The sequence below is a fragment of the Danio rerio genome, chromosome 2 (genome assembly GCF_052040795.2).
Source record: "Danio rerio strain M-AB ecotype USA chromosome 2, GRCz13ab, whole genome shotgun sequence".
In the NCBI taxonomy this organism is placed as follows: Eukaryota; Metazoa; Chordata; class Actinopteri; order Cypriniformes; family Danionidae; genus Danio; species Danio rerio.
The window spans coordinates 27,961,539-28,020,458 of NC_141022.1; the positions used below are offsets into that span (position 1 = coordinate 27,961,539).

Sequence of the window (58,920 nt, forward strand, 5' to 3'; positions counted from 1 at the left end):
CAGGTCATCTGTGTTACACTAATATTACATCATGCATGCTTTATTTACTAATAATTAAACATCCCCAAGTTTAGCATTTGAGTCAATGTCTTTTTGTCTGCTGCCTGACTGTGTGATGCTGGTTGTCTGTATCAGCTCAGAGTTGGATGGATTTAGCAGGTATTGAAGCACACAGACGTGCAGCTGCCCTGAATGTCACTCAGAGCTTTAGCAGAGGATTATTGCAAAGTGCCAGAGATGACTGCACTCTTTAGCCAAGAAAAAGAGACAGCATGTTTTATCTGGCTATCATAAGAACTTATTAAAGTAACTATAAAGTAAAATGGCTTCCAATCATCCTGTTAATCATTTTAAGCCTTTAGCTTTGCAACATACAAAGCGATCAACGGCAGAGTGTTTACTGTGAACACAAAGTCATTTATAGTGGATTTATTACAGCAACAATGCAAACTGTGTCGATTTAAAACTCACAGGACAACAATATGGGACACAGATAAAGGAATAGTGTCTGTAATGTGTTTTGTAAGCATCATAATGCATGATTAATTGTTTCATACAGTCGAAGTAGGTTTTTAAAAGAAACTATTTTGTGGCTATTTAAAAACATAAAGACAGCTGATAAACCACAGACATGTTGTTCATTCTGTGAGAATGACAAAGAGACTCCAGTCGTTCCCAGGAGCCGTTTTAAAAGTCCCAAGTGCTTACCAACTCTGTATATGACATGCTTTCCTATACATATGATTGTTCCAGCTCTCTATAGGTTTTTAGTTTATATGGTAGCTTGTTTTTTCTTGTTGCAATAAAATATTGACATAAAATGTTGAAATAAATTAACTGAATTGATTTTAACTATTATTATTTTACCATTTACAAATCTGTTTGAGTTTCTTTCTTCCCTCGAAGACAACTTCGTATTTTGAAGTATGTTGGAAAGCACAAGCCATTGACTTGCATAGTACTTTTTGTTCCTGCTATGGCTGTCAATGGCTGCTTTATTCATCATTCTTCAGGATATCTTGTTTTATGTTCAACAGAAGAAAGAAATTCATAAAGGTTTAGAACCACTTGAGTGCAAGTAAACGGCAAGAACATTTTAATTTTTGGGTGAACTTTTCCTTTGAGGATACCTTATTGCTTTCCTTCTGCAAGCTAGAATCATCTGCCAAGTTAATAAATGTACTAATCATGAGCAATATTGCAAGTCAAAAGATGAATTATGATGTGAATATAATGACAGAGTTTTTCAACATTACAATCTTATATTCTTACATTTTTATTGCCATCATAAGGCACATGGAATACTTAAATAATGATGATTTATTTGAGATAGTTTTATCTTAAATACTCATTGACATAAATACATGTTTTATACAGATATACAGAAAGTGATTTTAGGCTTCTGTTTTAGAATTAAGCTGATGCTAAAAAGAAGCTTGTTTCTGCAATTTTTATGTCTATCTTTGGACTACAGCGATGTTATTTATATGCATGCATTTTCTCATAGTTTGCAAGCTTAAGACATTGTTTACCATGGTGCACTGAGGTTTATAACACATCTTAAATTCCTCACTCATTACTGTGTACTGTACACTCAAGTAGGTTGGTTTGCTTTGTCCACTTGTAGGCTCAACATTGGTATATCTTTGTTTATAAATCTATTCTGGGTTTACTCCCCTCATATCTCCAAAGTTAAATTTGTAAAAAACCTGTCTCTACAGGCTTCGTTCTCAGGAAATGTATTTATTGTCTGTTGCGTACTGAAAAAGAATAAAAAAGGCTTTTAAGTATGCAGGAACTTTTGCATAGAATAACCTCCAAACAAAGTTGCCATTTAAAGAGTTGGTTTCACTACATTTTAAAAAGAGGTTATAATAATAATAATAATAATTAATGGTCACCATGATAGCAACTTGTACTGCAATTATTAATTAATCAAATTATGATTAATAACCAATCTTTACCATTAATTATTCACGTAATAATTATTGTTCTATATAAATAGGTATTTGCAACATTTCTCTCTCTGGACCTTCATCCAGATATCAATACAAAAACGTACTTTTTGAAATATATTCTCAAATCATACATTGTCACTTGAAATTGTACCTGCTTGATCCCATGAAACCTGAACTCAAGAACCAGGGGGCGTCATTGGTTAAGTGACCACAAACCAGCAGATCGTCACCTGAAGTAGTTTATAGCGCCCCCTTCTGGTAAACACAATAGAGTCCGATAGGTCATTGCAGCGCAAAAACATCCAGATAAATTTGAGGGATGTAAACAATATCAAAGGTCCTAACCTAAGCTTCCCAAAATCCCAAAAGAGCCACATATTGCTAAATAATGTTAGTGGGGTTTAAACGTTACGTTATGATTGATTTGACTTTTGTTACAGTTATGAAATGGTTTGACAACAAGCAGGAAATGTTCATGGGCCAATGACATAACCACATTGAAGTGGTCTATACGCAGATGGGCTATATAAAACAGTAGAGTGTAATCATAGGTTAATATCAGTTATGCACAATATATTTACATTTTTGTAGCTGCAATAAACAAGTAAAAAAGGGCAATCATGAATCATGTAATCATGAATTTAATGCTAAGCATGTTTTAAAGTTGTTTTTTTCTTCAAACATGTGAAACAGTTTTTGGGCATTTCAAATGAAACACATGTGATCACATGGGTTTTGCATGAAAACCTTCCAAAGGCATGTTTCCCATGTGTGATTATAACATGCAGTTGGCCATATGCAGCTCAATGTTTCTTTTACATGTTTTTGCAGAATATGAGGTAAAATACTATTCATTTATTTTATTTTCGGCTTAGTCTCTTTCTTAATCTGGGGTCGCCACAGCGAAATGAACCGCCAACTTATCCAGCATATGTTTTATGCAGCGGATGCCCTTCCAGCTGTAACCCATCACTGGGAAACATCCATATACACTTATTCAAATACATACACTATGGACAATTTAGCTTACCCAATTCACCTGTAGCGCATATTTTTATACTTTAAACCATTTGTGTGTGTGTGTGTGTGTGTGTGTGTGTGTGTGTGTGTGTGTGTGTGTGTGTGTGTGTGTGTGTGTGTGTGTGTGTGTGTGTGTGTGTGTGTGTGTGTGTGTGTGTGTGTGTGTGTGTGTTTGACAGAAATGCTTTTTTTATGTAAGTCTCAAAGCTTTCTAGCACCGGAGTTTTGAAATATAATATAGAACCTTCCTCTAGTCTGGTTCTGCATCCAGTGCTGCTGAAACTCTCACAGGAAAACAATTCTCCATGTTCGGTGCAATAACTTAATCTTCTTCTGAATTTTGTCTAATAACTGAGGGTTTAATTTCTTGAGATAATTTCTTCCATTATTTTTTTTAGAGGGAGAGAGAAGAAGAAGAAGAGAATGCAGCTGCTGCAGACAGTGGAGGCTATTGAGGGACTCGGTGATTGACAGAGACAGGCAGAACCGACAGCTGAAGCTAAGAATGGAGAAAGCAGCGGTGTGAGATGAAGATACAGCACAAAGGTTAGAGCTAAATATGGCTGAATTGAAAAGCACCCCAGTAACTGTTCATAGCATTTACTGGCATTTATACAGCAGTGTTCACTGACATTTTAAGAGCACTGCTCTCATTCACTAAAAACAGCACTAAAAGAAAGATATCATTAAGATATCAATTGAATTTATTTTTCATTTCATCATTGCAATTATGTCAAGTTAAACAATGATCCTTTTTTACCATGTAGTTATATGAGAATAGTACTTATTTTGGATACTAGTGTCTTTTTAGTACTTTATTAGTTACTAGTGTTTATTCTTTTACTATTTATAGATACTTTATCATTCATGAGTGCTTATTATTAGACAATAGTACCTATTAAATTGGGTAACTATTCATTTGATACTAGTAGACTACTTATTATGCTGATTTTATTTATTATAAACTATTTTTATACTACTTATTTGTTGCACAATAGAAAACTTAGTCATGAAAATATGTTTTTGTTAATTAAATTAAACACTTAGCTAAGTCAATCATGTTTCTAACTTACTTTTTTAATTATACAAGCTGTTTAAGGTCAGTTTGATGTCATTTAAGTTACAATGACTAAGGTTAATTTGATTCAACTTAAAAAAAATGTAAGGTACAAAGTATGTATTAACTACTTATTAGAGCTTATTATTTAGCTACAAGTACTGTTGTTGCTAGAAATAAATATATTTTAGCTATGGCTCAAATGTTATGTTCACCCAAAATGAAAATTTTGTCATTTACTTCCCTTTTCTTGTTTCAAACGTTTGTGCATGTCTGTTAAACACAAAATAGTATATTTTGAAGAAAACTGGACACCATTGACTTCTGTATTTGTTTTTACTACTATGGAATTCAGTGCGGTTACAGGTACATTTGAATTTTTATGCGTTTATTGCAGTTATGACTAGTAAACATTATCAAATATTCGTATTTATATAGTACATACTAGCAAACTGTATATGTATTAACAGCTATTAAAAGCTTTTATTTGTAGATAGTAATACTTATTCAGCAAATACCATAACACATTTATTAAATACTTGTTCTGTTGCTAGTAATTGTTTTGGTAAATTCTACTTTTACTTTTTTAAATTTCAGTTTTTGTTGCTAAGATTTGTTTCCAGTAATAATCACAAAGGATATTATTGACATTTACACTAACCATCCACTTTATTGGGTACACCAGTCCAACTGCTCGTTAACAAATTTCTGATCAGCCAATCACATGGCAGAATCTCAAAGCATTTAAGCATGTAGACATGGTCAAGACGATCTGCTGAAGTTCAAGTGCATGGGTTTTAGTGCCATAAGGGCTGGTCTGAGTGTTTCAGAAACTGCTGATTTACTGGGATTTTCACGCACAACCATCCTTAGGGTTTGCAGAGAATGGTGCGAAAAAGAGAAAATATTCAGTGAGCTTCAGTTCTGTGGGGGCAAATGCCTTGTTGACGACAGAGGTCAAAGGAGAATGGCCAGACTGGTTCCAGCTGATATAAAGGCAACAGTAACTCAAATAACCATTCGTTACAACAGAGGTATGCAGAAGAGCATTTCTGAACACACAACATGTCCAACCTTGAGGCGGATGGGCTACAGCAGCAAAAGACCACATCGTGGGCCACTCCTTTCAGCTAAGAACAGGAAACTGAAGCCACAATTTGCACAGGCTCACAATATTGGACAACAGAAGATTGGAAAAAATTTGTGTAGTCTGATTTCTGCAGCGACATTCAGATGGTATGGTCAGAATTTGGCATCAACAACATAAAAAATAGATCCATCCTGCCTTGTATCAATGGTTCAGGCTGGTGGTGGTGGTGTAATAGTGTGGGGGATATTTTCTTGGCCCACTTTAGGCCCATTAGTACCAATTGAGCATCGTATTAACACCACGGCCTATTTGATTGTTGTTGACCATGTCCATCCCTTTATGACCACAGTATACCCATCTTCTAATGGCTACTTCCAGCAAGATAACACACCATGTCATAAAGCGCGAATCATGTCAGACAGGTTTCTTGAACATGACAATGAGTTCACTGTACTCAAATGGCCTCCACAGTCACCAGAGCTCAATCCAAAAGAGCATCTTTGAGATGTGGTGGAAAGGAAGATTCATATCATGAATGTGCAGCCAATAAATCTGCTGCGTAATGCTATGATGTCAATATGGACCAAAATCTTTGAGAAATAGTTCCAGTACCTTGTTGAATTTACACCATGAAGTCAGTTCTGAAGGCAAAAATGGGTCCAACCCGGCACTAGTAAGGTGTACCTAATAAAGTGGCTGGTGAGTGTATATAAATAGTACCTAATTAATTCATTTCTAATATCTTTTATATAGTAAGTAAAATTATTTAATAGGTTCTAGTAATTAAAAAATACTATGCTACCAGTAATGGGTACTGATTGCGTAATATTTTTAATTACTAGAACCTATAAGTATTAATCCCAGTTAGAGTACATTTTAATCAAAATAAACATCACTAGTCATTATGAAATAGCACTAGTACCAAAATAATATAGTATCTATTTAATAGCTTCAATATCTAATTAATGAGTAGTATCTAAAAGTAGTGGTATCTTCTGAATAAGTTCTACAATCCAACACATAAGTAAATTAAAGAGATCATATTAGAAAGTACATGTATCCAATATTAATAACAGATATATAAATAATGAACAAGTATTAGTATCTAAAAGGCTAATTCCCAAAGGGTTATCACTAACAGCTAATGAATAAGTAGTTGTACTTACTAATACAAATGCATACACATATTGATATATATATATATATATATATATATATATATATATATATATATATATATATATATATATATATATATATATATATATATATAATTAGCATGATAATATATACTAGTGTTCTATACTGATTAAATGTTGAAATAGCTTGCCATAGTAAGAGAAGTTTCTTACAGAGCAGTAATTGCAACATGACACCTGCAAACACAAGCACACAGAAGGCGACAACATTTCTTTTTCTGTTGTGAGGGGGTGGAGAGTGGGCCCTGTGAAAGCTGCCAGAGACCCTCTGTAAGGACAGTTGTGCGGCTGGAGAAATGAAAGTGACCCGCACATTCAAAGAGCATGGAAATCAGGAATGAACAGGACTCTCAAGGATTTGGAATCAGTGAGTAAACAGAAGTTATTGGTGACGAGCATGTGAAGGCCGAGCGCTCCCAGATCACTGGAAAGACGGATCAGAGGAGACACAGGCCATGAAAATCTCCTGGAGGTTGAAGGACGTAGAGTGCAAGAAGAGGAAAGAGTTTTCACAACTGGATTGAATGCAAAAAAAAATTGTGACTGTAACTATAAGCATATCTGCAACCGATTTCAGTGCCAACTGGAGCAAACGTTTGCACTGATCTACTTTGATGATTACTGTACATGCTTACTCTTTGAGCACATGTAAATCCATTAATTGCAAATTTATTTAGTATTCACTGCAGGGGAATTTGTACTATTACAACCCATATTATCTGTAATTGACCTCAAACAATACAATACAAATGTTTCTAAACTCGATCCTTGTGGTCATTACTGACCTGGCAGCTGGACTTCTGGGCAACACATCATTTCGACGTCATTTCCACTTGCTGCTGTCGGCCTTGCTTTTGTTTGGGCCTCTCCTGAGTCTGTGGGTTTCCCATTATAGTGTCTTCGCCAAGAGGACTCACTTTCTGTACAGGTAAGCAGCACAAACCTGTTCAAATAAATATGTTATTAAATTCAGTTTAACTAAGCAACACCACACCGGCAAGATTTCTGTTGTCTGTACTATAGTGTCCCTGCTTGTTTACAACAAATGTTAGCACTGAATGACTTGCGTTTTAGACACATTATTTGCCATTTGTATTCAAAATGAGGTCAAACCAGAATGAAACCATCACATCTCTATGCAACACAGTAGTATTGCTGAATAAAACTGGGTTTGCTGAATGATTGATTCAATGACTTCTCCATAAAACTCCAAATTTTCCTATAAAGTACATTTAAAAATTACATTTACTATTTGTCCAAACTACTTATTAAAATTGAGCAGAAACAACCCAAATCTTGAGGTTTTTTCAGGACAACGCAGTTGTTTTAAGTTCAATCCACTTATATTTGTAAAAATGAATAAGTTAAATTAATTCCTTCATGTTTCCTCAACACAAATTGATTGTGTGGAACCCAGCATTTTACAGTGTGTGAAAAACAGTATGTGAGCAGAGGAGTATGTCTGAATTCATAAGTATTTGAAAAAAGTGGGCAAAATGTACACCAATGACCTACTACTACAAGTGAGATTCTGAAGAGCGCATCCACTGGACATCTAACTATTGCATGAGGCCGTAAGAGAGAATGTAGGAATGGAAGTGAAGTAAAGCAACTTGTTAATCAAGTTATGTTATATTTTATATATTTATGCAGTGGATAAATTAGTGAATTTAATTTTATAAGGTCCCCAGCAAATAAAAATCCCATGCAAAAAGGTTTATTCTGAGATCAAAGATGTGAGTACACTACCTTTCAAAAGTCTTGTCGCCAATCCCAGTTAAGAGCAACAATTATTAACTTGACTTGTAGTTGATCATTTGGAAGTGGCAGAAGGTAGATTTTTCTGATGAATCATCTGTTGAACTGCATCCCAATCATCACAAAAACTGCAGAAGACGTACTGGAACCTGCATGGACAAAAGATTCTCACAGAAATCAGTCAAGTTTGGTGAAGGAAAAATCATGGTTTTACATTCAGTATGGAGGCATGTGAGAGTGAATGGCAACATCAACAGCCTGAGGTATCAGGTATTTTTGCTGCCCATTACATTACAAACCACAGGAGGAGACAAATTCTGCAGCAGGATAGCGCTTCTTATCATACTTCAGCCTCAAAGTTCCTGAAAGCAAAGAAGGTCAAGGTGCTCAAGGATTGGCCAGCTCAGTCACCAGACATGAACATTATTGAGCATGTCTGGGGTAAGATGAAGGAGGCATTGAAAATTAATGCAAAGAATCTTGATGAACTCTGGGAGTCCTGCAAAAACACTTTCTTTGCCATTCCAGATGACTTTATTAATGAGTTATTTGAGTCATTGCAGAGATGTACGGCTGCAGTCCTCCAAGCTCATGGGAGTCATACACAATATTCATTATTTTCCACTGCGCCATGACTTTATATTCTATACTGTACATTATTTCTGTTAATTGACAAGACTTTTGTCTAAGCAAAGTCAGACCTTACTGTACTAATTAATTAATTAAAAATCAAGCCATGATCATATTTTACTTAAGTAAAATAAGCATAATCTAACGGCCTTTGCCTTCAGATAAGCCACTTCTGATACCAAATGATCAACTAAAAGTTATTATTTGTTGTTCCTAAAACTTGAATAGATGACAAGACTTTTGTCAGGTAGTGTAAAATGTGACATAAATTGTTTTTAAAAAATACAAGATTAATTGAAGGCAGTATTTATTATAACAATGTGACCAATCAGTCTCAAATGCCTCACTTCACTGCTAAATGAAATTGTCACCCAATCCCAAATGGCACTCTTCACCTTTGTGGTCTTCCTCTGCACTTTCATAAAATAATCTGCTTAAACCTTAATTTGTTCATCCTTAGCAGAAGTGTGCATAGCATCAAAACGGCCGTTCCAAAAAATCAAATGTACTCACCCAAACTTCTATGAGTTTTCTTTTACTTTCTGATGAACCAGAAGACATTTGGAAGACTATATAAAAACTTTTAGTCATCGACTTTATAGTAAAAATTGTTAGGAAGTCAATAGCTACCTATTTCCAACATTCTTCAAATTACCTTCTTTTGTATTTTAAAACAAGACTTAACATAGGCCTACGTCTATCTGTGGCAGCCATTTCAAGACCACAAGTGAACATGAAGTGTGCTATTTAGGATTGGGCCAGTAAAGTGTTCACAGGATGTGTACTTTATGCATTAAGGTGCCTACGCAGCCTACAAATATTAGCTTGCAAATGGAATATAAGATATGGACAGAGATTTCAATATTGAAACAATAATATGTTAATCCCTCTTGGTTTCTAGGGTTTTCCTGCGCTCAGGCTGGGGCTGGACCTGCATCTTTGTTGGCTCTTTTGTCTTCGTTCTCTCGTTCTCAGTTCGCCGTTCGCTCACTCTTTCCCTGCGACACCTGTCTCGGTTAGCAGTGGCCGGTGGACTGTGGTTGGGCTTCCGCAAGCTGCTGTGCTTGCTGGAAAATGCCACAGGGAGCTGCTACGAGCCCCTCAGTGCCGCTCTTGAAATGACTTCTGGGACCAATGGAGAAGGCCAACCTTTACTGCTCTTACGGGAAGCAGAAACAAAGGAGACATGCGTCCGCTCTGGCATGTTGTGGCGAGGCTACGAAGTATCTGAAGATGCCCTCCTGCTGTGTTTGTGCTGCCTGCTTCTGGCTGAGGAGACGGCAGTGTTTGGGCCCTACCTGAACCTGGGTGGACCCTCAGAAGCCCCGCTGCGCATCCTCTTCCTGTTCTGCGTCCTGCTGTTGAGTCTCTGGGTGTTCCTGCTCCTCTGCTTGCTGGCTTATTTCCCAGAATTTCCTACTCAGCTTTTAGGAGGTGCTTTGGGTTGTTTGAGCTGGAGAGCCCTGTATCAGGGCTGGTATCGACTTGGACCTAGCTGGTACTGTCCTGGAAGACCAGGGGTGGGACTTTTGTCAACCCAGAGCAAACAGGATGAGTTATTAGAAACACAAACTAATGCTAAAGAGATCAACTGAAGTATGCTTGAAATCTTAGCTGAACTCAAATGAATCTTATGTAAGGCTGCAGTACAGCAGAACATTTAGCCAAATCTCTTGTCAATATCCAACGAAGGTATATTTGATCAATTGCATATGAAAAATTGCTGGTGTTATGTTTCATTCTCAATTACATGCTGGCTAAATTCTGACATTCACCATTATGAAATTATAGAAGCACAAAATGTGAATCTAGACCAGGGGTTCCCAAACTTTTAAATTCGTGACCCCCAAAATAACAATGCCAGTGATATCGCAACATCCAATATCCTCTGATGTGGTTATAAATATATGAACCTTGCACATGGGCCTATTGAAAACATAGGCCCAAGACAATTCGTCATTTAAATTTAAAAAGCGCCACTCGGAGACCATCCTACATGTTTAGTTGTGGCCTGAATTTATTTTTGTGCAATATATTTATAAACTAATTTCGAGAGGATCAATTGCTTATGATTGATCGTGGCTGGTCTTGCATCATCTTCACAGATGAATAGTAACTTACCATAAATAACCAGTTTTTTCACTACAGTCATCTTCGAATCCCGCCTTCCACCCCTACTCATTTCCCACTGTTGTCTCACAGCAAAAACGCCACTGGTTCGAGCCCCTACTATGCCAGTCTGCATTTCTGTGCAGTTTGCATGATCTCTCCGGGTTCCTTCCACAGTCCAAAGACATACAGTATAAGTAAATTGACTAATCCAAAGTGGCATCATAAGTCAAGCTCTTAACCAGTTATATCTCTCGGCTATTCCTATTATGTTCACAAGCTGGGGATTCCTCGAGACCTACAGGCGCTCAAACTTCTATCTCGCTCTTCAAACAGGAGGGAGCTCAGGGCTCTCTCCAGGGACAGCAAACACCAGGGTTCAATGCTAAGGATTTTTTTCTACTGGTCTGATCAGGCCAGTGGTTCAGTTTTTTTAATTGCCCTGCCTAAATTTTCACTGGCCCCACCAAAAAAAAGGAGAAAATAAAGCAAAAGTTAATAGCTATTTCTCAGCCAAATATTTTAAATGTTTTGTAAAAATACTGTGTGAATCTAGAATTTCAATACTTAAAAGAAAATGTTAATAAATGTATAATGAGCAAAATTCAAAGTGTTAAGCGAACAAAAGCAGTATAGAAAATGTGGAGGTATTTTATTGCAGTTTGAAATTATTTAACAAAAGGTGGCTGACTTGTCAAACTTTGTTGACTTACTTTTTTATTGAGTTGATTGCATGTGAATGTCTGCTTCCAAGACTTTAGAAACAAACTTTTTCTTTTAGCCTTATAATTTGATGTTGCCACCATGTTGCTGTTTCTTCGATGTATTGGTTGTTACCAGGTTATAGAAAAAACTGCATGCTTAAAACATCAAATCAGGGAAGAGTAACCGAAAAGCAATATAATGTTAACGACGTCACAAAGGTAGCATTTAAAGACTTAAAAAGTACCTATTGGACCAGTAATGATCCTGTCTACTGTTCCAATCGTCTGTCATGCTGGCCCGGGCCACCAGGTAATTCTTATTGTTGAGCCCATAAAGGTGTCAGACAGTTTAACCTGGTACCATAAAATCTATCTGACGCTATTGCCGTGTCTTTAATATATCGTAATCACCCCAGGAGTAAAAAATAATAATAATTAAAAAAATAATCATAATAAAATTTAAGGGCTGATGGCTTTTTTATTTGCTTTATGTAACTATTAACTTTTTCTGTAGGTTATTTCTAGTTTAATTAAATGCATTTGATTTTTGGAAATTACCAAGCGACCCCCACTTTGGGAACCACTGATGTAGAAGATCATGATCACACAATGATAGATAATAAACTCATAATTCAACAAAACAGAAAATCATCAATTACTCGTGTTGTGCCTAACCTTGATGACTATTATTTCCAATGGTGTTCAAATCAAAATATCTACAGAAGAAAAAAACATTTGGAACAATATGAGAAATTAATTTATCCCTGTAGGGCAAAGCATGTCTTTAATGGCATTAGAATTCTTTTGCAAGAGATAAATTCATAATTCCAAACAAGGAGACAATTGAGACATCAAAGTGATTTATTAAGTTCATCCTTGACAACCTCAGTATGTTATTACAAAAATACTCACTTTTTTGGAAAAGCACAGCCTTAAATAAGAAACGTTTAATGATTTATGCCCCAAAGTATGCCCCAATTTAAGAGCAGAGAAATCTTGGTCAATGCTGTGTTATTATTTTTCTTGCAAAAATCCCCATGTCCTAAATCTCCCATAAAAATGACCATGTCTTGAACATAAAGGACAAAAAGGGTGTAGGGTATATATAAAGGCTTATTTTGACGACACAACATTTGTACCCACAATGCATGCTTCAAAATTTGAATGGAAAAAGTTTAATAAGGCAAGAATAGGAATAGCTCCTAGTTAAAAATGACAACAGGACTGAATCAAATTGTGTCCATCTGTCTTCAAAGAAATAAAAAAAGAAAAGAAAATGAACAGTTCAACCGTAACTATCAACATTCTGAAAAAAAAAATAATAATAATATTGGACACACACACAAAGAAAAACATCTTGCCTGTTGAGATGAAGCTCCAAATAAAAGGCTGAAAGGGAGAGGAAATTATCTCTGAAACTTGCTCAGAGCATTATAAAAAAGGCAAGTTCCTTCACATATAATAATCCTGGACGGTGGTTGGTTCAGATAGTCATGACCCGTTCATCATAGAAATGTCAGATGTGATGGTGTCCATTGGCAGCCAGTGACACTCCATGAGCGAATCATAGAGCTCCTCACTTCGCTCCATGTACTGCCTATTTAACTCTTCCACATCCACCTGTGGGTTTGGGTCTGCAGGGGAAAAAGATGGTGAGTAATTTACTTGTGTATGGGCTCTTTATAAACATTAACAAATATGATAAATTGATAAAAGAAAGTCAATTTTACAAAAATATTACCTTCAGAAGGGTCCTCCTCAACTTCCTCTGTGCCATCATGTGCCTGATAAAGCAATAAAAAACGGTTAGTTCCAGAACAGTAATAATTTGGAGGTTAATATGAAAACATTTAAACGGTACCATAAATTACCTCTGTGGATCCCTGCATGTCAGGGGGCATGGGGGGCATTCCCATGGGTGGAGGTGGTCCCATCATTGGAGGGGGGGCCGCATAAGGGTTATATCCGTAGTTGTAACCGCTGTACTGATCATAGCCCCACTGTGGGTAGTAACTGTTGTAGGGCTGCTGATAGTACTGCTGCTGATAGTTGGTGTTGTAAGTGTTATTCTGGTTGTGGTAAGTGCTTGCTTTGTTGCTGAATTAAGAAAAAAAAATATAGTGAGATTTTAAGTGGATCTGACAGGTTTAAATTTAAATGTGGTGCAGTAGGTGATCTGCCAAAATTCTATAAAATTGCATATCTTTAAAACACAGTCCATCCACTGCAATCCAAAGCCACGCCTCCTGAAATCACGAACACGCACATTAAAGATGACAGTAGACCCACTACGAGATCATGTCATTCACCAGTTAGAAAACCTTACACTACTTTATAATACAACAATTCTGAAATAAAACTATTATATTTAGAACGTTTTCAGTTATGTAGCAAGAAATATTTGTCAATGTGGAATATTTCATGCATGCAAGGATCGACGGTCTCACTCTCTCACATGCTTTGTCCTAAAGTGACTACTGTATGCTTAGTGGTTGGCCGGCAGCGTGCAGCATTTACAATTATTATTAAGCAATACTTGCATGCTATTTCTGAGCGAATATTCAAAGTAGCATGGTAAATAATATAGGGAGTTTGTCACAGGCTTTCATGTTCATAAATAAACCAATGTGAATATATAACCACATTTAGCTCAGTAAAGCAGGATAGGTGGAATAGCACTATTTAATGATGTTTTGTTGTTAAACTAAATATAAATCTACAATATCGATGCAGTAAAAGGTCCCATATGAAACTGAAAATAGCCACAATAATCTTTGGCAGGAAGATTTTAGTGGCTAAACAACACTACTGTGCATAGAAACAACACAATCTACATCAGCTTTGCGTGACTAAAATAGTTTTAAAACTTAACATTACCCGTCTAACAGAAATACTTCAGCCATGGTCACATCCTTCCTCCAGCATGCAAAAGTAACTCCAATATGGGATTCAGAATTTAAAAAAAAAAAATTTCACATTCTCTCTCATGCAGGTGAACACGGCAAGCGTGCACACGCAAATGGCAGATCTGCGTGAACTGGTGCGCAGAAGTACACATCTACATTTGCTGACTGACAGATTTATGGGAAATGTTGGCCTGACAATTTTTTAATTGGATGTACATTTTTTTTTGTTTATTGCCTTATCCAGAACATAAAAATACATATAAATACATTTAGGTCTTTTTACTTTAAAAATTGTTATTGGAATGTGATGAGACTTTCCACCACCAAAACAAAACGTGTTTCGGAAGACAATCAACTACTGCACCTTTAAGTGTTACTTCCCTTCCAAACCAAAACTACTTGTATAGCATTATTTCAACCCCATAAAAAGTTGATAATTTTTAGGACACAAATTACTGTATTTTTAGCGTAATCTGAGAAATGTTTGTTCCCTCCACTGAAAGTCTACCCAAACTTAAAATAAAATCCTAAATTTTCTTCAAATACTACTAAAGTCCAAGTTTCCAGCTTTCTTAAAAATGTAATCTGTTGTGTTCAACAGAAAATAAGAAAGTCAAATAAGTATGGAACAAGTAAAGGGCTATTAAATGACAGCAATTTCAGTTATTGGTTAATTTTGCATGTCAGTTGACAAATTTGAACTTTTTCAGGTATGGTTCACTTGCTGATTGCTTTTTTTTTTTTTTTGAATGTGCAAAAAACTTAATTAAATCCGATCCTCACAAACTGACTATATCTTTTCTAGGATGCCTGATATTGATTTATTTGTAGATCTCTTTATGAGGTATCGTAAATTTCTCAAATTTTATAAAAGTATCTCGCTTTGTGTTTGAAGAGGAACAAAAGTCAAAATAACTTAAGGGTTAGTAAACAAAAAAAAAAAAGGTCAAACCTTAAACGGGTTTAAACAATAAACACAAATAAATGCATTTAATCAGATGCAATGTACCCTTTGTTGACGGCGATGCTTATCCTGATGGGTTTTCCTCCGAGACCCGAAGCATTCTGAAACTCCTCGAGGGCTTTCTTCTGTTCATTCTCGTCGCTAAACTTGACAAAGCCATAACCCCTGTACAGTGAAAAAAACTGCATCATCAACACCCGCTCTCTCACTCTCTGTGCGCCTCATCATGCAGTATAAGCATATTTCATTATGTATTCAGAAAGTAAAAAATTGATTTGATGGTAGAACTGAAACTTCTCTTTTACTTTTAACATGAAGTAGCATCACTTCAATTGTGAGTTGCTCTTGCTTACCCTATATGGGGAAAACAATAGTTTTAGCAGATTTGCAACAACGGCAAAACACATCCATGTATTGTCTGGCCCTTTTTAGGAGAGGGAGGGTAAAGAGTATCGACTGAAAATAAGACATCAAATGAAAGATAAAGGAGACCACATCTAGTTGAACTACCTCATCTGTTGTCAACATCAGTAGGTCAAACTGTCAAAGAAAGCCAAGTAAGGTTATACGGTACACATGTGATAGCTGCAGCTTTTCATACCTGGAGTTCCCATAGGGATCTGTGACAACTTTAGCTCCTTTACATGAAGGGAATTTTTTCAGAAAGAACTGATGTAGCTGGTAGTCATCCACTTCTGATGTGAGATCGCCAACAAAGACAGAGAACTCTGGGCTGACGGAGAAAACCAACTAAATTACAAAAATACTTCATGAAATCAAGAAGTTGGCTGTTGAATGTTATCGTGCTTACCCAGGCTCTGGCCTTTTCCCATATGTTGCATAGTTTAGCTTGAACTTCCTGGGCTGAAAACAAAAGAAATAAAACTATTGAGCAAATCAGACGATGCCTTGTCTGTAGTATGGAGTCAATTCGCTGACAAATAAAGTGTCATATTATTAGAGTAAGGAAGCTATGATTTCCACATACCTCCACCAATCAGAACTGGCTTTATCCCATTCGTCAGCTAGTTCCTAACAGAGTTTATTCACCAGCTTCAAACAAAGTCATTTTATAAACAGCCTCAACCACCTTCCTTAGGGAAGAAATTGAGCTCTGTGACTTGCCCATCACTAGTAATATATGGAGTAATAACTGAAATGTCTTAAACCAGGTGGGGGCCATGCTGGTTACTTCTTCCTATAATGATCTATATATACACATGAATGCATTGAAAAATATATATGGAAAAAATAAAGATGGATGCCAAAACTATACAATTTATTGGGAGCAAGTTTGGCATCTCACCGGATTTGATCCTGGAACCAGCTTCCCATTAAGCCTCTGCACGCAGCGGTCAACACTGGCCTCGTCTGCCATCTCCACAAAACAGTATCCAGCTGAGCCTCTGAAAAAGCACACAACAGAGGATTGTCTCATGTGTTTTTGTTGTTTTTACAACTGGGAAATGTTATCCTATTTTTAAGTGCTTAAAAATAGTAATACTTATAATATTTAGATAAAAATAACTTTATCATTCCTCTATTGTATTAGGAATTGTGAAGGGCAGCATAGTCTTCTGATGTGCAACACAAAAAAAAATTGTTGAAAACATTGAAATCTCCATAAATTGTAATTTAGTGTTTCATGATCATTTTTTTAACCAATGAAGATGATTATTTAAAAATTAAGATGAGATAATGATTCAACTAATTCCTAGTAGATAATACTAGCATATCTACTATAGTTTGAAGAACAATCACAAAATGCTTACAAAAACTATAATGTGCACCTAATATGTACAAAATGTCAAATCGGAAGAGCATCTGGTTTGAACACAATTGCTGGCACAAAAGCACTGCTTAGTTTGGCTAAAAAGAACAACAAAAGAAACCAACTGCACTTTAATGAGTCAATATTTTTCTGGAAAATATTTTTGAATATAAAAAAATGATCACTTTCATATAGCAACAGCAATGGATTTGTTTAAGTTTTTTAAATAAATATAATACAACGTTTATTTAACATATGTCAAATCGTTTCTAAAATTTCTACAAAAGGGCAAAAAATCAGCTTCGAAAAATTGTCATTGTATTTTTTTTTTCTATCTTAGCTTGTGCCCCTCTTAAAATGTTGGACAGTTGACTGTTAAATAGATCCAATTCCATTTGAGTGAAAAAAAAATTAATTAGTAAACTGACCAATATCGGTATTGGAGAAAGATTTTTTTTAAATAAAATGGTTATCAGCTAAAATATTTATAGCCGTGATAGGCATGGTTTCAATGTTTACTGCAGCTTTGAAAAGTCAAGGTTTTACAACCGCCAAAATTTTCTGTTATACCATTCCTAAGGTATAAGAACTTTATTTTTTAAAGGTTCTTTGTGACTATTTTATTTCGATTTTTTTAGGACAACAGCATCTCCAGCAAAAAAAGAAAAACCTCCACGTCAAAAGCAACTGTTGAAAAATATTTTAAATGTTTCTTAAAATAAAATACATTGTGTTCAAGGAAGGAAAAAGTTGCTGTTTTACACCCAGACATTTAAATAGAACATATTTTAGAGCAGTAATAACAATACAGTGAAACCGTGATGTTTTTTTTTTCCAAAGTTATCATCATACCAACAGTTTTATACCAGCCCGTGCCTAATCGGTGCAGTTAACAACTTTAGATGTTTAAACTTAACAGCAGATCTTGTTCTTAGAGTTAAAAAATCTGGTTAAACTCTCTGAAGAATTTACAACTGGAGCTGACCGTTGTTCTCTATTTAGATTAGAGATCCTAACTTACCCAGTAACTCGATGTGTAATGATCTTGACACCGAATGCAGTCTCTCCCATGGTGCTGAAAGCTTGCTTAATGAAGTTCTCGTCCATGTATGGGTCTAACTGTAAAACAAATGATGATAATGTTAATCTTATATTTAAATATGGCAAAATATTGTGAATATGTAACGTGTCAATGATTTGCAGGAAGATCAAGAAAGTTAAGAGACCTGCGTCACGTGCCACAAAACTTTAAATAATAAAATTGGCTTAACCTAAAGATGTGCACCAAAGCATATTGCTAGGTTGAGTGATCTTACAATCATACGTGCTTAAAGTAAAACATGTAGTTCGTCTTATCGTTCACATTACGACACTAGAAGTACTTATGCAAATACAAGAGGCCTGTCGACAACAAACATTGGGTAAAATTAACTTACTGACTAAATAGCGGCTTGTTTTCAAACATATTACAATATAATTTAAATCGACATGCATTCGTTTATGGTCGTTGTTCGTTTAGTGAGTATTTCAAACGTTCACTTTGTCGTGCTTGCGTAACATCGAGCTAAAACCACATGCTGCTAGTTTCTGCTCTACACACTCGCGTTATCGATTAAAAAGTAAAAAAAAACACGCTACTTACATCGCCCATCCACAAACTTGTCATTCTGTTAAACATCTTGGCGGCTGAAAATGCTGCACCGCAGTGTTTAGTGAAATTTATCGACGGTTGTCTGCAGAATTTGCGTGGTGGTTGGATCGTGAAGCTAAGCAAAACGTATACTTCAGAGTAACACTTCCGCTTCCGGCCACTCAATTTTCGGATCCAACCTCACCCATTATTCTGTAAACCAAGCTAAAACAGAGTTCATCTGTAAAAATCTATTTAAAATAATAACAGTGCATGGATACAACAGCTTTTCTTTCTATAATAAAGTTAGTACGTTTGTGATTGAATAAAACGTCGGGCTGCGCATGTGTAATTCTGGATTTGACCGAAAGGGAGCAGTGTTGTGTTTTGAAAACCGCCAGTCCATCAGTAGAGGAAGAGACCAGAGACACGTGATGACTTTGCTGTGATATTGATGGACTGAAGCTGGAGCCGAGATGAACACATTACGGACAGCTTTTTCTCGCTTAAATGGGGCACACAGTTTGTGTTGGTATGTGGCAACGCTCTATTTTGTTTACAAGAAAACATGTTTTTGATAAATAGTTTGCTAAACGGTTCGTTGATGATGGCACATGTAACCACAAGCCCTAGAGACCACCTATCATCACTAAGCGTTTGTCTTGTTTTTTCAGTATAAATACATCAAAAATGTTATTTAGTGAAGATACATCTGATTCCATGTTGATATTATTCCATTAAATGTTGCATTATGCACTTTAAAAGCGATTTCTTTGAAAATTCGAAACAGTCTCAAATCAAGTCCCATTTATTTGAGATTTAAAAAATGAATGAATTTATCTTGTTGTCTAATAAAAATTACAGTCTTTATTTAAAGATAAAGTAAAAAAAAAAGAGGTAAAGGAAAATATATTAAGTTGCATTGACAACATTGATATTCTGTAGAATGCTAACGTTATAGTAATTAGTCACTTGATTTATTTATTTTTTGATGTTACGAAGTTAAACTTTTCGATCTCAGAAACAATTTTACTACTATAATTTAGACCTGCACAATATATCGTTTCTTCATCGATATCGCAATATGAATTTTCGAAATTGCAGAATATGCAGTGTTGAGTCTGTATTATAGTTTATCATTTGCATGTGTTTTTGATGCCTGGATTTGTGTAATGACCTTAAAAACATTCAGACTTAATAAATTGTACCATTTGTGACATTAACTACAATTAGGTTTGCTGTATTATTTTTATTTTTCATCATTTAGTTACTGATAAACTTGGCAAACAATAAAACAATTTATTTCAATTGTATCTTTTTCTTGATTGTATTTATAGACAGTTATGAATGAAGATACCCACAACACTTGCAAATACAAAAATGCTCTGCAACTCGCACAGACCACATAGAAAATGTGTCGATGGACCCCAAAACTTTTAAAGATTGTTTATTAGATTTTATGGAGATGCACTTCCACTGCAGATTCATTTAATCAATCTAACTTAAATTTTTTTTAAATACGGATATCAAGTCATCTGATGAAACTGTATTCATATCGCAATATATATCGCAAAATAAACAAATATCACAATGTAAAATTTTTTCAATATTGTGCAGCCCTACTACAATTTAGGGCTGCACATTATATCATTTCAGCATCGATATCGCAATATGTCTGTTCGTAATTGTCACATCGCAGGATATGCAATGTCGAGTTGGGATTTTCCACAGTTAAAAACATTTTTACTAAAGTTAGCCAACATGTTCATCATTTGCATTTGTTTTTAAGTTCTGTGAGTGTTTCAAGTCAGTTTAAAACGTAGAGGCAAGAAATTTTAATGCTTTCAATGTTGACTATACAGTGATATTTTAAATTTGTTTATTGTTATTTTGCCTGCCAGACTCCCAGAAAAGATGCATTTCAATTGCATCTTTGCTGCACTATTTTTCAGTGCTAGTGATTCGATTTATTTTATTTGATGCAGATGCACTGAACTACAAAATCATACCAATCAATATAGAATAATGAATTATTTCCAGATAGAGCCCTTAATTTTATCTGGTGAAAGTATACTCAATATCATAATACATATCGCAGAAAAATACTACAGCCCTACTACAATTTATGTGCTTCTTACAGTTAGAGAACATGTAGACATCTTGACATTGTGTACAGTTTTCTTAGTTCTAGGTCTTTTTACCTTGCCTTACAAAACATATTTTTATTTTAGTAATTTATTTTAAATACAAAAAAAGTTTTTTGTTTCTTTAAGTGTAATATATTTGACATTATGTTTTCATTCACTTTCAGCAGGAATGGTGCTCCCTCATCCATATTCAGCTGCAGTCAGCTACGCTCTCTCAGTTCTGTCCTGTCGAGGTCAAGACCTGAGCAGAACAGCATCCTGCAAGGGACGCTGAACCCCAAAGTTGAGGGAGCCTTTCAGCAGCCGCTCTGGAACCATCAGCAGGTCCGCACAGTCAAACGTGGGACAGAATATCAGCCAAGCAACATCAAACGTAAGAGGACCCATGGCTGGATCAAAAGAATTAGCACTCCAGGTGGGATCGAAGTAATCCTGCGCCGAATGCTCAAAGGACGAAAATCTCTCACTCATTGAGACTCTAACTGGACATGTGCTTTGAAGTCATTCTCAGTTGAATGTCAGCTATGTAGTGGAGCTTTTGGATTTCTGTTTAAAATAGTCATCAATCTAAGAAATGAATGCCACCAAAAGGCTTTTTTTAAAGTTCAGTTTAGTGGATCTAATCCCAGTTAAGAACATGTGAAAGGGTTTGATGTCGTATCAGAGCAGTTTCTGCTTGTTTCCCGAATGATCTCAGATCACATAATCAGAAATAAAATGAATAATTAAAAAACATCTGCCGTGAAGTATGGTATCAATTTATTTTAGCAGTGTAGTTTATTTTAAGAGCAAACGGATGTGCATTACTTGGCATAATGATGACAGTACAAAAGTAATAAAAAAAACAGGACCGTGATGTAACATTGTGTATATTATGGAAGCTTGTTTCCAGCACAGATGTCAAAAAAGGTACATATACAGCAGGGGAAAAAAGTATTAAACACGTCACTATTTATCCCGGAATCATATTTCTAAAGGTGCTGTTGACTTGAAAATTTCCCTGGATGTTGGTAACAACCAAAGAACTCTATATTTGCAAAGAAAACAAATCTAATTAGTTTACAAATGAGGCTATGTGTAATAAAATGAAGTGACTCAGGGAAAAAGTATTGAACACCTAAAGAAAGGGAGGTGTAGAAATCTCTCGGTAGTTCTTCAGCAAAACTTTTCCCTTCGTCATTGTAAATTAATATTAGCTGCTTCAGTCCAACGTCTACATTATTAGGATGATGAAGATGAAAGCAGGGTGGACCTTTCAGCAGGACAATGATCCAAAACACAGCCAAGGAAACTCACAAATGCTTTCAGATAAAGAAAATCAAGCTGTATAATGTCAGATTTGAATCCAATATTAAATGCAAAATAAAGATCAGGCTTGATCGATGAGACCCACAAAACCATCAAGATTTTTATATTCTGTTAAAGTCTGTGAAAATAAAATCACACTTGAGCAATTTATGTGACTTTATTTTCCATATGAGAGGCATCTTTAAGCTGCCATCATCAAAAAGGTTTTTATATAAAGTAATAAATATGTTTCAGTAGTTCAGTACTTTCCCCTTGTGTCATTTCATTGTTATTACACAACAATTAAGATTTTTTTGTTTTATGTTTTTATTGTTTGGGTTTATACCAAAATCTGGTTCAATTCCGTGTCAACAGCTCCTTTAGAAATATTATTTCCAGGAAAAAAACATGACATGTTGAATACTTATTTTCTCTGCTGTGAATGAAGGTAATTGCTTTTTTTCAACTTTCATATTTTTTTCCAATTTGAAGTTTATATCTTAATCATTTTCTTGCATGTGTTTTTAAAATCAATTCTTAGACGAAAAAAGCCAGACCTTTATTTTATAAACTTGTAACTGAGAGACATGAACTCAGAATTATGTTTAAAAAACGTCATTTTTCTCTTTTTATTCCACAATTCAGATTTTCCTCAGAATGTTGAGTTTACATCTTGCAATTGTGAGGGGAAAACAACTTTGTTACGTTTGCAATTCTAATAACTACTTGAGATCGAGAGTGGCAACTACCTTATTATTAATGTATACTTTTTCATCCTCTGCTAAAAATTGTCTTCCATTATATATGTGGCGTCTGACACACGTTTCAATTTTATTTTCACAGTAATTCCATTTTATTGCATTATGTGTTCACACTCATTATAAGATCCGAACCAGCAAGGAGAATACAGTGTTTTTAGATTGTCAAATGTACTAATTTATATAAGAAAAATAATAATGCGTAGAAAAATAGAAAATCTATCCATATTATTTTTCTATGATTATACAGTGCTCATTCAAACGTCCCTTCTTGCTTGCTCATGCCTACACTGGTTTTATCATGCAGGTGATTTAGCATGCCGCCTTCCGTGAGTAAACTATATGGAGATCTCAGATTAATATATTGTATTAAAATGATCTTTGACGTGCGTTTCAGCTCACTACATGGTCGCTTTATCACATTTTAAGCAAATGTTAAGCATCACAATCAGTGCTATATATTAACTGAGTTGCATCATTCACTGTTTTTTTGAAGGATTATTACCATAGTCTGATCTCTCGCCCTTGTCAGGCTCAGATGGAAGCTCTTCTGATGAAGTATTGTGGTCATTGTTAGTATGCGGTGCGTTAGTGGCCTTTGAGGCATCTTCTGGTTTGGTTTGCTGATCAGAAGCAGCACCCGTACATTGATTTTCTTTTCCGAAGTTAAAGAGTTTGCCTGGATTGAAGGACTTGCTGGGAGACTGTGATTTCTCGTGGCTCCCGTGCGTCGCTGTTGACGCAACTGCCGCAGCGGCTTCCTTTTTCAACTCTTGTGATTTGAGGAACTTGAGGAAGCCTGGGAGTTTGGCCTCGCCACTTGTAGGGGAAGTGGTGGAAGTGAATTTGCCTTGAAGTGGGATTATCTGCTTGAGTTTCATTACGTTATTGTTGCCTAAAAGGGAGCTGGGTCTTTTGAGTTTATCTCCTGTGGAGCTGAACTTGGCCCCTGGGCTCTTTTCATGGTGTTGCACTTCACCGCCACCGACATCAGATTTGTCTTGGTCACTTTGTTGTCGGGCCAATTCTTCTGCTAATTTTTGATGTTCCTCGTCTTGTTCTGTTTTCCGCCGTTTCTGCTGCTGGTGCTGCTGAGCGAGACGTTCATGTTTCTAACAAACAAACAACATTTTAATAAAGACAATTAACCAAATGTACCAATTAGTTCTTCCCCAGGACATCCAGGGCTCGGTTTTTCAAAAGTAATCCACTAGGATTTTAGTAAAGGGATTGAATCAAATGAAAATGGTTTTTCAAAAGAAAAAATATTATATAATTGGATTAGATCACGTAATCCAATCTTGGTTTTGATCCGGATCAAACCTTTAGTTTGGGTTTTTCAGACCTTTTTTGTAGGATTTGGATCACTTTGATCCAAAAAGCTAAATTAAACTGATCCCTTCAGAAGGGTGGATTCTGCATGGATTTCATGGCCAAAATGTAATGAAAACTTTACAAATGTAACAAATAATACCATATTTGGATCATTCAGTATCTTACAAGATATCCTATTTATTCATAAGGTTTTAATTGTGTTTGTTCATCCGTCAGGCTACTGTGATTAGGTAAGCTTTAACGTATTCAGCCTTTCAGTATAGGCCAGCAAAGTAGAAAGACCTCATAAAATAATCCCCAAAACAGCTGTCAAAATGTATTCTGTCACTAATTTTTATATATTTTTATATATATATATATATATATATATATATATATATATATATATATATATATATATATATATATATATATATTCATCACAATGGAAACTATTTTTGTTTTTAGAATATTTATTAGTGATGATTACAGAATAACCAAAAATGCAAAAAATGGCAATCTCTGATTTTTGAAATCCAAAACATATCCTAATCAAAATATCCTCAATGTACAGTGTTTGTGTTATAGGTCTCAGATGAGCGGACTGCTAGAAGAAGATGGGGTGGAGTTTTTCTTGTTTTTTTTTTTTTTTAAATGTGTGTTTTCAATTAAAATAAAAATAAACTTATATTGACCCCAATACTTGTTCTACTTGTTGCTCTTTACATATCTATAGTTCTACATAGTAAATTCCTATCCTGTTTGAGCACAGATTATCTAGATTTGGTGATACTGAAAAGTTCCTATCCAGTCCGATGTTGCTTTGAAAAACTGGCTCAAAAAGTAAGCTGGATTTCGTGATTACGAATCGCAAAAAAAAGAATTACTAAATCCGGATCAATTTTATCCGGATTAAACTTTTTAAAAAAACGGACCCAGGATGTAGGTCATATTTTGCATTCTTCAAAATAAAGCGACAATGTTTTAGCTGAAATTACCATTTTATGTGAGTCAGAAAATGCAAGTTAACAAGGAAAATAAGTTATTAGGGTAAAAAAAACAGGCAGGCAAAACAAACTTTTGCCAATGACAACCACACTGCCAATGACTATATATTAGGTATTATGAAGCAAAACTCCAAGAAACTGAACATTATTTACAACATCATCTTTGATGAGTCATTTAAACTACACAAACATATCAGTTCGGTTATTGGCTGCAGTTTTTATCAACTCCACTAGCTGTCTAAAGTCAAACCTTTCCTAAATCTCACCCCACTAGAGATGGTTGTCCACAATATTATTACATCACGGTTAGACTACATAAATTCATAAATTTAAAATCATAAAATCATCGTAAAAATCATAAATTTCTAACCTTCAGTTGGTCAAAAATGCTGCTGCTAGAATAATTTGTAATAGTAGAAAACATGACAATATTACCCCTCTTCTAAGGGGCCTCCATTGGCTGCCCATTTAATTGAGAATTGATTTGAAAGTGATTTTACTGGTATATAAATCCCTTCATAATCTAGCCCCAACCTGTTTCTCATAGCTGTTGCATTTTTACACTCCTCTAAGTTTAGTTCCTCTGTCCAGACTGAAACGTAGAGGGGACAAAGCTTTCTCTGTGGCTGGTCCTTGGTTGTCGAACACTTTCAAAATGGCTCCATCACTAATTTGAAATCACTCCTAAAAGTGTGCCTATTTGTTTTTTTTAATATTATTTTAATAGTCCTTTCTACTGCTTCATTTTTACATTAATTTAGTAATTTCTCTTGGCTTATTTTATGTTTTATATTATTTTAATTTTACTTTGATTTATGTACAGCACTTTGGTCAGTCTTGTGACCAATGAACCTGAATTACAACATCATTACCTATAACCCACAGAATTGGCAGATGGTCCTGAATGCAAATATGTTAACTACATTACTACATAAAGATATTGTAATTTGGGGCACATAAATTTATCTCATACTGACCAAAGTGCTGTACAGAATACAGTAAGATATAAAATAAAACAATCTGAATTAAAAACTCATTTAATTAATTTAAATAATTATTGATAAACAAATTAATGATTAGGAAAAACTACGGAGAAACATGTGTCAAATCTTCACTGTCAGGTGGAAACTGATTCCATAAGAACTTCAGTTGTGACATTAGAATATAAAAGAGCTTTATTAGCAGATCTGAGGGACTCGGGATCAGAATTCAAAAGGAAAAGATCAGAAATGTAAGATGTGGCTCGTCTTCATATATCAAAGATTTCTATTGAATTATGTTATTAATAGGGTATATACACACAAATCTTCAGCCAGCTAGCACTTCCGGTGAACTCTCTTTCCATTATAACTACATTTAAGGTCTGATTTCTTTAAGGATCAGTGATCTTCACTGCCTGATAGATATATGAAGTGGGTTTCAGACCAGACAGAAAACATTGCAATAAATTCAGTTTTCCTTCACCATGTCTTTAAAATATAGAAGTTTATTTTACTCCAGTATTTTCAATGGAGTTTCTAGGTTAGCCTGCTGGTACTGACGATGCTAGGTTGTAACACGGTCTTTCATCTCGTTTTATATTTGAGCAGTTAAATGAATGCTTAAGTCTATTTCACTGAATGTATTGTAATTACATTACAACATCGATGCTGTAAAAGAAACCTTATGAAATTGAAATTAGTCACATTAAGCTTTCACTGAAAGTTTATCACTGCCTAAAACACTAGCTGTGCATATGCCCCATTGTTATTGTTGTGTAATATGCTTTTATCTATTTTAATCTTCCCATGAAATCGCTGCACGTTGCTGATATGGAAATAAAGAAAGAAACAAACAAAAACCGTCATATAATGCATGATTGACATAAGCAAGGATACTGTTTGCACAGATTTTTTTTATTTGTAGCTCTATCTAGTATCAAAAAGATAATAAATTATCCTCTTCTGTAGTAAAGAATTAGCATCAGATTTTGTTATCTTACCATAAATAGACTCAGTTAAGACCAATGCTGTAAGCCAGGGGTGTCAAACTCAGTTCCAAAAGGGCTGAAGCCCTGCACAGTTTAGTTCCAACCCTGCTTCAACACACTTACCTGTAGGTTTCAAACAAGCCTGAAGGACTCAATTAGTTTGATCAGGTGTGTTTAGTTAGGGTTGGAACTAAACTGTGCAGAGCTGCGGCCCTTTTTGGACACCTGTGCTGTAAGCAATGGCCAGTTTTTTTGTACAGACTCAGTGTATTGTCAGGAGGAGCAATAGGTATGATCTTGTTTTGCCTGCATGTTTTTTTTTTTCAGTTAGCCATCGTCTTGTATTTCATAAATCATAAAGCTTATCTGTCGTTCTGAGAATACTGATGGTTCACCAAAAAAAAAAGTTACTCCATAAGATTCTAAACCATTATAAGAACAACAAATACTAGAAAAGCCTATGGTTACTGGTTACCAAAATACTTACAATGTTTTGTGTTCATTAGAAAAAAGAAACTTAAACAGGTTTGAAAGTGTGAGTGAATGATAATAAAATTATAACCCCTTTAAAGAAACTATCCCTTTGACAGCACATTTTAGTTTTTGGGTAAACTATTCCTGTAACTCAACAAAACAAGTCATTAATATACAATATATTACTATATCTCTATTATAAAATTCACATTTAAAAATACATTTAGTATTTATTTAAAATGTATGGTAAACCATATAGTATTTAATATTAGTTATTTACAGGTTTTGAGTCATAGTTGGACAGTAATTAAAAATGTATTGCTATAAGCTTATATTGTGAATCTGCTCATAAAAATCATTTAAATATTCTTAGTATATGTGAATTGTGCGCTGGGATACCTTGAGAGCCTCTCTCCGTTGGTATTCAAGTTTAGCCATTTCATCTGCCACCCAGTTTGGAACATCAGGAATTGCAACATGAATTACGTATTTGAGCAGAATTGCAAAGTGCTGAAAACCAAATGAAAAAAAGAGTAAGATTAAATTCAGTACTACATCTTATTTATTATACACAATTTAATCCTGCTTCATTTTTTATATGCAGCTTATATGCTCTAGCTTTATATAAAATAAACTAATACCGTTTTCAATAAGAACATGGTAAATAAATTGAAATTTGATGGGTCTTTTCTTAGTGATTTTTTACTTCCACAAAATATAAATTAGAACAACTGTTTGCACAATTGATATTAAGAAATGTTTTGTGAGAGGCATAATGACAATGATTTCTGAAGAAGCATGTGATGCTAAAGATTAGAGTAATGATACATCAAAGTGATAAACAGCTTTTTAAAATACATGAAAATTATTTTAATTTCTAATAATGTTCACAATATTAAATATGAATGTTTTGCTGTATTTTAAAGCAAAGAAATGCAGCTTTGCTTGGCAGTTTGATAAATGAATTTAATCATTCAATGAGCCTAGCATTGTGTCTATTTAATTATTTATTTATTTATTTATTGGTGTGTAACTACATGTATTTTGTAGATTCAATGTTTCACTCATGATAAAATGGCTTGGTATGGAGAATGGAGACAATAACTTTATGTAAAATGCACTTTTAAGATTTAAAGGTCAACGAAACCACGTGTCTCAGCAGGGTGTTTTTACACCTCTAGTTTGAAAAAAGTCAGGAAAGTGGGTGAGTCTAGCTCTGTTTAGGGGGGAGTGTTGGGGGAGGGAAAGATGGAAGGTTTTGCATTAAAATGGGAGTTTCCGTTTGCGCATGCGCTGATTTTCACAGAAGCAAAACAAACACAAACACAGGGGAAAGACAGTGACAGTGTTAACATAGACATCAGTAATCAAATTATTTGCCAAATTATTAATTTGTCGACTTTGACCGCAGTTTGGCACTTTCATTCAGGAACATTTCATGCATGCCCCCCGTGGCAAACGAGATATTGGTTGCAAGGAACTGCTGAAAGAGTGTAGTTTTAATAAAATGTTTGATACCACACGGCGAATGGGAGTAAAAAAAACCTGTGCATTTCTCAGTCTCAGTCTTTTTTAAAATGAGCCAAGCAGCAAATCCGGATTTTACCATTTCCAGATGCGAAAAGCTCTCGAGTGAAAGATGTTCCTTACAAATGTATTTTTGTTGCGTGCACTGTAGTCCACATGTGAGTCCAGCTGCACTCTCATGGGGGGAAATGAAAACAAAACCTTTGCTGCAACACATTTATAAACACAACACTGACGACCCGTGTCTCCAAACAATTCTTGTTCTTCCACTTGTTTTATCAACACGACGTGGCATCTCTCTGCCATCTGAACACTGTAACAGTTACAAACCGTCTTCGAAGCTATCATGCATAATAATGAAGTTGCATCGCATACACAATAGAGTGCGCTAATTGGATTAAACCAAGTCTTTCTCATGAACTAATGCTGCACACTCAAATGTGTCACATTGAACAGAGAGCAAGTCTCCACGCTGGAATACACACAAGGGTCTAAATACCGTGACGTAGCTTCAAATATTCGATCCAAACCAGAAGAATTAAGTTTTTTGAAATAACGCAAAAACAACCAATTTCCACTTAATAGTGAAAAATATGTGTCCTACTAGTGTTTTTAGCAGCGTACGACACATATATGACTGTCAACATCTCAAAAAATCTGTTTTGGTGTTTCTTGACCCTTTTGCAGGATGTTTTTATTCACACTTCATGAAAGGTAATTTTCAAAAAATTCACAATAGAGGCACTCCAAAAATCCAACTTACTCTAAAATGACACATTTAAACATATTAATTTTTCCTTACCTCTAGTACTACAACAGAAACAATGGCCATTTCAGGGCTCAACCAGGGGAAGAGTCGCTGCAGCTGACCGCACTGACCAATAAGGTAACAGTTCACGATTATTGCAATCAGACCCATCGCCTCCATTGCAGTCTGGTCAAATTTTAAGAACAAACAACAGTTAAAGATCACAAAATGAAACAAAAAATATAACCTGAATAATTTATTAAGCACTTAATCTGAATAAATCTCCTCACCTGCCACTGTCCAATGTTTTCAACCCTCTGCCCAAAGGGTCTCTGGAGGCCTGAGCACAGTTTTAAGGCATCACTTCGGATCTCTACAATGTTGTTGATGAGGGCACACATGGCTGCCAGAGGAAATGCAGAGGAGAAGAGCACAACGTAGCCAAACTGTATAAACATCTCCTGGTAATCTTGAAGAGTATCCTGTCAGAGCAACAGAACATTGAGTGTTTGATATTCATTTGTACATTAGTGTTCAGAATGTCAGATTTACTAAAGGGTATATTCATATATTTCCAATCCCATGAAACCCTAGATATAAGTGTTAAGTTCATTTTGAACCGCCAACTTATCCAGCATATGTTTTACGCAGCGGATGCCCTTCCAGCTGCAACCCATCACTGGGAAGCATCCATACACACTCATTCACACACATACAATATGGACAATTTTAGCTTATCCAATTCACCTACTGTATGCCACATGTTTTTGAAAACCTATGCCAACACGAGGAGAACAGGTATGTAATTAATTTAATAATTTAATTCACAACATGAATCATTTAATCACCCCCTCCCGCTTTCCTTGCTTCAAAAAGAAAAATGTCCACAAATGTAATAATATCAGCTACATAAATAATAGCCCACCAATAGAGGGCACTGTTCGTAAGTTAATTTTAAAAAAAGTTAATCCATTATATACTGAAAACATATTTATACATAGTTATACTATGCATGTAGTAGACAGGGTTTTTGTTTTGTTTTGGGTTTTGGTGTGTGTGTGTGTGTGTGTGTGTGTGTGTGTGTGTGTGTGTGTGTGTGTGTGTGTGTGTGTATATATATATCTATATATCTATATATCTATATATATATATATATATATATATATATATATATATATATATATATATATATATATATATATATATATATATATATATATATATATACATACATGTATTTTGTAGACTAAATATCCTACGTCCTTGGTATCCATCAAACAAGTGTGAAAGTAGTCTGCTGCTTTCTGATTGGCTTACATTGAATTCTTTTATTTCAACAAATATAATTTTTTTCGCAGGAGCTTGTTAGCATTGCAAGATTTTTATGGTTTTCATCAATAAGTAAAATCTTTTTAATTCATTCATTTTTCCTTCAACTTAGTCCCTTTATTCATCAGGGGTCGCCACAGCGGAATGAACCGCCAACTTATCCAGCATGTTTTACATAGCAGATGCCCTTTTAGCTGCAACCCAGTACTGGGAAACATCCATTCACACTCATTAACACACATACACTACGGCCAATTAAATTTATTCAATTCACCTATATCACATGTCTTTGAACTTGTGGGGGACACCGGAACACCCGGAGGAAACCCACGCACAGGGAGAACATGCTAACTCTACACAGAAATGCCAACTGACCAAGCCGGGACTCGAGTAAGCGACCTTCCTGCTGTGCGGCGACAATGCTAATCACTGAGCCACCATGTCACCTAAAATCTTTTTTTTTCCTGTATATTATTTTAAGGGCCTGGCATCTTATTGCTTTTAAAAACAGTTTATCACACTCATTTATTAAACTCAAATTCACTTATGAGTGGTATAGTGTTAAATAATTGAATTAGAATGTTTCGTTATTAACTAAGAAATGGTGATCCTTGGCTGCATCATCTGTCAAATTGATTATGAAATTACTTACTTACAAGGTAAAATAAGTATTGAACACGTCACCATTTTTCTAAAGGTGCCGTTGACTTGAAATTTTCCCCAGAAATCAAAAGAAGTTCATAAATGCAAAGAAAACTAATCTAATTAGTTTACAATTTAAGTTATGCATAATAAAATGAAAGGACACAGGGAAGTATTGAACACATAAAGAAAGGGAGGTGTAGAAAGGCAGTGAAAGCCCAGACAGCAGCAGAAACATCTCAGTAGTTATTCAGCAACTATCTGCCCTTTGTCATTGTAAATTAATAATATATGCTTGAAGATGAAGCCAGAGTGGACATTTCAGCAAGACAATGATCCAAAACACAGCCAAGGAAACTCTCAAATGGTTTTAGAGAAAGAAAATCAAGCTGTAGAATGGCCCAGCCAATCACCTGACTTGAATCCAATAGAAAATACAAGTTAAAGACCACATTTGATAGACGAGTCACAGAACAATCAAGAGTTTTGCACTCTGATGAAGTCTGTGAAAAAAAAAATCACACCTGAACAATTTATGTGACTTCATTCTCCATATGAGAGGCGTCTTAAGGCTGCCATCATCAAAAATGCCTTTTATATAAAGTATTAAATGTTTCAGTTGTTCAGTACTTTCTCCTTGTGTCATTTCATTGTTATTACACATAACTCATTTTCCAGATTTTTTCGTATTGTTTTATTTTTTGTTTTTTGTTTATTTTTATGATTGTATTGTTTGGGTTTTTACCAAAATCAGGTTCAATTCCAGGTCAACAGCTCATTTAGAAATGAAAACTTTAACGATATTCTGCCAGGAAGATTGGTATGTCATATCATTCATAATAATGATCTCATCAGCCTATAACAACCAAGTGCGCTACATATAAGCCCATCTACACAATGTTTCGCTGTACTCAGGTGAAGTTGAGGAAGTTTCACTCCATCCTCCCCACCACCACCACCAGGTCTGCCTCGTCACCACTCGGGGGTTGGCTTCGCCCTGCCTTCATCTTCAGGCAGGATCTGCCAGCTCATCCAGAGTTCTGCACCATAGATGGTTGCACACCATTCATAGCCTACGCCAAACAACTTTATGAAAGGACAGTAACGAACTTACATTTAATGAAACATTTCACAATAAATGTTAAAACATTTGTATGCCTCCTAAAGTCTTTCCGGTAGAAATGCTATTCCCAGGAAAAAACATGTGTTCAATACTTATTTTTCGCTGTGTATATTTATAATGTAATGGACACACGATTAGACTAATGATTTTGGTGAACAATACAAACCTCATAAATTAGCATGCAGCTTTCAATCTCTGGTTGAGTCAAAACAGTAGATCCGGTCTCCTCTGGAGGATCCATCCAGGACCTTTTCTTCTCCATAGTGTTGTTCTCCCCACCAGCAGCCTTACCCTTTCTTCTTTGGGATTTACTAGCAGAATCATCTATTTCTCTGTCATCATCATCATCATCATCTTCATCATCACGTATATCAAATATTAAGGATGGATCCATTCCTTCTTCCACGAGGGTAGGACTGTCATCATCCTGGGGGCTGCCTTGTGTTGGCTCTTCCACAGCTTTGTCTTTGTATTCCACCTTCTCTGTGAAGCTGACCTTTCTGTGCTTCAGACCAGCATCATCATCCACTTCCTCTGTTTTGGGTACTCTGTAGCTGGAAATTAAACTTCTCCTCTCTCTCTTCTCTGATTGCTCTGGAGGTGTGCCATTTTTATTCATGTCCAGACTGGCTTGGCAAGTCAGGCGTATCCTTTGCACTATCAAATGACTATAGTTCAGGAGCATGGTTTGGATCAAGTCCCATAACGTCCTCAGAGCTCCTAATTTATGGTGCTCGTAGAGATATGGCTGTAACACTTCTTTGATATTTTGTAGAAATTGGCGGAAGATCAATAACGTTGCCAGCATCTGTGAATTAAAGAGAGTGTTTTTTTTCTTGATTTATGCTTGAGACTTTGTTGCTTTAATATTACTTTGTCTTCTGTGCATTACCTCTTTTAACCGTTCCATGTCTTTGAGATAAAATCCAATGTAGAAAAGGCTGAGGTAAGAATTTATGAACTGAAACTTTAAAATGCAGAACACAATGTTTAACCATTGTAGACACACAGATTATACATCACACTAATGCATTCTTTAAATACACTCACCAGCCACTTTATTAGGTACACCTGTCCAACTACTATTTAACGCAAAGTTATAACCAGCCAATCACATGGCAGCAACTCAATGCAACAACAAATGTCAACAAATCTGCAGCAACTGCGTGATGCTATCATGTCAATATGGAGCCAAATCTCTGAGGAATATTACCAGTAACTTGTTGAATCTATGCCACGACAGATTAAGGCAGTTCTGAAAGCAATAGGGGAAAAGGGTGTCCAACCCTGTACTAGTAAGGTGTACCTAATAAAGTGGCGGTAAGTGTATCTCTCAGTTCATTAAACTTACAAAAACAGTCTTGAGGATGAGATTGTTGTCATATGTGCTTTGAAGTCTGTAGTTTTCTGTTTAAAAAGAACAAACAGGTGACACTGAGGATTAGACAAGCATTGAAATAACCAAGAATGCCAGTTTGCTATTTAAAGGGTAATAAAACTGAGAAATCAACATTTTATTGATCTTTTGTACTATAATTGTAGTCATTGTACTATTAAAAAACATCCTTTACATTTCAGAACTCAAGACTTTTCCTTATTAGTCTAAATTTAAAACTAAAGCTAATTTGGAAGCTGGTCTGCCAACATTGTGGCACTTTGTTATGCAAAAGCGTGGAAAAAAAAATAGAATATATTTTTAGATGGAGTGAAACTAAGATGATGCTGTGCTGATTATACTTGAATACAACTGTAATATCACCGAGTAACTGTTTTGTTGCAGGTTTATTATGCTTTGCATGTCATTACTGTAACATACTGTCCGGATATAAAATTACGTATTGATTTTGTGGGTTTATGACCCCTGGCTCCGACCCGTCTGCGGTGAAAATCTCTGGGTGAAAATTTAATTACTCCAGTACATTTTATGCAGACAGTCCCAACTCGCTCTCTTTCCGAGTTTTGAAGGAATTCCTTTTCCCCCTTCCTCCTGAGACACACACACACACCCATACAAAGACACACACACAAGGCTTCAGACACTGAAATGGACTCAGAAATCCTAAATCAGCCCAAAAGTAAATGTTATGTGTTTGTAAACTTTGTATTTCATTTCTGACCTTTCTTTTATATATCTCTCTCTCTATATATGCCCTTTTAAGACACTAGACAAGCTAAGAATGCCTGAATCATGTTTATGTACTTCTAAAAGTGTCATGTCTGGTATCATTCCGTTGCTTACACAATCCTGCAGCTCATGATCTAGGAGGCATAATCATAATTTATATGGCTTACATTCTTTAATGCTCTGAGTTAATATCTCTTCATATGCTTTCAGGCAAAACCCTCATTTTGCTTATTAGCGGTCAAAGAGAGACAAAGAAAATCTCCCGCTCAAAATTTGCCAGGAAACCATTGGTCAGTCAGTAGATAATGGGTGTGACTTGCCACCACAGGTAAAACCCATCTGCGCCCACAGATCTGGGAAGAAAAGATCTCGAAAAGAAGCTTTTCAGAGGTGCCCCCAAACCCGCATGCCTCGCTTGAGTCCGCCTTTTTCTTATTTTTCCGGCAAAGTAACTCAGTTTAAAGTTTGCGGCTCGCATATTCATCGTTTTGCACTGCAAGCTCCACGCATCCAGAAAGGACACCAAAGGACTCCATCCGCCAGCGCATCCGAGAAACTCGCGCAAAAAAGAGAAAGAGAAATACCTACGAAATACAGGTATTTTTAGTTATGCGTTAAGCTGTGTGCCCCTAATCAAAAAGGTGTTTTTATAATCTTGGTGAACCTTAATAGTGTGTGGAGCTGAGGTAGATTTGCCATTCTTTTATTTAAACTCCTCATTTCCTCGCTTGTTTTCTCTTCCACATTTTTGTTGTTATGTTTGTGCGTTTGTTTCTTATATGTCAGACTAGTAAATAAATCCCATTATAATCAAATGGATTGTATTGTTTGCCTCACAGAAGAAGTCCCCTAAATGATAGAGCCTTAAATTTGCTACAAAGCTTTACTAAAATAAGTATACCAAAAACTTCTAAACTATTCAATTACTTAACAAGTGGTTATAATTCCCTGTCTAAATAAATAATTACAGAGTCCGCTCGGACGAGTAGGCGAAGTCATTGGCATATATTTCATTCATTCATTTTCTTGTCGGCTTGGTCCCTTTATTAATCCAAGGTCACCACAGCAAAATGAACCGCCAACTTATCCAGCAAGTTTTTCCAGCCACAACCCATCTCTAGGAAACATCCACACACACACTCACACTACGGACAATTTAGCCTAACCAATTCACCTGTACCACATCTCTTTGGACTGTGGGGGAAACCGGAGCACACGGAGAAAACCCACGCGAACGCAGGGAGAACATGCAAACTCCACACAGAAACGCCAATTGAGCTGAGGCTCAAACCAGCGACCTTCTTGCTGAGCTGCGACAGCACTACCTACTGCGCCACTGCTTTGCCCCTGGCATATATTTATTTAGTCAAGTTAACTATAAGTTAATTCAGAATATTAATGACTAATAATAACTTGTTATTATTGATCATTAATATTCACAATCTGAGAATAATTGATATATATATATATATATATATATATATATATATATATATATATATATATATATATATATATATATATATATATATATATGTTTTTTTTATTTAGTCAAATTATCTATAAGTTAATTCAGAATTTTAATAATTAATAATAACTCATTTTTATTGATCAATAATATTTATAAACTGAGCTAATTTCGCTTCATTACAGATCATCTGTTATGTACTGAGTATGCATTTTTGACCTTAATCACAACAGCATCATTCTATGAAGGACCTAAGCTTTCAAACACACATGCAGAAGTTTAATCCAGTGGCCACAAAGCTGACCTTACAAAAATGCAAAACTGGTTGCCAGTTTTACCAGTGGGTGTTTACTGACACCCTATTCAACACATACCAGTAGCCACACCTACTCAAATAATGTGTTCCAATGAGGATGTCAAAACAAGACAGAAAATCCAATGACCCAAATTATATTTCACGCTAAATTCAGCAGCACACACATATTATAAATAATATTTAATATGTGTTTCTTTTAGTAATAAACTGATTTAGGCCTTACCCATGTCATTGAGCCAGAGAGCTATCTTCTTGTACACTTCATCACATACAGTAACAGTTACAGCCAGGAGAATTTTTGGAATGAATCTACATATGCTTGGAAACTCTTTTGTTTCCATCACAAATTCCTGTAAGAGATGTGAAATCATGAGTATTTGAGGGACAGTGTTTTATATTGAAGTTATGTCAGAGAACCTGTAGCTGCAAGTTGTGAAATGTGAGAGCTCCTACCTGTAGTTCCAGGCAGATGAACATGGCCAAGCAGACAAAGCAGAGACAGAGGATGCAGATGGGAAAGCTGACAAACCAGCGGAACATTCTCCTCTTCCAGGGGGGATAGTAAAACTCCTCACAGCCTGTTACTGGACTGTGACGCTTTACTCCCTGATGCACATGTTAAAAGGGCAGGCAGAAATGACAGTTTAGTTCAGAGCTTTATTTAAACAGTGAAAAGCTTTTTAATCTATAGATATAACTACACTGTAAAACCCAACAGTCAACTTTATGAAATGAAAAGAGTGTAGTTAACTTAAAAATTGACTGAAAGTTAATTCTACTCTTTTGAAAAGAGTTTTGAACTCAGAGTTGAAGATCATGAGTTAAATGGAGTAAGTTCACAGTACTCATATAGATTTATTTTTTTAACTCAAATGGTTTGAGTTCTCTTCATTTATTGGGTTTTAAAGTACTCAGTTGGTTTGAGTTCTCTTCAGTTATTGGGTTTTACTGTATTCAAATTGCTTCATGTAATCAAATAGATTAAGTTCACAGTACTCATTTGGATTCGTTTTCGAACTTAAATAGTTTGTTGCAATTGGTTTCCACAAATGGTTTAAGTTTCCTTAACTTTTGGGGTTTTACAGTGTACGAATTATTTTTGGGACAGATTTACAACAACATAAAAACATTGGACCAGTGCAAACCTTTTTTGTCATTTAAAAACTACTGTCAGAAATAACAAACAACATTCAGTGAATGATTAGCAATGAAGTTAAAATATCGAAATTGATATTTAGCCGCACAAAATACTTTTTTTTATGAGCCCAACACTCAACCCCAATCTGGAGGACAACGTTATACACACTATGGACAATTTAGCTAACCCAGTTCACCTACCGCACATGCTCTATCAACACATAACTCCAATTCTCTTTCACTTGCATTGGCTTCCTGTTCTTTATCGTGTACAATATAAAATTATTTTATTAACTAAAAAAGCTCTTCACAACCTAGCACCCGATTGCCTCTCTGATCTTCTTCACCGGTACACTCCTCGGCGCTCACTGATATCTTCTGCGGCTGAACAGTTGTCAGTTCCAAATTTTAAGATGAAATCATTTGGTGGCAAGGCTTTTAGCTGCATAGCACCACAGTTATGGAACTCCTTTCTGTTAGATGTTCGTCAGGTGGACTCTATCTCCAATTTTAAATCCCAGGTTAAAACCTTTCTGTTCAGGATTGCTTTTAATGACTTTCTGGATTAATATTATGTGTATTACTCTTCTCTCTTATCATCAATCAGGCAGTGAAAATTGTTAATAAAAAAAAAAACAGACCTAAAACGAGACGATTTTTTTTACAGTTCACCAGAAGCGACTGACCAGGGTTACTGAAACAAGTGCTTCTGCATACCTCTGCATATACCCCCTTCAAATTTCATAGCTCAAGATTCCTTTTGCAACTTTACAATACTCATTTAAACACTATAATTCGGCACTAACTAGTTCTTTTATCTTTTTTGTATACTATTTACGACAGATAGTATGTGACTGGATGTACCAATAGACCTGCAGCAGAACATCCGCAAGCATGGCTTCAGCAGGTAACCATTCTCTCCTTCATTTTCTTTGTTTATTACTTTTTTTTATTTACACTACAACTAAACAGTTTATTTTGACATGGAAATCAAGTTTTTACAATAAATAATGTGTTCTTGTGAGAGAACTCCTTTCAAAAAAACAATTTGTTATGTTCATTCATTCATTCATTTATTCATTTTCTTTTCAGTTTAATGCCTTTATTAATCTTGGGTCGCCACAGTGGAATGAACTGCCAACTTATCCAGCACATGTTTTATGCAGCAGATGCCCTTCCTGCCGCAACCAAGTGACCCCCTTGTCATTGTCCCGCGACCCCCACTTTGGGAACAACAGACTTACGCTATTGTCTTAAAATTTAGCCTCTGTGTTGTTAGTAGATTACCCGTATCTTATTATCATACATGGCTCTGCTTGTTTGCGATTTCATTTGTGCAGCTCTTGGTATATTAGTTGGTCATTATGTAAATTAAGTTCTGTGTCTGAGTGCTTTAATTTGTGCGTTATCATTAGATCATCCACAGATCTTCACACTCCCACTGGTGCTTTTATAGGGCAGCGCTCCAACACTAATTGCCCTGTTTTGTATATCTAGCCCTTTGTGTCTAAGAAAACAAGGTTATATAAATACGATATCAGCATACCCGAAACTGTGGCCGGGGTTCCTCTAGAGATTCTGCTGGTGTGTCCAGCGTTCCCCACTTATACGCCAGCTCTGCTTCCCGCCGCTTCCACCTCTCCAGAAACAGTGTTGCCCAGACCACATTGAAAATGGCAAATACCACACAGCAGATATCCTGACTTGTCTGAATATTAAAAGAAATAAGGGTTGGTGATTAAAAAATGCCTGAAAATAACTCTTGTATACTTCCATTCTTGAATTGTAGGACTGTGATATCAAGATAAAAAGCAACCTGCCTGATCAGACTCAGCAAACATCCAGAGCAGAAAGCCAATCACTGCTGGATACAGCATAGAGTTGGTATAAAAACCCAACCATGCAAAGTACATAGCGATTTTCACTCCAAAATAATCACAAACATCATCTGTCAGAAAAAAGGCAACATAATGTTCAGCATTTTTATTAGGAAACTAATTTGGGGATATTTGCACAATTTTACAGGTAAAATAATCTGTTGATTTTATTTTCTCCCAAACATGTTCAAGGCCTGTTGTGACATTGAATTCTAATGTAAAATACACAATGTCTGAACAGCAATAAAGCAAACTCCATAGCTTAAACATGAATCATATTTTCCTTTTAAAGGAGGCTCTTAGGAAATGTAATCACACATAACAAGACATGTATCAACTGGTAGTTTCTTGTTCAGAATTCACACTCTAGCGCCTCATATTTGCATACAGCAAAGCAGTCGGTGCTGTAGAAATAAGGTAGATACACATGAGTCTGTTTGCTAAAGGAAGAGCCTTAGCCAGGAGGAATCTCTTTACACAACCACTTAGAATAACTAAAAGTTGGTTGAGTCTTGTGCATATTGGCAAATGCGTAATCGTTCTCACCTAGAGGTTGCCGCTCGCAGACGGCCTGAACCCAGGACGTCATCAACTGGTTCAAGATTCTCTGCTCATGAAGAGGGAACATTTGAAGAATCACACGCCTGGCAATAAGCTCTGGTACTAAAAGAAAAACAAAAAATTGATCTGATTTTGGCCAAAAATAATGTATTCTTAAACTAAAACCAAAACACTTTAGAACATAGGTCTTAAACTTGTTTTCATAAATGGCCGCAGCTCTGCACTGCTTTTGCTCCAACCCTAATCAAACACAGCTGATCCAACTAATCAAGGCTTTCAAGACTACTAAAGATGATTAAAGCCTCATTCACATTACAAGCGACTTGCATCGGCAAAGCGACAAGCAACCGGTCATTTCAATGGAGAGTGAGCGACTTCTGACGACCTCCGTCTACGCGAGTGACAGCGACCATTAGCGACCAGGTGGGTGTGTCTAGCGACGCGACAAAGTTGAGAATCATTTAACTTTATTCAAATGAAGAGCGACTTTCTTGAGCCACAGCCATTGGTAGCAACAGTAGAGCTCACATGGTCCTCTCTCAGCTCGCTTAGAGGCTGGTTGTATTCTCTGTGATGTAGACCTACGCACCCCTGCATTTGCAGCAGGTCACAACCCAGAGCAACAAAGTGGCTGCAAGTGTGAATGAGGCATAAGCAGGTGTGAGTTGGAGGCAGTTGGAGCTAAACTTTGCAGAGCTGTGGCCTTCCAGGAATTGAGATTGAGACCATTGTTTTGGAAGCAAAAAAATTGTATCTACTGATTGGTTGACCCTCCAGGAAGTGGATATTATGAAGTGCCTCGCCCTGTTTGGCTCGGAGGTTATCCAACCAATATTTGATAATACCCTGACGCTCCTAAAGAAATAACAGATAAAAACAACCCATCAACACATAAGAAAATGTCATTTCATATGGCCACAAACTGTTTTGCCCTACAGGTCAAGACTGGTTGTCCATTGAAGTTAAGTACAATGCAATTACAAGTACAATACATTTATAAGTACAATACAATGCTGTTCAACAGAGTAACTCTGAGGAAGTGGAAAACCTCGACACTTCCAAATGTTTTTAAATGTTTAGTTGATATGGTTTCTACACTCAAGCTGTAAAGGTTACGATTCTTTAGAGTTGGCAAAAAGAAGATGTATGATCAAATATATGGGCCCCTCCCTTAGATGTATACTTTAACAATGTCTCTGTAATTATTTTTTTTCTGTAATATTTTTTCCTCCTTCCTTTTTACATGTCAGTCCATTTTGTTTCTTACTCCATTAGTCTGGCTGAAATTCTTTTCATGGTGCTGCATAATTGTTGTATTGTTTGCTAGTGTTTTGGTACATGTTCCAGTTGGTATCAGGTAATAACACTGAGATAATTTTATTGACACACAGTTGAAGTCAGAATTATTAGCCCCCCTGAATTATTAGCCCCCCTGTTTATTTTTTTACCCAATTTCTGTTTAACGGAGAGAAGATTTTTTTAACACATTTCTAAACATAATAGTTTTAATAACTCATTTCTAATAACTGATTTTTTTTTATCTTTGCCATGATGACAGTAAATAATATTTTACAAGATAAGTTTTCAAGATACTAGTGTTTAGCTTAAAGTGACAGATTAATTAGCAAGTTAGGTTAATTAGTTATTGTATAACGATGGTTTATTCTGTAGACTATGGAAAAAATATATTGCTTAAAGGGGCTAATAATTTTGTCCTTAAATGGTTTTTAAAAAATTAAAAACTTGTTTTGTTCTAGCCGAAGTAAAAAGAATAAGAATTTCTCCAGAAGATAAAATATTATAGGAAATACTATGAAAAGTCCTTGGTCTGTTAAACATTATTTGGGAAATATTTTTTATTTAAAAAAAATTTTTTTTGGAAACCATTGTGCAGAGAGAATGTATGTTTTCATAAAAAGTTCTATGAATAAAGTACAATGCAATTAAAAAAAAAACAAAAGCATCAAGGGTTAACGCAAAAACCAAGCCAATGGGTATGGTGTAAACATATTTCAGAAAACTCTACTAAAGAGTTTGAATGAAATCATAATAACTAGCAACCTATTCACCACAATGTGAAATAGCTATGTGTTTATGACCTGATAAAAGACTGTGTGAGACTGGAAAGGAGAGAGATTAAAGGCAGACCTGTGATGTGAAGAAACACAGCTCGCTCTCGATGTTCTCATAGATGTCATCCTCCTCACACGAAAACCTGCGAGTGCCGCCTCCAAAGCGCTGCTTCACCGCCTTTTGCATCCCCATCTGTTCGGCACCACGCAACAAGCTTAAGACAAAAAACAACCATCATTCAGCTGCTGTATTTATTTAGGACCAAGTGACCATCTGTCAAGCCTTTCAGATATCTTATATGAAAAAAACACAATACAATGTTGCTGTGAGGTACGCTATAGACACTGTAGAGACACAATGCACACATCGTGCTATGCCAGCTAATTAGCAGCAGGGACTAATATATATATATATATATATATATATATATATATATATATATATATATATATATATACCTTTTTCCTGAACCTGCAATTCTGACTCACTTATAACAATGTTTCTCAACCACGTTCCTGGAGGACCACCAACACTGCATATTTTAGATGTCTCCTTTGTCTGTCACACCCATTACAGGTGTTTCAGTCTCTGCTAATGAGCTGATGATCTGAATCAGGTGTGTTTGGTTAAGAAGGCAGAAAAATTGTGCAGAGCTGGTGGTCCTCCAGGAATGTGGTTGACAAACACTGACTTATGCTAAACTGACTCACTAAGACTTATGCTGATGTTATGGTTTTCATTTCCATTTTCTGTAAAAATGATAAAAGAGCAAATTATTTGAGATTTATTATTATTATTTAAGAAAAGTATGATTCATGATTCGTGGATTTTTTCATTAATTTACTTTAGTTTTGCATTGTAGGATCTTGAGCTTGTTTTTTAACCTGTTAACCTGTTGATGCTAAAAAGTTAAACAAAGTGAGAGTCATTGACATTAGAAACTGCATTGTCTATATTCTATATTTGTTATGTCATATTAAGGATATAAATAAGGGTTGTCTGTTTATTTCTGTTTATGTAAAGCACTATAAATTGCCACTGTGTATAAAATGTGCTATATAAACGTCCCTTGACCTAAATCAGATGTTTCATCACAATAAAATACAATGTCAATATTCCAGTATTATGATATTTGTCGATACTTCAGGAAACTCTGCAAAATTATTTAAATTCAATTTGATTCAGTGGAATATTAAACAATTTATCGATGCAAAGATATTATCTGCCTAATTTACAGAACTCATAAATGCAACCAAAGTATTTATTATGAACATATTATGTATATGAATATATTATGTGTATAGTAAACTGAACTCTCTGAGAACTGCACATTCTTTATAAAAAAAAAATCGATTGCAGCTGCTGCTTTGTTGTTGAACTGCAATAAAGCACACATACACACAATCTAGTGCACAGGTGTCAAACTCAGTTCCAAAAGGGCCGCAGTTTAGTTCCAACCCTACTTTAACACACCTGATCAAACTAATTGAGTCCTTCAGGCTTGTTTGAAACCTACAGGTAAGTGTAGCAGGGTTGGAGCAGGGTTGGAACTAAACTGTGCAGGGCTGTGGCTCTTCAGGAATTGAGTTTGACACCCCTGATCTAGTGAGTAAATAACAACACCAGAATGTGCACTAGCAGAAATGAGTAGATGGACATGAAGATGCGGAGAGTGTCAAAATAAAAGTGCTGAACGTATGAATATCTAATGCAAATAATCGATGCATCATATTTTATTATATTTTAGGAACATACGTTAGTCATCTATATATCCTTCCATATTGACATACTGCTGATGCCTCATTTCTTATAGAATTTTTTTACTACTAAAAATGTAAATGAATGTAAAAGTCATTTTTAACTGCACTATTTAATTGCAGAGTTTAAATTTCAACATCAAAAGTTAATGGAGCAGAGATCATGGTCCTATAACAAATTTCAAATCACAAGCCACATGCAACTTTTAACTACCAGATATTTTTACAGAGTAGTTTTTCAGCACAGTGTCGCAATGATCATTTTGTCAGTGTCTAACATGTCTACTGAGTGGACGGATACACTATCTAAAATATCCATTAATATATAGTTTCCTGTATTCACCTTGATTCTTACTCTAAGAACTTTGAGTGTTGAAAATGTACAACGCACATTAACAAAGTGACTTTTATTGACTATTTTAGTTATTTGATACATTTTGTTGTAAAAGATACAATCTATATAGAAATAAATCTGTAAAATATAAGAAAACATACAGACATCTCATCACCTTTTTTTGTTGTACAATGTACATGACCAACCCAAACAATACATTCAATACGTTTCAAACTAAAATCAATAATAATCCACGCCAATGAATATCATTTTGCTGAATTTTTCAGTATTAATATGTTCAGTTTCAGTATAAAATATGTTGTCAGAGCAGAGATCAAGTTCCCACAATGCACTGTGAGAGTGTAAATTTGACTCATTTTTATTTAATTCAAAAGATTTTTGGATAAATATTTTGCTTTTTAAATTGCATTTTAACAATGAGTTTCTATAGACACCAGAATAGCATACAAACAGAAGCAAAAATCCATTATAACAAGACCAAGGAAAAAAGCGAACAGCCAAAACATCCAAAAAAATATGTATTGATTTAAGCAAGGGACAAAACAATACAACAGACGTTTTGGTTTTCAGTTTTCTTCAGTGCATCGATTCACTGCTTCTCAGAAAATATAAACAATGCAGTGAGTATCAGGTGTTCATAATAAAACCCGTTTACAAACTCCAGACCACCTCCATCTGAAACAAACTGTAAGAATGGAAACATGATGCTGTGCCTTACTTTTCAAAGGATGAGGTAATGAAGAATGCATAGGTGTGTGTGTATTTATGCTGCCGGATCTGGATTCTGATTTGTGGAATTCCCAACCGGATTTGGTTAAGTAACCATAACAGCGTATGGTCATCTGTGGTGTCTGTGGAAAAGATGATACCATATGTACATCAGATTAAAAATGCCATTAAATTTAAATGTTATGATCACTTTGAATGTTTTATAAACAAAGAAAAGTATGATATGTACACTTACATTATTATTTTAAGGTGATAAGTACACTGATGATTCAAAACATTATGACCAGTCACATATTCTCCTTAATTAAACCCATATATAAAATCTGGATGGATTAGATGATCATTAATTTGTTAGATATAGGGAAAATGGATAGGAATAAAGGTTTAACTGATAAATTGTTTTGCGAAAGGGATTTAAAATAATTTACTGCAAATCTCTCAGTGCCAGAAACCACAGGACACCTGTTTTTTGTAGAATTCTTGCACTGTTTTAGCCAACAAAACAAGGAGGTGGTCATATTGTTTGCTTCATTGGTGCACCGCTGTGCATAGTATTGTTTCAGTATGACAATGTGTGTATCAGCAATATCCCAGAATGGGAAGTACTCATAGATGACCAGACGCCACAGATCAAGATGTTTGTATTTGTGGAGTCATTGCAACCTTTAATAATAATAAAGTGGATTTTTAACATTTGCAAATGGTGCTAAAGAGAGGGATCTGGCTGCAGACTTGATGCAGTGCAATCTGAGTTGCATGCAATGCTTTTTAATGAGCTCACCTAACCCCACCCCTAACCATACCCATCACAGTGACGTCACTAGCTCCATTGAGTGCATTGAGTCTGACATTGCATCTCTGACAGATGCAGTGTCAGCTTGCATCATAAAGGCTGCATCCAGGTACTATTAGTGTTAAAGGCATAATATGTAAGAGTTTAATCATTAAATTATGCAAAAACCATTAGAACAGTGTTATATTTTTTGCTGACTTATGTATTGACATGATCCCAAATGTTCCGAAGAAACATTTGCCATTTTAACTAGTGACAAGACCGTGCATCACCATGCTAATGATGTCACACACCCTCAATTTGATAAGGAATTTGATAAGGAAAGGGAAACACTGAATACGCCCTTAATATGTTGTGCATTTTACTGCACAGAGCTGCATTATAACAGTAAACTAAAATGTATTAATATAATAAACCATGCTGCTTCTTCCCCACATGATCACAACCAGGAGAACTGGAAGTGGTTGACTGTGGTATAATAAAAGCTCTGCTGCTTTTGTGTCGCATCTCTCCTCAGCAATGTTTTCAGTGCTCTCATTTCACTTTGTTGGCTCTTTTTCATATACCACGATAACATATTTTGAATACTTTAAAGCATTCATGAACATGACCTCTCCAGAAGTTCTGTATGTTGTAATAAAGACAAGCAATTCCCATGATTCCACCTTTATTTAAATGCGAAAAATACATACTGTGCCTTTAAGGTCTGTTACTTTGTGAATATTCCAAGTGGGTTTAGACCATTCAGGTTAAAGGAACAATAAAATGTTTGACTTTAACAATTGGATTAATTGTATTTAATTCATAATGCAGTGTTGTATTACATTTAATAATTCAAATCATTTACCTGCAATAAATTAAACAGAAACAACAAAGATAATTCATTTATGGTTGTAATTTAATTATTATATTTGATACAAATTCACTCTACAAACTCAAAACTCTAAATGGAATTTCCAAATAGAGCTCTTCAATAAATCTAGGTTAACGGTTTTCATAACGCACAGTTTATTGTAGGACAATCAAATATTTTAATGTTGGGCACACATTAGTGCATTTATCCTTTTTGACTTTATTAAATGCAAACAAGCAAAACTGAAAGACATAACCTTCACACCTGGGAATGTCATAAGGATATCACAGTTTTCAGTGGGTGCCATTGTGATGGTCGATTTTTGCCTCATGAGGTACTGTCTGGCATGAAAGAGCCGACCTCTCAGCAACTTCTCTGTATTTGTAAGAGAAAAACAGTTAATGCTTTAATGTCACATATACACAGAAACAAGAATATATAAATTGTATCACTGCATCAACCTTAAGCTTCTCTCAATAGTTAAAATAAATGACCAAAGAAATATTTCAATACACACCATTACAAATCAATTGAGCTATCAACCTGAGATCAAATCAAGTCCACATTCACAAAAACCTAGCCTAACTTTACACTTACACTAACATTTAAAAGTCAACATTATGCACAGAAATATGGATCAATTTTAGGTAATATTCAGTAACTTTACCCAGCTGGCACAAAATGTCATATATCATTGATCTTTCTATTTAGGTTTTGGGTGACCAAAATTTAACATTAATTTGATGTCTAATACTGACGTCCGCTGGCAATAAAATTTGGTTGGTTTTAGGCTGTGGCATTAACTGATTAAAATCCAACATCACTTAAACGTCACGATATGACATCCATACAAAGTCATAGTCCAACATCAGTCAACGTTTATCTTTGGTTGGTTTTTTGTTGTGTATTTATCTAACTAAAGTTTAACGTCACTTAAATGTCATAATGTGACAGCCATACAATGTCAAAGTCTAACATCATTAGCCATTCATCTTTGGTTAGTTTTATGCTATGTTGTTAACAAACTACTTGTGCTTGTGCTTCATCCCACACCATTTCGACCATTTTGAAATGTATTTTTTGTTAGAGAATTCTTATGTATGGTATTTCTGTTCGAGATAAATAAATCAAATCAAACTACAATTCAACGTCATATTAATGTCATAATGTGACATCCATATAATGTGAAATTGTAATAACAGTAGATGTTGATCTTTGATTGGTATTAGGTTTTGGTATTAACAAACCAAAACACAACATCAGTTAATGTCTTAACGAAAAGTCTGTACAACGTCAAAGTCTAACATCACTTGACGTTGATTTTAAGTTACATTTAGGTTGTCATTAACTAACCAAATTTCAACATTTTATTCAACATAATTTTTTACATCAAACACTGACATGTACTTATAAGATCTGTTAACTAAAATCCAACATCATCTTAACGTCATAATTTGACGTCCATTGAACATCAAAGTCAAACATCAGCAGATGTTGATATTTAGTTAAGTTTAGGTTGTGTCATTAGCTAACCAAAATTAAACATCTATTCACCATCACAAATTAAATGAAATGCAAAACACATTCGTCAGTGTATGGCATTCACATTCCAAGTATTAAACTCCAGTGGAACATTTGCTTGGGGCAAGAAACATCCTGCGAGTAATCAAGAGCAAGTGACATGAAGCACGTGTGGTGACCCAGCATTAGTTTATTCTCTGTAACGAGAAGAAGAAAATTATACAAATTGTTTTGAAATATTTGCCTAGGTAAATCAAAACCACTAATTTGTTGTTGGATTGTTCTTGATTTTGTGTTTGAGATGGAAAAGTTTTTCAGTAGCTGTTGTTTAAATGGTTGTGGTTTACTGAGCTAGATTATTGTTACCATGTTCAAACTGAGCTAACAGTAATCTTGCTCTGTAGTGCAGCAGTAGTGGCCCAATGAAGCTGGTAATTTGGAACTGACAACATCATCTGTTGAATAAAACTACAGTTTCTCTGCCCTTTTGCTTAAAGGTGGTTTTTGGGCATCAGTTTGGAGATGAACAAAGTCAAAGATGCAGAAAATTTAAAAAAAAATTTGCCAAATTGTTGCAAACTATTTAAATGGGCTGAATTTAAACTGGTAATGTTCAACTTAATTTTTACATTTTTTTTGTTTGCTTTTTTAGTGTACACTTATTAGGAAAATTATTTGAATGGATGACTGTCTAGTTTTGAAAGCAAGCAGTATTTCAATGCCATATTTAAACTTCAACCTGTTCAAATTAGCAACTACAAATTGCACACTTTTGGGGCCTAACATACACAATCAGCATAATGCAATGCCTAGTGCAACACCAGTTACAGCCAGGTGCAGGTATTATTTTCACGTCCTTGACCCATATTTCAATATTGAAAATATTTATATGACAACTGGGTTGTCATCAGAACCCAATGTTGATTTTAGGTCATATGTGAAAATCTGGTTGAAATCAAAATCCAACATCTCTTTGACGTCAGACCTTAAAGTTGGACTTTAGATGTATATGAAAATCGTGTTGTGCTGGGATAGTTTAATAATGGGATAATGTGCCACTGTGTCTTTATTTTCTACAGCCAATATGTTTAAAAGAGCTGTCCTGTGGATGCACTTGTTTTATATGTTTCAGCAGTTGTTCAGAGGAACCAACGTTGTGGTGTGAAAGATGCTGTCAACTTTGTGACCACTGTGTCACACTGCTATTTTCAGTTACATGAGGTGTGAAGAAAACAAGTGAAGTTCCAACATTATTCACTTTGGCAGCTTATATAAAATTTAATTCTTTAAAACTTAAGATGCTAAGGTGTTGATCTAATTACAAATGACGTCAAATACCACTTAAAATAAAAACAAAAGATACTAAAGAAGGGTTTTGTTGTAAAACCACATAAGAACTAATTTGGGGTCACCATTTTTTCTTTTAAAAAACCTAAAGAAACTTTATTCTATAGTGTAAAGAAGCTTTTGTGGAATATTAAGATTTTATAAATGTGAAATGTGATTCATTTTACCATTAATGTCAATGAAGAACATTTGTTTTTAGGTATATGGTTCTATTCTAATGTTAATACCATAGAAATGCAATAAAGATAACGAATATGCCATGTTTACTTGTAAAGCTGGCTTCATGTGACTGCATACAAACATAGTAAACATCAAGAGAGAAATTTTAAGGCAATTTTAAATGCTCAGTGCACCCATGCATGGAATAGAATGACTTTGACTATAAAATGGATTTGAATGACATAATGGTAATAATATTCTGAATGACCACAGTATTTTCCTGAGATTTTCATGAAACGTCTTTTGTTGGTTTTATTTGTGCTATGTGAATGGCACATACATGTGAATCGCGTCTACCATTTATCAGTACTTGCATACAATGTAAACAAACCATAAAAGAGCAGGCAACTGATGTTTACTGGACAAATATTAGTCCTTCAGATATCAACCTATAGTGTTGTATTCTGCCTCAATCTTGTCGTGCACTATACCGAAAACAAAGCGATATACAAACAAGCATATTTGGGTTTGAACTCACCAGCGACAGCTGGATAAAAGCACGCAAGCGTCTGCATGACGGCTATTGGAGTGTCACTCACCTAAAACCGCCGAGGACATCGCGTGAGCCCGTCGCTGTGCTCTGCTCTGCTCCGTGAATACGTCAGCTGTGTTGATGCTGGTGCTGAAACTGCTCGGCCACGTCCAGCGATGCTTCTTCAGCCGTTCCCCGATGCAAACAGGTGCAGAGTGTCCGCTGACCGCTGAATAAACCTTCAGTCACATGCTGACATTGATCATCCATGGCGTTGTCAACACTCAGAGGATTTCCTCATCAGGAGAGCTGCGTCCAGCTTACATTTCTTCCTACCCTACATTTGGCCGCATCGCGCTGTTATTTCGCCGTAATTCTCTGTTCTGTTTCGTCAGTAACTTGTACTCAGTAAGTTGTATGCGCCATCTGTCTCATCCTGACTGGAAAATTACGCAACGTGCGGTGCATAATTCATAGATGTGCTGAAGGGAACCAATCAGAGCGAATGCGCAAAGAGCTCGCGGACAAAAAAGAGGGAAATTCAGTACAGGTGAGACAAAAGACTGGCTTTGAAAGGGATCCGAATCTAAAAACGCTGAACATATAGTAGCCTACGGGTTGTCTTTTACTTTGAGTTTTTTAGACTGCAGATTACTTCTTTAAAGTTTACTCATTGTCTTTTATCCCACATAAACTTCACAATAGGTTTATAAACAATTAGTTTGAGATCTGAGTTTTATTTCAGGCATTTATATACGATTATATATATATATATACATACATACACAGTCGTAGTCAGAATTATTAGCCCCCCTTTGAATTTTTTTTAGCTTTTTTAAATATTTGCCAAATCATGTTTAACAGAACAAGGAAATTTTCACAGCATGTCTGATAATGTTTTTTCTTCTGGAAAAAGTCTTATTTTGTTTTATTATTAGCCCCTTTAAGCTAATTTTTTTTCGACAGTCTTTAGAAAAAAAAACATCATTATACAATAACTTGTCTAATTACCCTAACCTGCCCATTTAACCTAATTAACCTAGTTACGCCTTTCACTTTAAGCAGTATAGAAGTGTCTTGAAAAATATCTAGACAAATATTTACTGTCATCATGGCAAAGATTAAAAAAAAATCAGAAATTAATTATTAAAACTATTATGTTTAGAAATTTGTTGAAAAAATCTGCTCTCTGTTAAACAGAAATTAGGGAAAAAATAAACAGGGGGTCTAATAATTCAGAAGCACTAATAATTCTGACGTCAACTGTATATATATATATATATATATATATATATACATATATATATATATATATATATATATATATATATATATATATATATACATATATATATATATATATATATATATATATATATATATATATATATATATATATATATATATATATACATATATATACATATATAATATATATATATATATATTAAGTATTTTTCACTATATAGACTATGACTTACTTAATTTGTAATTTTTTGTGGACTAAAAGAACAGACATAAGTTATAATAATATTATCTGAAAGCTAAATAAATATATTCTCCATTAATGTATGGGGGTTCAGGTGGTTCGAAAAACCCACCCATCACTGACAAAGGTCCAGAATTTGTCATTTACATGAGCTTATTTGTACTATTTAGACTGTTACACCATCATAAATTGTGAAAATAACCCAAAAGCATCCCTTCGGAGACCGTGGCTATCCCTTCGGTGAGACTTCAGCTAATCAGTTTTGACTTATGCAAAATTTTTCATGAATCCAACATTCAGCTGTGCAACAAAACATAATCTGACGTAAGTCATCTTTCACTACTGACCTACTGTCTTGTTTTTAAATAGAGAAAAGTTTTTACAAGTGACTTTTATTCTAAATCTGGGAATTTATTCTTGAAACAAAAAATGACCAATAAAAGATACAATTTATAAACAATTTGGCTAATGTTGTCATCCGTGAATTTCTAAATGTACTTTTTAACAATAGAAAAATTGTGAAGCTCTGCATTACTATTATGTCTTAATAATAATGTTTTTTAATTATTCAAATGCCCATATTCTAATTGAGAAAAGTTGAATGTGCTGGTCAGTTTGTTCTGCCTATTAAATGACAATATGACACTTTTTTCTAATGACATACTAAGATATAATACATTTTTATTTTAAAAATAAGTATTTATTCACATTTCTTTTGGTATCAAGATATTTTGATAGCAAATAAAAATTCTTTTAGGTCTCAAACAGTATAGTTATGAAGACCAGCCGACAAATCCAGCTAAAATATTGCTTAATGTCACTAAAATGTACTATTTAAATCTTATATTTTATTAGAAAATGAGGCTTATAACTGTAAAAAGGTCCACTTTTTGAGAAAAGGTAACCACCCCCTCCAGCAGACTGCCTATGGGCCTGTGTATTGATGTTTAATAGAACAGAATTTGGTGGAGACTATCTGAAAAACCTAATATCTGAGAGTTTTAAAAAAATCTAAATATTTAAAATAATGTACTTCTACTTATTAATAATAAAAAGGTTTACAATTTATTTACAGCATATTTACAAAATGTATTTATGGAGCAAGATCTTGTACGGGGTAATAAGCTCAATTTTGTTTTCCAGGGTCACACGATGTACCACCAGTTTATACTTAAACATCACTGAAGGGCATCCTCAATCTCAAGTGAAAGACAATGATCAAGAAATTGCAAATTTATACACACTTTCATATTCAAAGAATTTGACAGCTTCTCATTTGTGTAATCTCAGAATTAAAGAAACATACTTCATTTTTGCACTTTATGAAAATCATCATTCTGTGGTTGACACTATAAATAACCATTTGGACCATGTAAAGCTTGTTAAGTATGCTGGTTTGTTAAAGCTTGCTCAGAAACACATTGTTTGTGTAGACTTGAACATTAGTAGAGGCCTGACTTTCTCTGAGGCCTGAAGATCCTATTGAAATATTATGTGTGTCTCTCTGTGTGTTGTTTTTGAAAAAACTTTTGAGCAGATGTCATTAATGCACACACAAATAAACCTGTTTTTCATATATGTTTGACTTTTTTGTACCTTTCACCATGCTGTGATTTAATGTTGAAAATGATGTTTAATTTGTTGCACAGATCTTTTTATTTTTATTTTATAAGACTGCAATGTAACATCAGCAGAATTATGTAAGTTTTATCTCTTGAGTAAATTTTATTCCAGTGTAGTGTAACCTATAAGTAATTTATTTAATTTAATCAATAAATAGCATATCTGTTAACAAATATATAAACAAATTCATTCATTCATTTTCTTTTCGGCTTAGTCCCTAAATTAATCTGGGATCCCCACAGCGGAATGAACTGCCAACTTATCCAGCATATGTTTTATGGATGCCCTTCCAGCCGCAAACCATCACTGGGAAACACACACATACACCATGGACATGGACAATTTTCTTTCGCCTATAGTGAATGTCTTTGGACTGTGGGGGAAACCGGAGCACCTGAAAGGAAACCCACGCGAACGCAGGGAGAACATGCAAACTCCACATAGAAATGCCAACCGACCCAGACGAGGCTCGAACCAGCGACCTTCTTTCTCTGAGGCGACAGCCCTACCTACTGCGCCACCATGTCGCCCCTGACATAAACAAATGTAAATATATATTTTTATAGTATAAAACAAAAATGTATAATAATAATAATAATACTAATAGAATCTTTGTTTATTAGTTATTTTATTTATTATATATTTTTATATAATAATTATATAGGTATTATATTATATATTATTATATTTATCCTATATAATTATTTTAACAATGCAAAAAAATATAAAGAAAATACTAATTAAATAATACACAATTTAATCAAAAACTAAAAAAAAAGAAAAATTTTTAATAATTTTATTTTTATAAAATAAGGAATTTAAAATATGGTACGATGAGTTGAATAAAAAAAATAAAGTAGCTTGATTGAGACTAAATTAGTAAAAAGAGTGTGTTAAATGCTTGATAAATCTCTAAATTATCTTACTGTTAAAAAAATGACAAGCTGAGATTAATAAAACAGGTGGAAATATATGAAAATGTTTTTAAAACATAGTCAAATTTATTTATACACATATTCGGATCATTCTTAGTTGGTTTCAGTGTTAAATCTTCACTCAGCTCTCAACCAGTGCTCATGTCATAATAGGAATTCCACGAAAGAATGTCTTAGAACGCAATAGAACTATATAAACTGCAAAATTTGAATCATCACTTTGTAGCGAGTTAGGAGTTGAGTGTTTCAGCAGTGTTTACAGTGTGTTGTGCGACTTTTTGCGTTTACTATGGGACAGCGACAATCTTGTAAAGAGAAGGAGGGAGGAGTTGAGTGCGTGGACGGAGCCAATCACCGACCAGCACTGACTCCCACCGACCACACGGCGGAGCTCCATCCTCGTCTTGACGAGACGCCTGTGGTTGTCGGTGAGGGAGGTAGAAAGAAGAAAGGAGGGAAGAAAACAAAAAAGAAGAGGCCAAAGAGTAGGGGTTTCAAGAGTTTGGCCTCTTTTTTCTCTTGTTTATCCCCTCCTAAATCCACCAGAGCTCAGGTGGAGCAGGGTGAGGTGGACCAGGACACTGAGACCCCATACAGGAGGAGCACTGAGGGTAAATGACCAACTCTGAACATTAAGTCTCTTAATCATCATTAAACACAATATAAAATTACAAATCACCATCACATGTTGTAAACATACAGATAAATGCCTTTATTGCATGATGTGATAAATGTTGCATTATAGATATGATTAACAGAAGTTTAAGATTCCAATAACAAAACAAAAAAGTGTAATTGATGTGGTTAATGTTCTTCTCTTTAGATCCAACTTCTCTGCAGGACATTGTCTATTCTGTTGAGGACAATGATCACCAAAATCCTTCTACTAGTAGTCCTGATGTCCTTCCCACTGCCGAGGAAATTGAAGTGAATGAAGTCCAACCTCAAGATCAAGACGGTCCAGTCAGTTTGTTAGCAAATGTGAGTGAATCACAACTGCTGAAACAGCTGGACTGTACTGAGATCATAAAGACTGAGGGTGAGTTTACTGTCATAATCTAAATTATGACACACACACACAGACAGAATTTTATATATTTAATGCTGTTTTTATCATTTTAGTGCTTTTATAGTTATGTCAGGGGTTTAGCGAACATTTAAAAACAAGCTGGACAGCTGTATGAGAACCAAAAGTTTACATTTTTTACATTTACACAATCATTAATTACCTGTTTCTAAATGGACTTTCTCTAAAAGTGAGGGGGACGTATCCCCCCTGTCCCCTCAGTTGCTTTGCCGCTGGCTGTTGTTGTTGTTTTTAGATAATGATTTGACAGTAATTGCGGTTGACTAATTATTTGGGCACTGTGACTTTTTGAAAAGACAAATGTTCATATTTCTTAGTTGATTCCTGAAGTATTTATAAATACAAGTATAAGCTAGCAGGTAAATAAATGATGCTTCTTCATGTAATAATCATAATTAGATTTTTTGAGTTTCTTATTATGTTTTCAACTCTTTCAGTTAGTACATATTAACTAATATAATGTTACTAATGTTTTTATTATATTTTATTAGATGACATTCGCAACAAGTTCTCCATCGGCAAGAAGATGGGTGAAGGAGGATTTGGCTCTGTTTATGAAGGGACCCGCTGTGAAGACAGCCTTCAGGTGGCTGTGAAATTCACAGCGAAAGTAGAAAATGAGCCGTACATCAGCCTTGTAAGTAGACTACTCTATCTGTCTTAATTCTGCTCAGTTTGGAATTGCTAATATTGTAATGTAAATGATGGATCACAAATATTTCAGTAGACAAACTTGACTGGACTAAATTTGTATCTCAGAAACTGCTTCCATCTTACTATGATAAAAATTTTCTTTCTTCTAGCCTGACCATGCCAATCCAGTTCCCCTTGAGGTGGCCCTTACATTGCTGGCCAATCAAGGTCCCAGCTGTAAAAACATTATACAGCTGCTGGATTGGGAAGACCATCATGACCAATATATTATGGTCCTAGAGCGGCCCTCACCCTGCATGGATATGCATCTTTTTTGGCTGCATTACGACCGCGTCTTCTGTGAGGAGATGGCCCGTTATTTTATGCGCCAAGTCATTGATGCTGCTGTTGTCTGCTGTTCTCGGGGGGTCTTCCATCGGGACATCAAAATGTCAAACCTCTTGGTGAACGTGGAGACCCTAGAGGTAAAACTTATTGATTTCGGATGTGGGGACCTCCTGAGAACATCATCCTACGACACCTACAAAGGTATGTATCATCTTTTGAACTTGTGACTTGAATTCTAGACATTAACATTGACAGCATTTTCAGATAAGGAGAGTCAATGATTAAATTGAGAACAGCAAAAGTGAGAACATGCAGCGATAAAGCAAACATGTGACAAAACTTTCCTTCCAGGAACAGAAAGGTACTGCCCTCCGGAGTTTATTGAGATGGGAGAGTACCATGGGAAAGCGGCGACAGTATGGTCACTAGGGGTCCTACTGTTCAGAATGATCACCAGCTTTTTCCCAGACTGCTCCGACATCGCTTACATGGACGTTAATATCTGGTTCCAGACTGGCTACTCAGATGGTAAAAGTATTATTACATTTTGCAGTTGTTAATCGTGTAGAATAGAGAAAACACTGAATTAATGGATAGCATAGGAATCTTGTACACTCTCAGAAATAAACGCGATCGGTCACTGGTGTGGTACCTTTTCAAAAGGTACACATTTGTACTTAAATGTTCCATATTGATACCTCAAAAGTATATTCTAGTACCTAAAAAATTAGGAGGACCTTTTAGGTACTAATATGTACCCTTGAGGTATTAATATGGACATTTTAGGATCAAATTTGTACTTTTGAAAAGGTACCACGCCAGTGACAGCTCGCATACCTTTATTTCCTGAGAGTGCAGATATTACAGTTCTAGCTTAGAGAACGAGTGCATAGTAATAACTCGACATTTCTTTGTCTGTCTCTACAGAATGCTGCAGTTTTATTCGGGGTTGCCTTAAAAGCAATCCTGAGAAGAGGCTGCCTTTGGATGAGCTGCTCTCCCATAACTGGTTCAAGGTAGCACATCTAAGACTGGCTAAATAATAATGAAAATAAATTGACATTTTGATGTTTTATCCACCTTTTTTGGCTTTTTTGCTAATTTAATTATCTGAACAATTTAATTCTAAATGTCTTTTAGATCACCCTGTAGTCATGAAGGAGCCCTGCATCTGGTGGGATAACATGGGTTTTCCATACATCCTTATTTTAGATAGGTTAGCAGCCTTAGCGTCTTGCGGGGCTGGCAAGCCTTGGTTGCGTCTGGTGCCTTGACTTGAGGCAGTTCAGTTGTTTTCGCGTCTTGCGGAGCGACTGCCTGGGGATGAATTTGTTCTCTGTCATGCCCGAAACACAAGTCCCACTTACTGCCATGCCAGAGGCCTCTGCCACTAGTGCTGAGCTCCCAGATGCCATCTCACCAATGAATCAGAAGATGGCCACTATGTTGGTCAGCTGCCTTTGGTCCAGAGATCCTGTCAGGGCCTCTCCAGCAAATCCAGCACAGGCTTTGTTAAACATTCCTGTCACTGCTGCTCCCTATCCACCAAGTCTCCGGATGACCATTTTACAAATCGTCAGAGCTGCTTAACCTCCCTGGTCCCAGAGGTTACTGCTAAAGCTGCTCTGGTCCAAGACGAGTCTGACTGAGGTCCTCCATGTTTCCTGTCATTGGAGATTCCTTAAGAAATATATTACAGCTTTCAGCCACAATAAAAAATGATTGTGAAAATGCACAAAAATGTGTTGTTGTTTTTTTATAGAGAAGCATATTATATGTACAGTTTATGTTATGCATTTCATTCTTGTTTTAGCAGGTTGTGCTTATTACTTTAAATATTAATTTTACTATTAATTAACCAGGTAAGGAACAGCTCCAAGTGACGTTCAGCCCACAGAGGTATGGCAAGCAGTTTTAGAATTTAGTAGACTACAGTGAAAAATAAATAAAAATACATATTCAGAGTGCATGGAATGGTGGCTCAGTGGTTAGCACAATCACCTAACAGCAAGAAGGTCGCTGGTTTGAGTCCTGGCTGGGTCAGTTGGCATTTCATTTGACATGCGCTATAGGTGAATTGG

General features: G+C 35.4%; 5 protein-coding genes and 1 long non-coding RNA gene across 10 annotated transcripts; 4 read left to right on the plus strand and 2 right to left on the minus strand.

Moving 5' to 3' along the window:
- Nucleotides 1-6,585: 6,585 nt before the first annotated feature.
- fitm1l (fat storage inducing transmembrane protein 1, like) lies at nucleotides 6,586-11,322 on the plus strand. The gene is given in 2 exon segments (NM_001351668.1): nucleotides 6,586-7,252; nucleotides 9,614-11,322. Coding segments are annotated over 2 exon segments (873 nt in total). The 5' UTR covers nucleotides 6,586-7,073; the 3' UTR covers nucleotides 10,308-11,322.
- A 1,046-nt stretch (nucleotides 11,323-12,368) lies between these two features.
- trnau1apb (tRNA selenocysteine 1 associated protein 1b) lies at nucleotides 12,369-18,952 on the minus strand. 4 transcript variants are annotated; one of them, XR_015477967.1, is made up of 10 exons: nucleotides 18,809-18,952; nucleotides 18,188-18,285; nucleotides 16,702-16,801; nucleotides 16,207-16,259; nucleotides 15,906-16,128; nucleotides 15,701-15,749; nucleotides 15,441-15,560; nucleotides 13,397-13,622; nucleotides 13,267-13,309; nucleotides 12,369-13,159 (listed from the first exon to the last, which is right to left on the minus strand). XR_015477967.1 is itself a non-coding variant. In NM_001029966.2 (9 exon segments), coding segments are annotated over 9 exon segments (951 nt in total). In that variant the 5' UTR covers nucleotides 18,845-18,949; the 3' UTR covers nucleotides 12,369-13,016.
- A 233-nt stretch (nucleotides 18,953-19,185) lies between these two features.
- Nucleotides 19,186-21,903, plus strand: mrpl34 (mitochondrial ribosomal protein L34). 2 transcript variants are annotated; one of them, NM_001199680.2, is given in 2 exon segments: nucleotides 19,186-19,328; nucleotides 21,108-21,903. In NM_001199680.2, coding segments are annotated over 2 exon segments (366 nt in total). In that variant the 5' UTR covers nucleotides 19,186-19,272; the 3' UTR covers nucleotides 21,418-21,903.
- Nucleotides 21,681-51,174, minus strand: ano8a (anoctamin 8a). The gene is made up of 17 exons (XM_087240805.1): nucleotides 50,792-51,174; nucleotides 47,430-47,540; nucleotides 45,509-45,641; nucleotides 42,754-42,892; nucleotides 41,364-41,460; nucleotides 40,591-40,707; nucleotides 39,988-40,115; nucleotides 39,714-39,875; nucleotides 37,484-37,636; nucleotides 37,254-37,380; nucleotides 34,473-34,528; nucleotides 34,014-34,088; nucleotides 33,288-33,929; nucleotides 30,318-30,509; nucleotides 30,082-30,213; nucleotides 28,152-28,262; nucleotides 21,681-24,100 (listed from the first exon to the last, which is right to left on the minus strand). Exons 1-17 carry the CDS (start codon nucleotides 50,808-50,810, stop codon nucleotides 23,468-23,470), a joined length of 3,027 nt encoding a protein of 1,008 aa, XP_087096931.1. The 5' UTR covers nucleotides 50,811-51,174; the 3' UTR covers nucleotides 21,681-23,467.
- LOC147837099 (uncharacterized) lies at nucleotides 35,461-42,565 on the plus strand. The gene is made up of 3 exons (XR_015478500.1): nucleotides 35,461-35,843; nucleotides 39,011-39,074; nucleotides 39,260-42,565. It is a non-coding gene; the product is annotated as an uncharacterized LOC147837099 (long non-coding RNA).
- A 3,822-nt stretch (nucleotides 51,175-54,996) lies between the features above and the next one.
- pimr68 (Pim proto-oncogene, serine/threonine kinase, related 68) lies at nucleotides 54,997-58,581 on the plus strand. The gene is made up of 7 exons (XM_087240209.1): nucleotides 54,997-55,382; nucleotides 55,595-55,810; nucleotides 56,350-56,495; nucleotides 56,662-57,040; nucleotides 57,191-57,367; nucleotides 57,767-57,855; nucleotides 57,980-58,581. Exons 1-7 carry the CDS (start codon nucleotides 55,061-55,063, stop codon nucleotides 57,989-57,991), a joined length of 1,341 nt encoding a protein of 446 aa, XP_087096335.1. The 5' UTR covers nucleotides 54,997-55,060; the 3' UTR covers nucleotides 57,992-58,581.
- Nucleotides 58,582-58,920: the final 339 nt, after the last annotated feature.

What these genes read in the sequence shown, in the direction of transcription:
- ano8a (XM_087240805.1), bottom strand. An exon ending in ATTACCTCATCCTTTGAAAA is followed by an intron (nt 42,893 to 45,508) that starts GTAAGGCACAGC and finishes TTTTGTCTTAAG; the next exon opens with CTTGTTGCGTGGTGCCGAAC. An exon ending in CTGCGAGCGGCAACCTCTAG is followed by an intron (nt 40,116 to 40,590) that starts GTGAGAACGATT and finishes TTTTTCTGACAG; the next exon opens with ATGATGTTTGTGATTATTTT.
- pimr68 (XM_087240209.1), top strand. Translation starts at nt 55,061, where the DNA reads ATGGGACAGCGACAATCTTGTAAAGAGAAGGAGGGAGGAGTTGAGTGC. An exon ending in TGAGATCATAAAGACTGAGG is followed by an intron (nt 55,811 to 56,349) that starts GTGAGTTTACTG and finishes ATATTTTATTAG; the next exon opens with ATGACATTCGCAACAAGTTC. An exon ending in ATGAGCCGTACATCAGCCTT is followed by an intron (nt 56,496 to 56,661) that starts GTAAGTAGACTA and finishes TCTTTCTTCTAG; the next exon opens with CCTGACCATGCCAATCCAGT.